The sequence below is a fragment of the Calliphora vicina genome, chromosome 2, assembly GCF_958450345.1.
Source record: "Calliphora vicina chromosome 2, idCalVici1.1, whole genome shotgun sequence".
Taxonomy (NCBI): Eukaryota; Metazoa; Arthropoda; class Insecta; order Diptera; family Calliphoridae; genus Calliphora; species Calliphora vicina.
Genome location: NC_088781.1, coordinates 139,997,384 through 140,058,331, shown reverse-complemented (window position 1 = coordinate 140,058,331; position 60,948 = coordinate 139,997,384). Strand labels below are relative to the sequence as shown.

General features: G+C 30.2%; 1 protein-coding gene across 1 annotated transcript; it reads right to left on the bottom strand.

Annotated features, from left to right (window-relative positions):
* Window positions 1–516: 516 nt before the first annotated feature.
* uif (sushi, von Willebrand factor type A, EGF and pentraxin domain-containing protein uif) lies at window positions 517–52,490 on the bottom strand. The gene is made up of 13 exons (XM_065502235.1): window positions 52,416–52,490; window positions 34,087–34,271; window positions 20,892–20,973; window positions 11,769–13,199; window positions 11,501–11,703; window positions 9,945–11,435; window positions 4,555–9,873; window positions 4,276–4,488; window positions 3,925–4,213; window positions 3,508–3,600; window positions 1,859–3,246; window positions 1,687–1,800; window positions 517–1,619 (listed from the first exon to the last, which is right to left on the bottom strand). The coding sequence occupies exons 2-13, from the start codon at window positions 34,196–34,198 to the stop codon at window positions 1,588–1,590; spliced, it is 10,767 nt and encodes a 3,588-aa protein (XP_065358307.1). The 5' UTR covers window positions 34,199–34,271; window positions 52,416–52,490; the 3' UTR covers window positions 517–1,587.
* Window positions 52,491–60,948: the final 8,458 nt, after the last annotated feature.

Sequence of the window (60,948 nt, the reverse complement as noted above, 5' to 3'; positions counted from 1 at the left end):
TTAATAAAGAAAATGTAAATAATTGTCTGTTAAAATCAAGTTAATTAGTTACACAATGTGATAAATAAAACTTAAATATTAAATTAAAGTTATCTTTTTGTGGTACTTTGCTTTACAAATAAATGTAAATAAAGAGCCCGCCATATGCAATTGAGAGTTAAGTATGAGAGAGTAAATAACAAGAGTCTATTTATATGGGTTTGTGTGTGTATGTTTGTAAACAATATTGTATTGTAGTGATTTAGTTGTAACAAACGTATGATTTTGGCGGTTTTTTAAGCAATTTCTTTGAAAATAGGTAAACAAATAAAATGATGGCATTTTAAATTTACAATTAAGGTAAATTTATGTAAAAAATTAAATAAATTTAATAGAAAATTAATTAAATCTAATTTCGAGAAGATTTTAAAAATTAAATTTCGAAAAGCTGTAAAATTTAATTATTCATTATGGTAAGTCTCCTATATGAATTTTTATTTATAGCACCTATAGTTTTCAATTCAATTAAAAACACAATTTATTTAATTTTTATTTATTTTTTTATTTATTTATTTAATAATAAATTTTATTTTGTTTTATTTTATTTTGTATTGCATTCTGCTTATAAATACAATTAGAAAGTAGTCAGATTTAAAAATTATTGAAATTATGAGTTATCGCATTAATTTATGTTTATAATAATATATATTTATATTAAAGAATAATATAAAAAAAACAATTTCTATATAACTAGTCTTTTGAGTTATGGTACAAAAACGTATGCTAACAATATTTAATTAATTTATATATTTTTTTTCATTGTAAAGACTAAAATGTTCGTAACTTTAATGTTTTGAGGACAAATATGCATTTATAAGTTGTAATTGTTGTCGTTGTTGTTTATAATTAAATTACAAAATTTGAAAAAAAATATAATAAAATACCTATAAATTAAACAATACGAACTAGAAGCACATGCACTCTTATATAAAAAAAAAACATTAAATATTTATATTTCTATATTTACGAGTATAAAGAAAATATTTTTTCATTAATTATTTTTTGTTGGTTTGTTTAAATTAATATTTAATTAAAAAATAAAATTTGTTGGTTAAAACATATTGCATTTTTGTTGTTGTTGTTTTGTATAGTGTATGTTTGTTTTGATTTGTTTTTCGAAATGTGATTTTTAATAGCTTTTTAAAAGCTTTACATTAAGCTGAGTAATTTTCACTTAATTTTACTTAATTATAAAAGACAAATTAAAAATAAAGCAATAAAATAATAAAAAATAATGAAAAGCTAAGAAGAAACAAAATAAAAAAGTCGTTAGTAAAAAGGAGTAGACAATTTTACATTTTCCAATGAGTTTTTTTTTTATACACAAAATTACAGCAAATCAATATAAAGCTTTTATCAAATTTCTTCTTGTTTTTGTTATTTGTATGTACATGCCTAAAGAGCTTTGGGATGCTCCCAGCATAGTAGGCGTTTAGTAATGAATTTCATCTTAATTAAATTAGCTTCCTTTTAAAAATACTCCAAAAATATTCATACAATTTATATCCACTTCTTTCATTACTAAAGCCATATCATAATTTATCGTGTTTACTGTACTTCACTATCACTATCACTCTTTTCTGCAAAATTATAAAGGAAATTCAAATTAAATTTATGTTTTAGCTTTCATATGGCTTTAACACTTACCTTTTTTGCCTGTATAGGCATGTCGTTTTAGCCGATCATATAGATCATCCTTGGTGCCATACAGAGAAGCATTCGATCTAGCCAAGGTACTCATTTTACCGCCACCATGTAAACCTTAGATGAATTAAATTAATTTTTACGTACTTTGGCTTGAGTTTAGTTTAACACTTACCATCCTTCATGTAGGTCTCATTGTAGAAATTTGGCATCTCCCAACCATCTTCCTCATCATCGTAGTAGTGAGCGTACGTGCTGTGATGTGAAGGAGCAATAGATTCCGCATACGGCGTATGAGCTCCATAATAGAAGTTCACTTGAGATCCTGTTTGATCCATAGCTGGCGAAAGCATCTTCTTGGGATCACGTTTCTTAGTGGAGCGCACGCAAATCATCCAAATCAATAGCACTATGACTATGATGAAGATAACGGCACCGGCAATACCACCAGCTATGTAGGCAAATTCGGAACGTTCGGCACAATGAGGTCCAGTAAATGAACCCACACAGCGACAGGAAGGTGTACCCTTCAAGTCCTTGACACAGTTGCCTTGATTTTCACAGAAACCATCGCACACATCAGTACACTCCATGCCAGTGCCATTAAAGCCTGGTTTACACTCACACTTGAAGTCATTGGTTTCGCGCACCAATATGCAATAGGCATTTGGATCGCAATGCGGTCTGCCTTCGGCAATTTGTTCACAGGGATTTGTACATTCTGAAGCAGAGGTGGCGCCGGTAATCTTAGTACTATGGTTGGGTGGACAGTGTATGCAAGTAGTTTGTTGAGACTCGGATTGATAGAAGCCCTTGGGACATTCTTCACACATGTTGAGGGTACCATTGAGATAGGTACCGGGTGAGCAAACGGGTAAGGTACATTCTTCCACTGATTTGGAGCCCACCTTGGGTGTAGTGCGACCCAAAGGACAGGCAGCACAAGAAGGTTGTACTCCTTGCAGGCGATAAGTACCACGAGGACAGGGTTCACAACGACCATCCACACCCAGCTGCATGCCCGAAGAACATTCATCACGGCATTCTTTGCGTGATGTAGCTTCAGCCGAACGTGTAGTTTGTCCCAAACCACACAATTCACAGCCAAAGGAACCTTCATTGGGTTGATAAAAGCCATGACCACAAGGTCTGCACAAACCGGTTTCAGAGTCAAAGTATTTGCCAGCAGGACAGCGTTCTTTGCAATTGGCTGCCGAGCGAGCTCCTGGTCCAGCAGTAACGCCAGGGCGACCAGCTATAACAGGACACTTGCTGCATTGCAATTGGCCGGCTTCAGATTGATAGGTGCCGCGTTCACAGGCAATACAAGTCTTGTTGGTGGTATCGTAGAAAGTGCCAATAGCACAGGGAACACAATCGGGTATCATGACAACTTGGCCCACAGGGCAAGCATATTCAGAGCCCAGCTCCAAAGAACCTGGATCAGGTACAGTATTGGGCAATATATCCTGCACAGCAAATTGATCATCCTCCAAAATAAGTTTCTCCAACAAAGTCTTAACGGTGGAACGTTCTCCCGAGGAAGTGTGTATCACGGGATCGCTATATTGAAGAGTTTGGATAGAAAAATTTTTAAATTTGTTTACAAAATAAGAATTTTTCTAATTTAAGCATATGTTAGGCACAATAATGAAAATGATTTTGTTTTAGTAGACAGAGGACCTTAACCATTTGAGAAATTTTAAATTTGAAATGTGTTTATGAAAAGCTTAAGGTTAAGTTTTTTTTTAGGGCTTTAAAGGAGGTGTTGTAATAAAAAAGCAGCAGCAAATGAGTTTAAAGCGTTTAATATTTTAAACATACTTCACTGCCGGGAAAGAAATTTCCAGCGTGTATGTGTCGCCGCCAGTTTGTTGGCGTCCTTGTCGACCACGTGTGTCTGGTTCATCGGCGTCGCTATAAGTTTTGAAACATTAACATAAATTTTAAAACACTTAACATGCTTTCACATAAACATAAAAGATCTACAATTGGTATGACTCGTTTGTTGCTTAACATTTCATTTCAAAATTCCTTTTCCTCCTTCTCGTTTGCCAGTAAATGTAACAATTCCAACAAGTTGGGCATACCAATTGCAATCCTTGAAATACATACAATAAATAACTAAACATCAAATAGTAACAATCGACTATTTCACCATAAAATTGTTGTAAATGAATACATTTAAAACACACAAACATACATAAACGATCCCCTATAGAATAACTAGGATATACTCACTTCAATACTGGAATTTCAGCTTCTAAAACATAAACTCCACCATCCTTGACTTGGCGTTTATTACGGTTACTTTGACCGCCGCGATAGTGATCACACTTGACATCGATTTGAATATCCTTGCACTCCCTAGTTCCCTCCACAGAATACGAACAGAAGTTCCAATCACGATTAAGAGAATTAACAGAGTTGGTAACCTTTTGTCTAAGTACTCCTTGACCGGCCTTGTTGCAAAGCACATCCGAGGGGAAGAGCATTTTAATGCGGAACACACGTTGGGCAGGTTTAGAAGCTGCAAAAGTAAAAACAGAAATTTTAAAAATATTACTTAATAGCTTATTAAAAGTAACTTACGAGAACATGAGGGATACACAAGAGGCATAGAAGTATCACGAGTTGGTCGCCAAAAGCCTTCAGCACCACAAGTATAGAATTCAGGAACTTCTTCGGAGAATCTCAAGCCAGGATTACAGGCAATTTCACATACCTTAAACTGGCCACCGGCACCCCAATCTTTGCAAACTTGTGCACCACCCACAGGATCGGCCAAGGGAGGACAGAATTCAGCTAAATTATTAAAAAAGCAACCATTAAAACAAATCTATTCCAATTGATGTAAAATATAAAACTTACTCAATAATGAAACCTTGAAACTGCAGGAAGCTGTATTGCCAGCGGCATCTGAGGCGATATAAGTTATATCGTAAGAGCCCCACAAAAGTGTGGTACCAGGACGATGGCCATTACGTTCGACTATTTTCGTTACACCAATATTATCGCTAAAGTGAGGTTCATCCCAAGTAACAACGGCAGAACCATTCTTGGCAATAACCCACAAATCTCCAGGACAGTGTTCGACTACTGGTGGTTCCTTGTCAACTTGCAACTGTTGGCAGTTAGGTCCAGTATAACCATTGGGACATCTGCGTTGACCACACATTGAGGGTACGGTACGTTCAACACCACCAGAGGTGTGTTCATAACCAGACCAATTCAAGATTAGACCATTGTACAGCACTGGTTCGGAACGGCAGTCACGTACTTGTTTCTGGATTTCCGAAGTAATATCTAAGGCACGAGCCCATACCTGAGCTTTGGTAACAGTTCCTTGGAAGCCAGTTTCCGAATAAGATACAGCATATTTCGAATCATCAGGTTGTGGACGACCGAGCACAGACCACAAGAATTGTGGCAATGCATGACCTTGAGCATATTCTACCTTGCTGGCGATAAGACCTTCGGTAATAAGCTGCAACTGACCGGTGACTCCATCCCATACAATAGCTACATGATGCCATTGGCCATCATTGACCGAAGTATATTCGCCAAAGGAAAGGAATACATCTTGGAAGTCAGCGAACAAAGAAACTTGTACACCACTGGAATGAGCTTGTAACATAAGGCGACGATTGCTGGCCATATTGGGAGATTCCACACCATACAAGGTGAAAAAGATTCCAGTATCATCCTTTTGAGCAAATTGTACCCACATGGCAATTGTAAGGCTGGAAGATTCACCCGTAAAGAAGGGTACAACTTGAGCAGCAGTAGAACGTGAAGCATCACTGAAGTAAAGATCATAGTCAACTTGAATTGTCTTGCGGCAATCGTCTCCGGTCATATTGAAAGGACATTGACAATAGAAGCCGTTGGTTAAATCGACACAGGTGGCGCCAGGAGGACATGAATTGTCTTTGCAGTCAATGATATCTTCTTCGCAGTTCTTGCCAGTAAATCCTTTAGGACAGGCACATGTATAACCTTCACCAATATCAATGCAAGTGGCTCCATTTTGGCAAACATTAGCATCACAGGCATCGAATTCATATTGACAACCAATACCCGAATAGTCCATGGGGCAGGTACAGTTCAAGCCAGAGCCAAAATCTTGACATTTACCACCATGCATACATGGATTACCAATACAACGTTCTGGAGCAGTTTCGCAGTTTTTACCATCAGTGCCACTAGGACAAACGCAGAAGTAGTCTTGGAACAAATCGATACAGTTGGCATTGTTTTGACAAGGCAGCACGGTATTACATGTGGTGATTTGTGTTTCACAATGCAAACCACTCCAGCCTTCTTGACACACACAGTCGAATCCTCCAACACGATCACGGCATTGGGCATTATTCATACAGGGATTGCTGGCGCAATCATCAATGTCTGTTTCGCAGAGTTCACCAGTGAAACCATCTCTACAAACGCATTCGAATTTATTGTCCAAATCCAAGCAACGTTCTGTGCCCACTGGATTGCAAGGATCACTTAAGCACTCATCAATTTCAGCTTCACAGCTTAAACCGACATAGCCTGGACGGCACTTGCAAGTAAAACCATCCAATTGATCAACACAGGTAGCTCCATTTTGACAAGGGTTCGATTCACAATCATCAATTGTATGCTGGCAATTCTTGCCGGTGTAACCAGGTTCACAAGTACAACTATAGCCATTCACCAAATCAACACAAGTTCCATCGTTAGCACAAGGGCGATCAGCACAATCATCTATATTAATATCACATGATGGACCAGACCATCCAGGATGACACACACACTCATGATCAAACAGACGGTCCACACAAGTACCATGTTTGCAGGGTTCCGACAGACACAAGTCTATCTTCTCTTCGCAACGTTTGCCCGTAAAGCCAGGAGGACATGCGCATTGGAAATCATTAACCAAATCCGTACAGTTTGCACCCAAAAGACATGGATTTTCGGCACAATCATCTATATTTGTTTCACAATTGAAACCTTCCCAACCTGGTAAACATTCACATTTGTAACGACCTTGTTGCAAAGCCTTACAGCTGGCACCATTTGAGCAGGGATTTCCATTGGCAGTGCAAGGATCAATAGTGACATCACAATCTTCACCAGTGTAGCCACTGCGGCACAGACAAGTAAAGTTTTTGAAGCCTGGTTCATTCTTGCACATTGCACGAGCTGGGCAGGTATTTTCCGAGCAATCACTTACTTCCTCCTGACAATTGATACCAGAGTATCCAGCTGGACAATCGCAGCGATAACCTTGTGGTAAATCAGTACATGAGCCACCATTATAACAAGGTTGTGAAGCACATTCATCGATATCGATTTCGCAGCGTTTACCAGAAAAGCCGGCTGGACAGAAACATTGAACTCCATGTCCCATTGGCACACACAGACCTCCATGTTGACAGGCTCCTTCTCCACAAATAACAGGTTTACATTCTTCACGACCTTTAGTACCAGGACCATCGGTGCGCATGTTCGAAGGACATTCGTTACAGGTTTGTGAGCCAACATTGCTCTGGTAGAAATTAACTGGACAAGGTGAACAAGGAGCTAGGCCGGTCGATGAGTAAGTACCAGGAGCACACTTTTGTCTACATAAGTCTTTGTTAGAAGCGGCAGGTTGGAAGGTGAACATGTTTTGAGGACAGGCTTGGCAGTCTTTGAAGCCACCAGTTGGAGGATCGGTGGTAAATGAATTGCGAGGACATTCCAAACAGGGTACTAAACCAGTAGGAGAATAGGTACCATAACCGCATACCGGCACACAATCATTCAAAGATTTTGATCCTTCTTCTTTGGTATAAGTTCCAGCAGGACAACGTAGGCAGGTTCCTTGACGGTCACGATTCTGATAGTAACCACGTGGGCAGTATGTGCAGATATTTTGGCCAACAGCTACATAAGTACCAGCAGGACAATGTAAACATCTGGGTACATCGCTGGTATCCATATTCAAAACTTCACCCACACTACAAGTAAAGCCACGAGAAATATTACTCTTCAAAGCACGAAGTGGGGGACATTGATTGCCAATATTGGAAATGTTCAAGAGAGAATCGATAACAGCACTGGCATATGGAACACTCAAGTCGAAAATCAAATTCAAAGTGGAACCACAAAGTGCATACAATTGTGGTTGTCTGATGGCTGGTAAGATCGACAATATAAAGTCCATGTTAACAACATTTTCATCCAATAAACTGGGCACTGACTTCAGGAAAGTAACATTCATGTTAACATTAACAGCTGAGCAACGTTGCGAAAGTAGTTGATTAAGGCCGGCATAATGTTGAGACAATACATCCTGATATTTGCCAAGACAAGATTGAGCAACAGCACCATTAGCACGATATGTCACCGAGGCAGTTACTTGGTAATCAGCTTGTTCAGTATTTTCTGACACACAATCAGGTACAACCGATGTAGGCTTCCATAAGCGTGATGTTTCGCAAGAAAAGGTCTTAATAGGTTCTCCATCTGTAAAGCGGAAACCAGATTTACAAGTAGCTATACACTCGATGCCACTATCTCCAGGTAAACAGTTAATGGCACCATTTGCCGGAGGTTGTAGTTCCCAGTCAACACAGGGAGAAGCTTGCACTGAGACTTGGAAGTTACAGAAGGCCTTGTTGTTGAACTTATCTGTAGCGGTAACAGTAACATTTTCAAAAGCTCCAATGGTAATTCTTGCACGTTCTGGTGTGAAAGTCAAACGCACTTCACCTGACTCATCAGAGGTCTTGATACGTTTGCGAGTATCGTTAAAGTTGACATCATAGCTTTCCTGGCGATCCACCAACTCAATAACATAACTTTGAGGACATTGCAATAGTGGTGGAGTGACATCGGGAATTGTTATATTAATTTCACAAATGGCCACATTGCCATCGTAATCGAATGCCACATATTTCACAACTGTATCCTTGAAAATATACGAAGGTGTCTTAAAGTTTTGAGGTTTAACTTCCAAACGAGCAATTGAACCCGAATTATCGACAGCAGTAGGTTCCGTGAAATTGACAGGCAGTATAGCGCCATTATCATCACGTTTTACAATGATGGGTTGTTGAGGACAATTTTGGAAAATGGGTGGTTCGTTGTCAACACAAGGTGAGTAACCATAATCATAACCTAGCAATGGTTCCTTTTTGGGTTCTTCACAGCCCATCAATTCAAATTTCAAACAAGCATTGTCCATATAACTGACAATACCCAAGATAACAAAGCGGGCTTGCACATATTTTGGCAGAGTTATCATGGCAAGTTCACCATAATTACCAGGATCACGCATGGTCAAGTTAAAGTTGGGGAAATAAACCACATAGTTTTCATTTTCGGCTTGTTTGTAGAAGAAACGAATTTCGGTGGGACGACCAACAATATCGTTGGTTACAACACCCTTGACAAGAATGGCCTTAACACGATAGATTTGACCCAAATCTACACTGACATAAGTGAAAGCTTCTTGCTTGCCACACCAACCAGTAGCTGAGTTGAGACGAATATTTTTGGCTTCATAGTTGGGACGCTCTGAGGTGGCATTAATGGCAGAATCTGGTATTTTTCCTGAAGTCAAACCCAAAGGCTTGATGACTTTGCACTCTGGCTCACGCATACAGGTAATAGGTCTTGGATTAATAAGAATATAACCGGGACGGTTGCAGCCAAAGAATACTTCAGATCCCTGTTCATAGCTCTTGGCAATTTGACGACCATCACTGGGACGACCAGGATCTTCACAAACGGGGCCTTCACAACGCAAATCTCCAAAGTCCCAAATACCATCAGATTGACAACGTACAACATTGTCGTGATGAGAAGTTTGACCAGCTAATTTGAAGGTGTTTTGGCAACCAAAGAAGAAATTGCTTTGGAAACGGGTATCAACAAATTGGCCATATTCAGCGCCAGGTGTTGGCATAGGGTCATAACAATCTACACGAGGACAAGATGGTTGAGAACCAGATAACCAGTAATCGGGTAGACCAGGTTTGGGATCGTAAACACATTGACGGAATCCAGATGAGGCAGTAGATCTTAACTGACGACCAGCAGAGTTGCAAGTAATAGTAACATTATCGCGGAATGGCACCAAAACAGATTCAGGTTCAGGGCGAACTACGGATAAGCCTTCCAATTTGTCATCAGGCAATGAAACGCATTTGGCATCTGTAGGGGACAATTAATATTTTCGTTAAAACGTAAAAAATATATAATAATTTCTCATAAATTATACTTACAATTACACTCGGGTACTGTGCCATTCCATTGACCACTCGATAAGCACAACAATGATGAACTGCCTTGCATTATGTAACCGAAATTACACTGGAACTTGACAATATCACCAAAATGATGATCATTTTTATCGGTTAACAGTTTACCATTTTCTGGTTCCAAGAGAGTTGGGCACATGACGGGTACACAGGTCTTATTACGTTGATAGATATCGCCATCACGTTCGCCAGTTTCTGATTTCTCAACAGGGAAGCCAGCAGTATTATTGGTGGTATAAAGTTGATAGCCAGTATTACAAGCACAAGCAAAACTTCCGGGAGAATTGACACACTTTTGATCACATCCACCATTATTCTTGGAGCATTCGTTGATGTCTACACAATCAAGACGAGTACAGCCCATAGCCTCCATGCGTATGCAGGGAGCACCAACATAATCTTGAATGCGGAAACGAACATAGCGGGCTTCAATGGGCATAGGAAGGTTCAGAATTGATAGGGTAGGTTCGAGGATTCTAAATTCTACGGCAGTGCCATCGGGATTGGTATAATCTTTGAAACTATCGGTCAAATCATCACTGTATTGAAGTCTTACAGCCGAGGTAAAGGCAATATTGCCATCAATGCGCTGAACCGAGGTGGTACGGAAACCACGCAAAATAGTGGGTGCTTTGAGATCAATCAAAATCCAATTTGCTCCAGGTTCAGCAGAAGCGCCACACCAACCGCCTGATGTTAAGCGTACCATGCCCTTTGAAAAACCTTCTTCACTGGGTGAAGTCATAATACTCTCGTCAGGAACACCACCATTGCTAAGACCCAAATCACCTACTGGACGACACTCAGTTGTAGGAGCAAAGCCAGAGCGACACTTGCAATGGAAGGAACCAGCTGTATTTGCACATTCTGTAGTTGCCAAATCACATTGGGTTGATGTACATTCATTGATATCTTCGCAGGTAGGAGGATTTTCGAAAACTTGATCAGTATTGCAACGAATAATATTGCTGCCAATTAGCTTGTAACCCTTAAAACACTGAACTCTAGCATCATCCGCGAAGTAGTAGGGACGATCGGAATCAACCACAAAACCATTTTCAATCTTGGGGAATTCGAAGCAACGTTTGCGGGAGCAACGTGGTGTATCACCACTCCAGGTACCATTGGACATGCATATTAAGACTGGATGACCATTGCGTTCATAGCCAGGTTCACATTCAAATTGAACAATGGTGCCGTAGCTACGACCACCACCATTTAAGAGCGTAACATTAGCATGTGGCACTTCAGGCAAGGGAGGACATTGGGAAGCCATGCAAGTGGGTTTACGTTCCCAGCGGCCATCGGGCAAACAGGAGATCTTTTCAATGGGAGCTCCAGTGCTAAATGTAAAACCAGCATAACATTGATACATGGCTACACCGCGATAGGTGACATTTGATGAGCCAATTGAGAAGCCATTGTCTATTTGGGGTACAGGACCGCAATATACCTCTGTAAAGGAAACAAATCAAATTTAGTAATTTTTATTATAATTGAGTTAAGTTAATTTCAATTACCTTGACATTTGGGTATATAGGACACACTCCAGTTACCACCCTTCATACATTCAGTAACGATTTTACTTTTGCCGGTGGCAAACTCCTGGCCTATGGGACAAGTAAAGGTAACAACTGTGCCAAAAGCAGTATCACGGCTGGAGGCCAAAGCACCAATACCAGGTTTCAACTCGGGGCAATCAGCTGAGAAGGTAGCAGACCATCTAGAGATAGAAGATTTTAATAAAATAAAATTTTGTTTGATTATAAAGCTATAAAAAAAACTTACCCAGCAGCATTATGCAAAGCATCGGAAGTAAATTTGATAAGCATTTCTCCGGAGGAAGCGGTTAGGGTAAGTTTTGGTGCTGTGGTGCCGGTAAAACCATTACCCGAATGCAAACGAAGACCTGAGGTAGACGAACCATCAAACACCTGAACATTATCGCTTTTGTGTACAATAAACTTGTCAAACTTCAAAGACAAAGGCGAGCCCATGCTGTTGCGTATGGTAAAGAAACACTCCTGGTTCTTGGGATAGTCAGCCAGACCGAAAGCGGGTGAAGTTACGGTGCCATTACGAGCTGTAATAGTGGCCTTGCAACCTTGTATATATCTCAAACTGAAACCCTTGCCAGAATCTCCCAAGCTGGACTTGAAATACAAATACAAAGCACTGCCGGTGGAGATAATAACCTTATCATTGTTGCTGGTTTTGCCGGTAAGTTTAGCAATGGGACGACTCATGGGTGATTCACCATCACGTATAAGCAGATAATCGCGACCCTCATTTATATCCAAATCATCGACTTCAATGGAAATTATGCGACCAGCTTGAGCCTTAATAATATAAAGGCACTCCAAACCGCCGGGATATTGTTTGGGATAATTGGGACTGGTTAAGGTTTGACGTTGCAGAGTGGCCTTCAAAGTGCCACCACAGCTTTTAGCTTCAGTTTTCCAGGTGGCACGGAAACCCTTACGTTCCACACTGCCATCAGTGGTGAATTTAACAATCATGAAATTCGAGGCCGAGACTAGAGGTTGAGTAGTTAAGTCCTGCTTACCACTCAAAGTGGCCAATGAAACCGATTTGTCTTCCGTGCGTCCGCCTACCAAAATCTGCACAGTATCAAAAGTTTTTTCCGTTTCGAAATCCTGGAACTGCAAAATAATATTGCTGCCCAAGGGACCTTCCAAAGTCCATTTGCATTTGGAGAGAGCACCGTACTTATGAGGATAATTAGGACTCTCTATGACATCACCACCCGACTGCATATGATAGTGACACTGAGCGGCACAATCCAATTCATCAGAACCATCACCACAATCATCAGAGCCATCACACTTGAAACTTTGATTGATGCACTTGCCATTGGCACAGTGTATAGAGTTGGCCGGACAAGCCGAGGAACGGCACATGAAGGGCAATAAACTTTCGCAGGTGCCCAAATCCCAAGATTGGAATGTGGAAGCAAATGTGGCTGCTACACATTCACCAGACATAGGATCGGGTTGATGTAAAGACCAGAAACCCGAGTATTGTGAGATTAAAGCTCCCGAAGCCGATTCCAAGGTATTGGTTCTCAGTTCATCCAAAGAGGCCAAACCCAGCCAATATTTATCGGAGGCCCTATGATTGGGATCATTGGAGCGGGCTATCGTTAATGTATCATTATTTTCGGCAAATGTGTCAATGGCCACCAACTCAGCGCCATACCTTAATTGGATAAATTTAAAAAAAAGGGAAAATTATTTAATTATGTTACTTTTTCTTTTTGTTTCTGTTGTTGTTTGTTTAATGTTCTAACACATTAACACTCTCTACTCATCTCTAGTTAATCATTCAATTGTTTTAATTATTATTACCAAAAAAGAAAAAAAAAACGTGTGTGTTGGTTCAAACTTAAAGAAATTGAACTAATAACACAAATAAATTTTTAACTACTTTCTATTTCTGTTTAAGTGATTTGTTGAATGTATGAGTATGACTGGCACACAGATACTACTCAAATAATAATTGTTGGCCCAAATATAGAAAACAGTGGTATTAACAGCCAAAAAATATATATAAATTTTTGTTTTTCTACAATCATACATTAGTATTTTTATGTGTTTTTTTGTATTGTATTTTATAGTAAAAACTACTTGTACAACAACAACAATTGTAAATAAACTTTCATTTCCAATGATGATGATGAACAGAAAATACAACAATAATAACTACCAGAACAGCATTACAACTAAAACGTGATTTTTTTTCTTCTTTCTGGCGCTACATTTAATCACACTTTGTATTCACACACATGTTGAAATAATTACATTATTTTGAAAACTGAGTACTAGTACATTCATACACACATCAGGAACGAAAGAAATTGGTACATTTTGGTTGGAAATATACAAACTGGAAACGTAATGAAAATTGTAAACGATGTAATTTAAAATACTACAACTTTTATTTAGAACATTGTCTATTTTGCAATTTTGTGTAACATTTTGTAAAAAGTACTTTTTGGCAAGTTTGGGCCCTTAATTTTTGGGACTCATTGTTTTGTCCAAATATTCAAGGGAAAGCCAGGATGAAAATCTTTCTACGAATATCCCTAAGAGGATGGTTTGATATAAGACATAAACTGATTTTATCGTCCTTTTTGCCTTATATATGAAGTTTTTTCAAAAGTACTTTTTGTTAAGATTTTGCCCATTTTGTTTTAATACTAGATCTTATATCCTAATAATCAATGTAAAACCGGGATATTAATCCTTCTACAGATATCTTTAACATGATGGTTTGATATAGGGAGGCTTAAGCTGCTACATTCGTGCTTTTGTTGGTACTATCTGAGTTTAAAAGTACTGTAAACTGTACTTTTTTGATACTTGTGAGCAATTATGTCATTTATGCTTAATTTTTATTAAATCAAATCATTAACTATTTAACACTAACAATATTTGATACATTTTACAAAATTAAAAAAATGGTTTGTTAGAACTCAAATAATCATCTAGATTATTCAAAAATATTGAGGAAAATGAACGATTAATATTTAAGAAGTATTGGGAGTATGACATAAAAATGGGGAATTACAATAGATGGCGTACTTTTCAACGCGGTTTTAGTTTTTAATAACTTATATGTAATTTTGAAGGGTATGTAGTATTTTTACTACAATTTTGAAAAAATAGTATTTTTTGAAATAGTACTAGAAATACTACCCCTTAAAAAAGTAATAGAAATACTACTTTTTTAAAATAGTAGTAGAAATTAGTGTTTATAAAAAACCGACTTTTTAAAAAACCGGTTTGTCGGTTAACCGAAAATTGGGCTTTTTTAGAAAACCGGTTTTTCGGTTAACCGACATCGAAAAAACCGGTTAAACCGGTTAACCGTCGTATATATGTAGAAAACATAAAATGTCCAATAAAGTATATACAGCTTTAAAATTTGTAGTTTTTAGTAGTCAGGAATGGTTAATATTAAATACCTATGAATATACAAAAGTGCTAAGTCCATTTTATTTTGTAAAAATTTCAAAATTATTATCTCAGTCAAATGGAATTGAGTATAAATATGTTACTAAATATATAATATACTTGTTTTAATTATTGGTTTATTCATTAACTTTTTCTGATATGGAACAGAAAATGTAGCAAGTCCCAAAAATGGACCTATATGATGCAAACGCACTTCTTCTTAGCTGTGATTATTTGTCATTATAAATCATACCAAATAATTAATAAAACTCCATTATCAGATTTCAAATTATGGATTTTGGAACGTTGTTATTTCTGAAAAGGAATTTGTACACTAAGCGAAATGAATAATAAAATAAAATTTTAAGAACAAAACACACTAATGAAGTCAAATTGATTGAAATAAGGTATGCACATCAAATTCAACTTGACGTTTGCTAAAATCATCATGATTAACTTCTAGAATTCTGCGGAATTTAATTTTTATAGTTTGATTATGTGCAATTTATTCTGAAAAAGTTTTTAAGTAAACTCATCGTCCTCTACTATTTAGAATCATTGTAATTCTTAAAAATATCAATCTAAATAGGTTTATATTGTCAGCAGTTTAGGTTTCAAATCAGACCAATAATGTTTGTACAACGAATATAAAAAATGCACAAAACCATGAGATTTCTTAATTTTATACCTAAATTTTAAAAACCGGTTAACCGAGTGATAAAAACCGGATAAACCGGTTAACCGAAAATCAACATTTTAAATTAACCGGTTCGCAAAAAACCGAGATTTCGAAGAAAAACCGGTTTTTCGGTTAACCGGTTTATAAACACTAGTAGAAATACTACCTTTTAAAAAAGTAGTAAATGTACTACTTTTTTAAAAAAGTAGTATTTTCTAAAATAGTAGTCGAAATACTTACTACCTTTTAAAAAGTAGTAGAGATTCTACATTTTTAAAATAGCAGTAGAAATACTACTTTTTAAAAGAGTAGTAGAAATGCTACTTTTATAAAATAGTAGTAGAAATACTACTTTACCAAAATAGTAGTACAAATACTACTTTTTTTAAAAATGGTAGTAGAAATTCTACTTTTTTAAAATAGTAGTAAAAATGCTACTTTTTTAAAATAGTAGTAGAAATATTACGTTTTTAGAATAGTAGTAGATATACTACTTTTTTAAAATAGTAGTAGAAATACTACATTTTTAACAATATTAGTAGAAATACTACATTTTAAAAAAGTTAGTAGAAATACTACTTTTTTAAAATGGTGGTAGAAATACTACTTTTCTAAAATAGTAGTAGAAATACTACTTTTATAAAATAGTAGTAAAAATACTACTTTTTAAAAATAGTAGTAGAAATACTACTTTTTTAAAATAGTAGTAGAAATACTACTTTTCTAAAATAGTAGTAGAAATACTACTTTTCTAAAATAGTAGTAGAAATACTACTTTTTTGAAATAGTAGTAGAAATACTACTTTTAAAAAAAAGTAGTAGAAATACTACTTTTTTAAAATACATAGTAGTAGAAATACTACTTTTTTAAAATAGTAGTAGAAATACTACTTTTTTAAAAAATGTAGTAGAAATACTACTTTTCAAAATAGTAGTAGAAATACTACTTTTCTAAAATAGTAGTAGAAATACTACTTTTTTAAAATAGTAGTAAAAATACTACTTTTTAAAAATAGTAGTAAAAATACTACTTGTTTAAAAAAGTAGTAGAAATACTACATTTATAAAATAGTAGTAAAAATACTACTTGTTTAAAAAAGTAGTAGAAATACTACATTTATAAAAATTGAGGTAGAAATACTACATTTTTAAAAAAGGTAGTAGAAATACTACTTTTCTAAAATAGTAGTAGAAATACTACTTTTTTAAAATAGTAGTAAAAATAATACATTTTTAAAAAAGGCAGTAGAAATACTACTTTTTTTAAAAGGTAGTTTGGTCGATGCTTATGGCGTGGCCAACCAGCCGAATCGACACCAGAGTCATGGCGCTAAGGTAATGCTCTGTATTTGGTGGGAGCAATAGGTTTCTATCTATTATGAGCTGCTGAAATCTGATCAAACCATTACAGGAAACTTGTACCGAACTCAACTGATTCGTTTGAAGCTAGCATTGGCCGGAAAAAGCCCAGAACATGCGGCCAGACATGAAACCGTAATATTCCATCATGACAACGCTAGGCCACATGTTGCAATACCTGTATTTAGTATTTAGAATGAAATGGTTGGCTAGTTTTGCCCCTCCGACTACTATTTGTTTCGATCGATGCAGAACACTCTCTCTGCGATACGCTTCACTTTAGAGCAGAGTATCCGAAATTGGCTTGATTCGATCTTGGCCTCAAAAGTTGAGTAAATCTTTTAACTCGGAATTCATATGTTGCCAGAAAGATGTGAAAAGATCATAGTTAACAATGGCAAATACTTTGAATAAATTTATATTGTACAAATGTTTCAAAATAAAAGCTAAAAATTTTAAAAAATCCCGCATTTTTAAAAATTTACGAAAAAAAAAAAAAATTATGTAGATGATTTTTAGAAAAGGTACAATTTTTAAAGTACTTTGGTAGCATTTGTAATAGATTTCTTATAGACAGAAGAAAAAATATCTTCATATGTATTTTATAATGATCGTATAGATGTGATAAAAAAAATATATCATGAATTTTCCATATGAAATCAACAAAAAAACAATAAAAGCAAAAACATAATTTTTTAACAAGAACAACTTAAATATTTGTAGACTTCTTCTGCTAGTTGCGTACTTGATCACAAAGAATGTGTTTAATGATTTATGAATGAAAGCCACTTGTTTTTACTTTTATTATCACTGTCCCTCTGCTTCTTTTTACCTAAAACTTAAAATATTCAAGTAAATATTAAAAAAAAACATGTAAAATGATCTTCTATTGTTACTTCTTGTGAAGTTTATCTGTAATTTTTAGAATTTCAATCTCTCAAACCTTTTTTACTCTCTCTTGTTTTCATTTTTTTTTATTATTATTCATTCATTAGCATTTAGAATTCTTTAGATTTGGGTTAACAACAGGTTAAACATAATAGTTTTTAAAATTTTCAACTGAATGGCCGAAAATTAAGAGAAGATCACACACATACATCACATACTACACTTTCTTCGAAGCTTGTTAATAATAAAAACTTGTCTGAAAGTTTTCAATAAACAAAAATATTTAACCACACACTCAGGCACAGATATGCAGACATATATACATCCATACACATATCAAATGTATTTGTACAAGTGTATGACAATGTATAGTTAGCAATGTAAGTTTAAGGGCACTAAGAGTTGAAAATTTAACAGAAAACATTCAAAAACTATATTACTGATTGGAATGTTCGTTACTAACAAAATGTTTCAAATGTAAATTTTAATACTTTTATTAAGAATATTTAGTAGAATATATGAATTAACTAATACATTTACTTTCGAATTCTTATTTTCACACTTAATCTAAAACTTTGCACTGTAATTTTCTCATACAGGTTTGTGAAACCATAATATGTGGTTAATATAAAAACAAATATATAAATTACATATAATTGTTGATGTACGTACATCGAAATACTTTCAGACATTTTTAAAACTTTTTTTTTTAAATCAATATTCAAATATTGAAAATAAATTTATTTGCATACTTAATAAATGCGAAATGTAAAGAAAAAAGAAGAGTTCAATAAACTTCAACTAAAATCTTCGTATATAGCAAATTATATCAAACGTTTTTGATTATTTAAGTGATGTCATGAAAATTTGATTTCTAAAATTAATTAAAAATAAGTAAGAGACCTATATTCGATTGGGCCATAACTTATATACCCTTTACCAAACTTTACTTTAAGGTGAAGATTGAAAATATTTTTTGATGAAACAAATTTGAAGGAAAACAAGGGAGTTATATTCGGCTGTGCCGAATCTTATATACCCTTCACCAAATTATACTTCAAAATACAAATTTTAAATATTTTCAAGTGAACAAAATTTATTTTTTTTGCAGTTTTTTAATTTTTTTTTTAAAAAAAAAATTTTCAAATTGTTTTTTGTAAAAATTTTATTTTTAAATTTAAAAAAAAAATTTTTGTTTTTTAATTTTTTTTTGGTGAAAAAAAATTCGGATTAAAAAATATTTTTTCCGATTTTGATCCATTGTAGGTCCAATTTACTATGGTCTTATATACGTCGTTGCAAAGGTCTTTGAAATATCTATCATTAGATATCCATATTGTCTATATTAATGACTTAGTGTAATCCAGATATAGGTCAAAAATAGTTAAAAAATCGAGGTTGTCGTGTTTTTTTTTGCTTATATCTCAGCCATTTGTGTGCCCATTTTCCGGAATTTAAATAGCAGCCGAACCGGAACTATAGCGGATATATTGATATATGAATCTTGTATGTAAGTTATTTGGGGGTTTCGGAAAGTTGATTTCAACATACAAATGGATAGGCGGACTCTGCTATATATGACGATCCAGAATATATATCCCATATATATGGGGTCGCAAATGAAAAATGTAGAAATTACAAAAAAAGTACCAATAAATTGCAATAAATAGTAGTATATTTCTACATAAATTATTTTAATGTTATTTTAAATACTTATTTTGGTACTTTTTAAAAATTTCAAAAAAAAGTACCAATGAAAAAGTACCTTAAATTATTAATTATTTTAAAAAAGTACCAAGATTTTAAAAATGTAACAAACAAATTTGAAAAGTATAAAAAGTACCACAAGAAATGCTGATAATTAAAAACTGGATGGCTTTAAATTTTGCATTTTGTTACCTTTTTTGCGTACCTTTTGGGACATTTTTACAAAAATAGTGACAATTAATAGCAATATTTTGAGTATTTTATTTTGAATTTTTGGCATTGTTATTAGAAAGGAATTTTTAAAGTTTAATTATTATTTTGGTACTTTTTTTTTTGGTACTTTTTGGAACATTTTGAAATTTTTCTAAAAAATTTTAATAAATTTTTCTTTCAATATTTCTACCACAAGAAATGCTAATAAACTGGATGGCATTTAATTTCCATTTTAATACTTTTTTTGCGTCCTTTTTGGTACTTCTCCGTATTTATTTTAAAAAAAGTCACAAATAATAGCAATATTTTGAGTATTTTATTTTTAATATTTGGCATTTGCTAGGAAAACACAATTTGTAAATTTGTTACCATTAGAAAGGGCATTTTTAAAGATTTATTATTTTGGCACTTTTTTTGGCACTTTTTTTTAGGTACATTTTTGGTAATTCTAGAAATTTTCATAAAGAATATCAATAAAAAGCTGTTAAATTAACCTCTCAATATTTCTACTATAAGAAATGCTAATAAATTTTAAACTGGATGGCTTTTATCTTCATTTTGGTACCTATTTTAAGTACCAAATAATAAAAAAAAATGTTGAGTATTTTATTTTTAATTTTTGTCATTTGCTAGCAATTGGTTATACTTAGAAAAGGAATTATTTTTAATGTTAAGTATTATTTTGGTACTTTTTGGGGTACTTTTTTAAAGAAAAATGTTGGTACTTTTTTAAAATTTTGTAAAAAGTATCAATTAAAAGCTGTTCAAACAAAGCATATTTTTATAAATTGTAAATAAATTCTTAAAAAAAAGTACCAAGATTTTACAAAAGTAGGAAAAGAAATACGAAATACTTATAAATTTGAAACTGGATGGTTTTAAAACTTCTATTTTCAATGATATTGAATTTGCCTTTAAATAAAAATTCTTAATTCAAAATAAAACATAAAAAATGTCCCCTTAAAATTTGAAAATTAAAGAAATGGTAGTAACAGGTTTTTAATCGTAATGATTTTTCAGATTTATAGAATAGAGTGACATTCAAAAATATTGAAACTTGTTTTTAAACTAAACTTTGATTGAACTTACCTTCTACATAATTCAGCACTTTTCTCCCAAGAATGTTTTATATTAAAATATTTATAACAATGTAAACCACGTAATTCCCAACCTAAAAATGAGAAGAAATGAAAAATAAATTAATTTATTAATAAATGCATAAAATTAACTAAAATACAAAACCAAACATATAAATATTTGAAAAACCATTTAATCACAGAGATGCATAATAAACCTTAGTGGTTAAGACTGACTTTTAATATTGTAATTTGTATGGCTAGGGGCTTTCTTTTGACCGCTGCAACCAAAAGAAAACGAAAATGAAAATAAATATTTAAACACCAAAAAGAAAATGTTTATAATAAATGCGTTAACATAACTTAATATTATAAAATAAGACGCTAGCGATTACTACAAGAATTTCACCTTAAACACTTTCTCAAAAGCCAGGCTAACAAAAAAAGGCCTAAACGCACGCACACTTATATACAAAATTATTTATTGTAAACGCATAATTGACTTTAAAGTTTAAACACTAAATACAACAAAAACAACAACAAATTAACTGCAGCAATCAATGATCGAAACTTGTATCCAATAATGCAGTGGTTAAAGGGAGGGCTCACAACTTTCTACTCAAAGAAATTAAAAAAAAAACAAATGAATTGAAATGTTATTTGTGTTAAAAAAATTAATATTTCCCTCTAATTCTTTTAAATTTATTTAGTTTTTTTTTCAATTCAAAAGAAATTTTCTAAAGTATGTTTTTGTATAAATGAGTCATGTCGTGTCATGGTCAGTCATGCTTGTTTTTTCAAATAGGCGCCCAATTTTATAGCATAATAAAAATCGAAAACAAATGTGTAATTTAGTATTATTATAAGACATTTTTATTTGTCTATGCAATTTGTTTCTATATTTATTATTACTTTCATTGTAATTGTAATGTAATGGAAAGCTGTCAATCAAGGCTTCAAATATGACAATTCATTGGAATCTTGCCTTAATACATTAAAACTTTCCTTGGCTTAAAGCAAAAACTTGTATTTTTCAAAACTTAAAAAAACAAAATACTTAAATGAAAACGAAACCAAACCAAACCAAACTCAATGCAAAAAAAAAAAAAATAAGAAAAAAAATTAAAAGTCAAGTTTATTTTGTTGGCTTAAAACAGATTTTATTTTTACGTTACATTGTTGAAACTTGAATTATTACCAAATCGAGTAAAAACGTTTAAACAGAAGTGCGATTTTGTTTACAATTGTAAAAAATCCATTTTGGTTAAAGTGAAACAAACAATTCAAATTCGTTTTAGAAATACATGTCCGTTTTGGGAGAAAAAACAAAATAAACTTGAAAAGTACCAAACAGGTACCATTTTTTTTTGGACATTACAAGGACTAACAAAGTCATAAGTGTAAGTAGTGCTCTTTATGTATAACAAATAAACTAAAAAAACAATGTTAGGAAGTAAAATCAAATCTATTCCAAATTTAAAGATTCCAATTTTTTACAAGTTTTTATGTCATTCATGGTGAATGAAGTGGCAAGGTTATATATAAGTTTCTCATTTCGTTTTGTAATTTCTACATTTTTTATTTGCCATAAAGTATATATTTTCTGGATATTTATAGATAGCGGAGTCGAATTAGCCATGTCCGTCTGTATGTTGAAATCAACTTTACGTAGCCCCCAAATAACTTACATACATGATTCATACATCAATATATCCGCTTTAGACCCGGTTTGGGTGATATTTAAAATCGAGAAAATCGGACAAGCTCGATTTTTGGCCAATATGGATACCTAATGGTAGATATTTCAAAGTCCTTTACAAAGACGTATATAAAGGTTTGACATACAAAGTCAAAAGCGGGTAAAATACTTTTAACCCGATTTTTTTTTTTTCAACAAAAAACAATTTTTATGATAATTTTTTTTCTCTACTAGTTAGACCTATAATGGTTCAAAATCGGTAAACATTTTTTTTAAACCGAATTTTTTTTCAAAACAAAAAAATTTATAATATTTTTTTCTCGAATAAATTTAAAGAAAAAAATGAAAATTTTTTAAAAACAATTGGAAAAAATTTTTAAAAAACAACATTGAAAAAAAAAAATTTTTACTTTTTTTAAATTTTTATTTTAAAGTATAATTTGGTATATAGGATCTGGTACAGCCGAATATAGTAGCTATCTTACTTGTTTGGCAATAATATAGTCATAGTAATTATTTATATGATTGTGGTAACCATATTATGGTAAAGATAAGATTCACCTGGTAAGGTTACATAATATAGTCAAAAAACTTGTAAACATTTTGAAATGGTTACAATAAACATTTGCAACTATATTTTTTCTCTATAAACTGGGTTTCCGCATACACCGTAATCGGCGCCGATAACGAAGCCTGAAACTGAAAATCGTTGCTGGTCGTCACCGTCTCGTTTCTGAATTGCTTTCGTTTCAGTTGGGTGCGTTGCGGCATAAAACAGAAACGAAATTATTTTTTAAGTTGTCAATTGGAAATTAAATAGAATTTCATTATTTTTGAAAAAATCTATTATTTTTTCATCTTCCAATAAAGAAAATTTATTTTTTTTATTCATTTTGATTTGCTTTAAATTTGAAATAAAAAAATAATTAAAATAATTTCGTTACTGCAGCACCGAAAACAACCTACTTGAAGTTGTTTTCGTTCCGGCCCCAAATGACAGGTTTTTCGTTACTGATCGGTTTCGTTCCCAGTTTTCGTTGCCGATTTCTGAAACTAACTTTTTTTCGGTCCAAATGTATGGAATTTCGTTTTCGGTGCCGATTACGGTGTATGCGGAAACTTAGCTTTATATGGGTTATATTTTAATAAAGCAAACTGTTTTAGGATTATGTAAAAAAGTTCCTTATAACCTTAACTTTAAAAAGTTAATTTTTTTGTTTACCATCATATGATTACATTATTCCTTTACTATACGTAATTTTAAGCATGATTTCAAAGCTAAAAACCGCCGCCATCTGGCTGTCAACAACTGAATTTTTGAAATTTCTAAATATGTTTAAGAAATCTACTGCTATGCTTAGTACTCAGTATGTGTAGTGTTATATTTAAACCGGAAGTTGAAATTTCAATTAAACTTGTTTCAAACTGACCAACACAAATGCAAAGAAGCCAGAGAAATTAACACCATATAGTTATACTAGCCCACGAAGGTTGTGTGGGAAGGTTTTGTTTTGGTAAAATGATAGTAATCATTTTTATGTTGCTAAAATTTCATAGTTAATGAAACGGAAATTAAAATAATTGAAATTAGTACTTATAAACGGAAATTAAAGATATGTCTCTCAGCCTCACAATTATTAATGAAAACTTAACCCGATGTTAGTACTAACTCTAGGTCATAATTACTGTAACCTAAAATAAAGTTCTTAGTTTAATTTAACTGCAAGTATAGGGCCCAGATTTACTTGAGTTGTTATTGGGGATGAGTAATTAAACGAATAATCAAACATTCTGATTAATCAATAAACTAATAAATTAATTAATTGATTAATCAACTGTTTCAATTCAAAAAAACTAGTGTATTATTCACAGATTATTACACATATGCAACAAATGAAAAACAATTATTACAGATATACAACAAATGTGAAAAATGTAATACAGAAGAAAATGGTTATTTTGACCTTCTTTTCAATGGATGTGGTTTGCAGAGCGAGAGAAAAAATACAATATTCAATAGGCAACAAGTGTGATATATATTTGTCCCTCTTTCCCAATCACAATCATTTTGACATTTCCCTTTGTTTGTTTTCTATTGCCATATGGCTGATACCAGCTAATTCATATCTGTATAATTTGTGCTATGATTAATCAATTATGTAATTGGTATTTTGAGTTTTCAAATTTGAATATTTTTGTTCAAAATTCAAATTATATGGATATTTTAAATTATTCTAATTTCTGACTAATCAATTCATGAACTTTTTGCATAATAAAAAATTAAAAAATTCACTTTATAAGAGGTATCAATTTCTGCAGAAAAAGAAATGTGAATGAAATTACAAAAGGCTCATGAATATAAAGGTAATGGCATTAAAATTGCATTTACTTCGGAAATTATATGACAAGTATGTCTGTAGGAAAGAATATGCAACAACATATGATAATTAACGAATAGATAGAAAAGTAGGACGGAAGTATTTTGTAAAGATAAACGGTTTTAAAGGAAATTTCTTCGAATTTATATCGATAGAGTATCTACGAATTCAGTTCTTAAATATAGGACATTTCTAAACTAGATTGGGAAACAATCTGCAATTTCACTCAACTGGACATCGAGGTCGGTCGGCGTTCATTGTGTAAACAATAGGTTTAGGAGAAACTCTATGATTGGGAGCAGAAAATAAGGGAAAAACCAGGAAAACCTCGATTTTGTATCTATATCTCGATTACTAAGTCAGTAATGTAGACAATATGGATATCCAGTAATAGATATTTCAAAGACCTTTGCAATTGCATATTTAAAGCTAATGTAAGTTAGACCTAAAATGGGTTAAAATCGGGATAAATATTTTTTACCCTGAATTTTTCTTTCATCAAAAATTTTGTATTGTTATAAAATTGTTTTCACTAATAAATTAAGAAACTTTTTTTTTAAATTAAAAAAACAATTATTTTTAAAAAAAAATTTTCCCAAAAAAAATCATTTTCAAACATTTTTTTTTTCAATTTAGCTATCAAATTTTTTTATTTTAAACTACAATTTGATGAAGCTCTCATATTTGTTTATTATATGTTTGTTATTTTCCTTAAAAAAAAAAACGTTGCAGCAAATGATCAATATATGCTTCTTTACTTTGGAAATTAATGTGGGATTTAAAAATTTGATTAAATTTTTTTTCAAATTCAACATTTATTTCCGCTATTTTTAAAAGCTTAACACATAATTCATTTTTGTTAAAATTAAATGCACCATAGACATTTTTAATTATCAAAAAATGTCTTGTTTTTCCCAAAAAGCTAATTAATAATGTTAAAATAAATTTTGTTAAAAGACCCCTGGGAAAATTATAAAATCTTTTACACCATTTCCAATTAAATTTCTTATTGTATTTCAGACAGTTTCAATAGAACTTTAGAAATTTCCAATTCAATTTCTGAAATTTCTGAATCAATTTCAGATCTTTTTTATTTAAAAAGATCTGAAATTGATTTAGAAATTTCAGAAATTGAGTTGGAACTTTGTAAAGTTCGATTGAGAGTGTCTGAAATATAATTAGATATTTCTAAAATTCATTGGAAATGCTGTTGAAGATTTTATAATTTTCCCAGGGGTCTTTTAACAAAATTTCAGAAAATTCCAATTATATTTATTTCAGAATTTTGAATTTGTGTTTCAGAATTTTCCAATTGTATTTCATAAATTTCTAATAGAACTGAAAATTTCTTAAATACAAATTCAAAATTCTGAAATAGAATTGGAAATTTCTGTAATACTATTAGAAATGGTGTAGATATTGTTTGCCCCCAAAATAGTATGTGTAAAACATAACCTTGCCAGCAACAATTCAAATGTTGGACTGCCGTTTGTAGTTATTTCTCAAGAATTGAAAAAAAAAATTCTTGACGAAAATAACAAACCAATAATTAGAACGGTTGTGTTAAATTTAAAAATAAATTAATCATTTGGAAAAAAAAGAATCTTTTTTAAAAAATACTTTTGAGTAGCTTCAGTATGATTTTTCATGTGTACACAAGTTATGCGAATGTATTGAATAATTATTAACAGTTATTTACGTAAAACGTCTAGATACATAAAGTAGATACAAATAACAAGTGCCAAATACAGCATGATTTAGAATGAGTTCTTGGTTGGCTGGTTGGTTGGTTGGTTAGATGTTTGGTCAAGAATAAGAATATGAATGAATGAGTGAATGGCTTAAAGGTATGTGGTTGTGGACATAGATACACAAAGACTGGTTGTACTCGTAATAAGACTTGTTAATAGAACAAAATTAACATGTTAAAAAAAATGTTGGTTTTCTTTTCTTTCTTTTTTTTTGTGGGTTACTAAACAATTACTTTAAAATTGGTTTATTGTGTGGTTAAATGAGGGTGGGGTGTTTGTTTTTTCTTTCTTTTAACATGAAGTTGACAAATTAAGGTTTTTTTCAGTACGTTTTGTAACTCAGTTATTTTTTATTTAATGGTTAGTATTGATGCCAGTCTAAATGGAACTTAAAGCTTTACCTTTGCAGAATATTAATTTTGCTTTAAAGTTTGTTATAATGATTTCAACTATAGATATTTCTGTTGTTTTTGCTACAAATTTATTTAGTTTACCATTAATTATGCCGCAAGACACCTTTTTCTTTAACACACATTTTATATACATATAAATTTGTGATAGTTTTTTAAAAAAAAAAACTAAATGGTGCTGACTGGCGTTCAGAGTGTTTAGTAAAAATTTCCAAGACAGTTTTTTTGTTTTCTGTTGTAGTTACCATTAACGGTTGAATAAGTTGCGTGTGAAATTTTAAACTAAATTTTCGAGAAAAAAAGTTCACTGAACTAAAAGGGTTTTTAGCAATTTCTTATAACTAAAATTTTGATTTCTAATTATTTTTAATAACTTCTGGTATCTCTTCTTTTTGTAATTTCTTTGTAAATGTTGGCATAGAGCAGTAGTGGTGGTGGCGTTGTTGTATTTTATTGTTTATTTAAGCCAGTATCTAATAGTTTTAAACAGTTAATTTCCTCCTCTACACAAAATTGCATGGCTGACTAAACAAACAAGAATGTTGTGTTGCTGTATCTGTCTACAATGATTATTTTTTTAGTTTTTCATATTTTTTTCTTTTAACAATTTATTTGCTATTTAACCTACAATAAGAATTATTGATACAAGAGTGTGTGTGTTTAAAAATAATAAAAAAATTACAAAGAACCGCACCATAAAACAGTTATTTGTACGCTTTTAATTTTATTTAATATATGTTATAGATTTATTTTGAATGGTGGCAGAAAAATAAGATTTTTCTTTTTTTTTGCAAAAAAAACAAACCAGTTGATCCTGATATATGTATGATTAAATCATATAAAATGTATTTCTTTTAAATTTCTATTTACTTTAGCAAAAATAAAATAAATAAAAACCTAGTTATTTTATTGAACTAACCTATTTTTGAGACCTCTTTTTCTATAAAAACAACAAACACAAACATACATATAACACACACATTCTTTTTTTTCTACATAAAAAAATTAAAAAAAAAACTTCTTAAAGAACGGAATTTAATGCATGAAGTAAGAAAAAACCAGCAGCCACAATAACAATAATAATGAAAACCCACTAACAACAACAAAAATCAAAAGACTTAAGCAACCAACCTGTTTACTCTACTCACATATTTTAGCTGTTCTCTCTCTCTCTTTATGAATGTGTTTGTTTGTAGAATTCTTTCGTTTTACTAATATTTTAGGGTTTCTCTTTTATTCTTTCGCTTTCATAACTATTATTTACTTAAAGCTTTATGGCTTTTTAAAGAATTTTTCAATTCTGCAATTATTTCTATGAAAATAAAAATCATTATTTATTTATTAATAAATTATTTAAAAGCCCCTCCCTATTATTTTTTTCTGTTGTACTAGTATTTGCTATAGAAATTTATGTAGAATAATAATTTTTGGCAGATTTATGGGAAATTTTGAATTTCAATTTGAATTTATTTATATCCGTGTTTGATGTGTGTTACAAAACGGTAAATTTTATTAACTTAAGGTATGTTGAACGGTAAATTTGATTTGCTTATTTATTTTAAGTACTTGTTCTACAATTTGTTTTACAAATTATAGCTTCCAGCTTAAATTTTTAATAAAGACTTATCATCGAAATATGAATCATTAAGTGAAAAAAATGTAAAAGAAATATTTAATAAATTGTTGCAAATTTTCAAGAATTTATCATTAAATCATAATAATGCTAGCAAAACCAGTATCATCTGTTTTACGTTATTAGCTCAATTATATCATTTCTTAATGATCTAAATATACGATCATCAATTTGGTTTCAAGCTAGTTAAGTGCTGATCTAGAGATTTAAGAAAATCGTTATAATTAAAGATATATTTACTCTTTCAACCACGCTTTTTGTGTATAAGTTTAAAATCAGAACAATTGCATTTTTAGTTTAATCTAGGTATATATTTATCTAACCAGATGGCAAAGTTTTGCCAACGATGACTTCAAAAAATATAATTGTTTAGCAAAATGGCAATAGATGCCAATAAACTGTTTTAAAGACTATAGAAAAGGTGGTTAGTAAAGTGACCACCAAACCGGAAAGAGTTAAACAGTTTACATCCCAGCCGTTCTAGGGAACAGTCCCGAACTAGTGATTTTACCTATCATTTAGGGTAACAACTAGTTACATAACCAGCTAATTGACTAGTTATTTTAGCACGTGCATGTCGTAATGGAACCATTTTGATTACAATGATGCTGCCTGATAGCTGTTCCAAAGCAGTCAACGCATTAGATTCATATACTGGATACATTGAGTCAGTTACCTTATTAGCTTGACAGTTAAAAAGACATCTCATACACAGTCCAATAAGTGATTGCTTGTAAACAAACCTCCCTCCGACAACTTTCAAATATAGTACTTATTGTGGGTAAAAAACTACTTTCTAAAGTACAGTATAAATAACGTTTAAAGTGACTACATTCTAGATTACTTAGAGACACTTAAGTTGAAGCTCGATTAAACTAATAGATTTTAGTCTTTTAGCTATCGATCGGTAAAGTACAGGGAATAAGTAACAATAAATTTCTAAATTCAAATTGGGATTCAGCAGGGAAGTATTTTCATTTGCTAAAAATGAAAGCAAACTGATACACACAGTCTCAAAAGTGAGATATTTTTGATTTTTTTAGGATCATGAAAATCATTAAAGTCCGACTTAATTTTGCATGATTCATACATTAATATATCTGCAATACAGCCAGTTCGCTTACTATTTAAAATCGAGTAAATCGACCCACAAATCAAACTAGGACAACCTTGATTTTTCACCTATTTCTGATCTATATCTGGCTTACTAAGTCATTAATATAGAGAATATGGATATTTAATGATAGATATTTAAAGGACCTTTGCAACGACATATATAACGCCCTAATAAGTCGGATCTACAATAGGTCAAAATCGTGAAAAATATTTTTTAACTAAATCTTTTGTCATATAATTCACTCTAATAAATTTAAGAAAAAAATTTTCGCTAATAAATTTAAATAATTTATTTTGAAAAAAAACTTAGTAAATAAATTTTGAAAAAAAAATTTGCATTAAATTTTTTTTCACTAATAAATTAAAAAAAAATATTTAAAAAATTAATTTTGAAATAAAAATTTATTTTTTATTATTTCACTAATAAATTAAAAAAAAATATTTAAAAAATTAATTTTAAATTAAAAATAATTTTTTTTCACTAATAATATTCAAGAAATTAATTTTGAAATAAAAATTTTAAAAAATATTGAACAAAATAAATTTTTTTTAACTTATAAATGAAAAAATATTAAAATTAATTTTGGAATAAAAATTTAAAAAAATTTTGAATTTTTTTTTTTTCAAAAAATATTTAAAATTTTTGTTTTAAAGTATAATTTGGTGAAGGATATATAAGATTCGGCTCAGCCGAATATAGCTTATTTACTTGTTTTTATTACTTTCATTTATGTAATTATAGAATATAGGAACGTAATTTCCACTAAAGTCTACTTAGAATATTTTTCTTAAAATTCGAAATCCCTTATGCAGGAAATAAACTGAGAAACTCTGTTTACAAGAAATTCACTACTGAACCACAGCGTTATAAATTCATATATTATTAAAGAGAAAAATTATAGGAAAAAAAAACAAATTCAACTGGTTTAAACCATTAAAAACAAGACAACAGCAACTACAACAATAATAATAAAAATAGTAGATTGTATGTTTTGTGAGTTTCATTGCATGTTTTATTTATTTATTTCTATACACTTTTAAATACAAACATATTTACACACTCATTTACTTACTTACTTGCTTACATACTTGATTATTTACTTACATATGTAAGTAGTAAAGTATACATTGATACGCCAACAACAATATGTATGTAAGTATGAATGTTTGTACAACAACAACAATAACTAGTGTTGCAAGTGGTTAGCATTAAATACAAAGAAGTGGAAAATAAAACCGTTAAACAAAATCTAGCTGGTTTAGTTTAAAACTTAACTCGCGTAGAATTTTAAAACAAATATAAAATAATAGTAATAATAATCATACTCTTTTATTCGTATTCATATAGCAAATAAATGAAATAGAAGAAAACAGAATAACATTTAAAACAACTTTATTCATTTACAGATACGAGATTATTTATTAATGCTAAAAAGAAAATGGTCAGACTTGATCCCCTTGGGAATAGCAGGTTGTAAATATTTCAAAGTTTTACTTTAACAAAAAAAAATCATGTTAAATGTATTAAATTTAAAGCTCAATGGAGGGTGTAAGAAATGAAAATAAACACACCTGTATTACGGTATTTCTTTTTATTTTGAGTTTCTTTTACATACATTTTTATGTATCCCCATGTATAATTTACATATGTAGATACAAATTTATATAATCATCATAAGTAAGAGTAAATTATTTGATTGATTGATTTGTAATACAATACATAGTGTGTGGAACACTTGCAGACATAAATACACAACCGACTCATTATAATTAAATGAGTTTTGATTTTAACATAAATATTAATTAAGTTTCTAAGTACTGAGTTAAGTTAAACTAGAGCATGAATAAAATCTTATAAATTTTCAAACAATCTTTAGGAAAATTGTGAACAAGTTTAAAAAGTTTCTTCTCCACACCATTTCCAATTGTATTTCAGAACTTTTAAATTTTTTAACTGAATCCCATTTTAATTTCGGAATTTTCTATTTGTATTGGATGTATGACTTAAAATTGAGGGATTTACAATAGATGGCGTATCTTTGAACGGGGCTTTAGATTTCAATAACTTATATGTCATTTTGAAGGGTATATATGAGGAGCCGCAGAACAAAAGTGCTTTTTCGAATCTTTTTACAAACTGATTTTATGGTATTTTTATAATATTTGGGTTGAAATCTTTTAGAAAATATAAATTTCCCAAAATTTTTAAATTTTCAAAAAAGTACCTTTTATTCTGCGGCTCTTCATATCTGTCATTTATTCTCACTTAGTTATTGAACGTTATAGTGTAAACTAGGGTTCTATAGTTGAAACAAAAAGTCGACTTTTCGACTTTTTTCAACTACTCGACTTTTGAGATAACTTAATCGATTGTTCGACTTTTTTTTGGCCAAATTGTCGATTTCGACTTTTCGACTTTTTTCAGCAAAAAGTCGAATCGACTTATAGAAAGTGAAAACAACAAAGTTTTCTTTGCTTCGAAAATGTTGAATTTTGTGCCAACAAAGCGTCATATGCTTTATTTCTTTAATTTGGTAAAACAAGTGCCGCTGAAGTTCTCCGATTGCTCACCGAAGCTTATGGTGAATGTGTTTCACTGGTTTCAACATGCGAGAGATGGTTTGTTCGGAAGTGGTAATTTAGACACGTAAGACAAAAATCGACCAGGCCAGCCACAAAAAGTTTAAAGACCATGAATTTGAGGCATTACTTTTCGACTTTTTTTCGTTTTTTAAAAAGTCGACTGTTCGACTTTTTTGAACTATTCGAGTTTTGAGATAACTTAATCGATTGTTCGACTTTTTTTTGGCCAAATGGAAAAAAGGTCGATTGTTCGAACATTCGACTTATAGAAAGTGAAAACAACAAAGTTTTCTTTGCTTCGAAAATGTTGAATTTTGTGCCAACAAAGCGTCATATGCGGGAAGTTTTGCTTTATTTCTTTAATTTGGGAAAACAAGTGCCGCTGAAGTTCTCCGATTGCTCACAGAAGCTTATGGTAAATGTGTTTCACCGGTTTCAAGATGAGGGAGATGGTTTTTTCGGTATGTTCGGAAGTGGTAATTTAGACACGAAAGACAAAAATCGATCAGGCCAGCCTAAAAAGGTTGAAGACCAAACATTGGAGGCATTACTCCATGAAGATTGTTGTAAAACTCAACAAGAGCTTGCTAAATCATTGGGACCTGCTCCAGCATCAATTTAAAAATGTTTGCGAGCAACAGGATTCATCCAAAAGCAAGGAAATTGGGTAGCATATGAATTGATGCCGAGAGACCTTTGGATGTCCGAAATGCTGCTTGAACGCTATAAAAGAAACATATTTGTGAATCGATTCATTACTTGCGATGAAAAATGGATTCATTACGATAACCCGAAGCATAAGAGATCGTATGTGTAGCCCGGCCAACCAGCCTAATTGAGACCAAAGCCAAAAATCCATGGCGCTAAGGTAATGCTCTGTATTTGGTGGGAGCAAAACGGTTCTATCTATTATGCTGAAATCTAGTCAGATCATCACAGGGAAACTCTACCGAACACAACTGATTCGTTTGAAGCGAGCATTGACCGAAAAACGCCCAAAATACGTGGACAGACTTGGAACCTTAATATTCCATCATGACAACGCCAGGTCACATGTTGCAATACCTATTAAAAAGTATTTAGAAAAAAGTGGTTGGGAAGTTTTGACTCGCTCGATTCGGTTCTCTCTGGGATACGCTTCCTTTGTAACAGAGTATCCGAAATTGGCATGATTCGGTCTAGGCCTCAAAAGATGAGCAGTTATTTTGGCTCGAAATCCAAATGTTGCCAGAAAGAGGGGAAAAGGTCATAGCTAACAATGGTCAATACTTTGAATAAATTTATATTGCACAAATATTTCAAAATAAAAGCTAAACATTTGAAAAATACCACATTTTTAAGAGTTATTTATGCACATTAAAATTCCTATCTGACTGATCTCTTTCCTTAACTATTCATATTCATATGTAAGCTAATGTAATTTGCTGAATATGGGTGCATTTATGAAAGTACTGCGATCGTACATGTTGCACACTTCTCAGATTTTCAAATATTTATTATTGTTTTTTTGATTTACCGTATTTCATGTGCGCGTATTATTAGTAGTTAATTTAAAGTTTTTTTTTTTTTTGTAAATATTTTAAGTAAAATAATAAAAAAGCAAGAAAAGAAAGAAGAAAAAAAAGTAGAAACACTTACCATTTGGACATGAAAAAACATCATCAGCAGCTTTTACTTTGCAGGCGAATATTAAAACTACACATATGAAAGCGGACAGCCATTTTAAACTGGCCGCCGTCAAGCCTCCCATGACACAGCTTCTTAAAATTGAAACCTTTTTCTTTTATACGTTTTCTATTTGCAATTGATCAATTGTAATATAACTGGAAATAGAAAAAATTAAGAAAAAAAAAAAATCATTTAAAATTTAAAAAAATCAAGGCAGGTTTTTTTTAAACAAATTTATGTTTACATGTTTTAAATATATTTAAAGATGAAATATAATAGTTGCCGTTTATAGTCATTCATTGAGAGCTTGTGCTTAGTGATGTTAAATTGTTTAAGGAACTTAAACTTCTCAGCTAAAAATCTAAATCTAAGTCAAACGCGAAGGCTAAACTACAGTTAACAATAGAATTTACATTTGTAATATATTTTTTGTTTGTACTCTAACATACAATACGTGTTAATAATTACATGTGTATATATTTTTTATTATTATTTTAGTTTATGAGAAACTATTTTGTTTTGTTAGAATATTTTTTTTATTTTGTTTTGGATATACATAAGTTGTTAGTGTCATATTTCTAAAACAATGGGAAAATAAATCTGTATTAAATTAAAATTTTAATTTAATTTAAAATGTATACAATTCTGCTTAATTTGCTTAATCTTAAGCTAGCTAAATTGAAACAACCTCAAAGTCTGGGAGTTTGGAGAAAAATCAGTTATGTTTTTTTATCATAAGCAAATGCACACTTTTTAATAGGAAATATTTTTATTCTCAAATATTATTCGAGTTAAATAGTTATTTTTCTTAAAAAAACACAATTTCTACAGAAAAAAAGAACAAGTAGCATTTCCTTATAACTCAGTAAATAAAAATAACTTCCAAGGAACTGGAAATGTAATAGAAGTTACTACATGCAGAGAAAAACAAGTAAGAAAGTATGGTCGCTCAAGCCCGACCATATAATACCCTACACTAAGTAAAAGATCAAAAACATTTTTCTTTTAAAATTTCGATAATTTATATTTTTGAGTGATTTTCGGAAGTGGACCTTATATGGGAGCTATGACCAATTATGGACCGATCAGCATGGAATTGGGTCGTGTGATTTATGTCTATATGAAAGTTAACTATGTTGAATTTTGTGTGTATACCAACGATTTATGCACGTTAAAGTGATTTTCGGAGGCTGGTCTATATGGAAGCTATGACTAATGGTCCATAATTATCGTAACAAAATTTGTTGACATGAATTTTGTATATGGGGCATTTCATGTCAAGTGAACCAACTTTTGAAATCGATGTCTTCCGATCGGGATGAAATTTGCACCAAGGTTAGCTCTATTGGATAGTAACTCAGACACAATTTTTCAACAACATCGGTCGAGAACTCTCTGAGTTATAGGGGGTAAAATTTTGACAATTTGGTCAAACAGGGGTTTTTTCTTATCCATGTAACTTATTACCTATTGTTCTTAGCAAAATGTGTCCCAAATAGTATAGATAGCTATTTCTTCGATCTTTCGAAAAAAAATATTTAAAAAAAAAAATAAAAAATTTTTAATATTTTTTTCCGAAATCAAAAACTATTTTTTTTCGAAAGATCGAAGAAATAGCTATCTATACTATTTGGGACACATTTTGCTAAGAACAATAGGTAATAAGTTACATGGATAAGAAAAAACCCCTGTTTGACCAAATTGTCAAAATTTTACCCCCTATAACTCAGAGAGTTCTCGACCGATGTTGTTGAAAAATTGTGTCTGAGTTACTATCCAATAGAGCTAACCTTGGTGCAAATTTCATCCCGATCGGAAGACATCGATTTCAAAAGTTGGTTCACTTGACATGAAATGCCCCATATATAAAACTTATTTGGAGTGGAATTTGTGGAGATACATATATAAATTAAACATTTATGGCCGATAAAGTCCAATTTCGGAAGGACATTTGTATGGGGGCTAGGTGAAATAATGGACCAATTTCAATAGGCTTGGTCTTTGGGCCGAAAAAATAATATATACCAAATTTCATCGAAATATCTTCAAAATTGCGACCTGTACTCTGCGCACAAGGTTTACATGGACAGCCAGCCGACCAGCCAGACGGACGGACGGACATCTTTTAATCGACTCAGAAAGTGATTCTAATGTGGGTGTTAGTGTAATATTTTTGGGCGTTACAAACATCTGCACAAACGCATTATACCCTCCCCACTATGGTCGTGTAGGGTATAAACATGGTTGTGGTAAACATAATCTAAGATCAACATATTATGAGACGATTTGTGGTTGTAGTTCAAACATATTATGATCGCTAATAGAAAATGAAGATATTCGTAATATCAAAATAATATCTTCTGAAGTAACCATATTATGATCCAAAGCACACATAATATAACCCAAAGTAATCATATTATGACCCAATGCAATTATATTATGATCCATGGTAGGCGTTCATATTGTTCAGGTTACGATGATTTTCGTCAAACAACCCGAATGTGAACCAAAGAGCGTATAAATACACACATTTCATTCAGTTGCTTGATGTTGTTGTAGATATTTTATTTTGTACCCAAAAAAGCACACAAATTAAATGCCTCTTTTTGCCTACCAATGATTATGATCCAGAGTAATCAAAGATCAAAGAATGTCAAACAAATTTGTGCTAAAACAATTTAAAGAACTATATTTTTAATACCGTCCACCTAAATATAGTGAGATTAACAGAAACTCCATTGGTATAAAGAGTAGAACATCCATATTTAGTGTTGATTATAAACGGAATTATACGTATTTAAGTTGGTTTGTTAGAAAGACAACTTAAAGCAGAATGCAATTTATTTCAAATGCTTAAAAATAATATCTTATTCAGCAATTTACAATTGATATAACCACCGATTCTTACCACTTGCAACAGAGTTTGTCCCTTTATAATGGGAGTGAATGCACTTTCCAACCAATTTATAGTTGATCGTTTATTTCAAAAACCAGTCAAGTAACAAAAAATCCAAAATTGAGTTATTAGGCTGTTACTGTTTTGTAAAGTTAAATATATCATTTAATGCAAACAAAATTAAATACTGCCCAGCTATTATGGTGAAGTAAAGTCGAGAAATCCGTGTTTAGTACAGAAAGAAGATAAGTGACAGCATCTATTTTTTTCAACAAAAGTAAAAAAAAAATAAATGATTTACAAGCTCTAAAATCCTACTGGGTTGGATATAAAGAGTTTTATGGCAATACTTTTTTCAATGACATTCAACGGAAGCAGAATACACTGTAGAACGAGTGATTGATGACATAGATGACAATTAGTTATTTCAGAACAAATATGTATATGATGTTAAACACTTTAAAAAGTTAGTTTGTCATTTAACTTTTGAAGTTCCTAATAAAACTAGAATATTTGGTATGCTATTTACAATATTGGTTGTTTGTTTTAGAAACCAGACAAGTGCAAACTTTATATTATTATACTCTTCACCTTCGTGAGAAGGGTATGTATAGGTTTGTCATTCAGTTTGTAATTTCCACAATATAATTTTCCGACCCTATAAAGTATTTAAATTCTGGATCCTTATAGATAGCGGAGTCGATTAAGCCATGTCCGTCTGTCTGTCTGTCTGTTGAAATCAACATTCCGAAGCCCCCAAATAACTTACATACACGATTCATACATCAATATATCCGGAATTCTTCCGGATCGGTTAATATTTAAAATCGAGAAAATCGGTTCACAAATGGCTGAGATATAAGGACAGTCTAGATTTTTTCCTATTTTTGACCTATATCTAGATTACTAAGTCATTAATATAGACAATATGATGGATATCTAATAATAGATATTTCAAAGACCATTGCAACGACGTATATAAGACCATAGTAAGTTGGACCTACAATGGGTCAAAATCGAAAAAAATATTTTTTAACCTGAATTTTTTTTTCATCAAAATTTTTTTTTTTCGCAAAATATAAAAAAAATGTTTAAATATAAAAAAAATTAAATTTAAAAAAACAATTCGAAATTTTTTTTTCAAAAATTGAAAAAAATTAATTTTGTTTACCTAATAAAAATATTTAAAATTTTTATTTTGAAATATAATTTGGTGAAGGGTATATAAGATTCGGCACAGCCGATATTAATTTTGTAAAAGTAATTTTTAGATAAATAGAAGTTTTCTTTGATTTACGCAAAATTAATAATTTGTTGCTTGACTGGTTTTTGAAATAAAAAATTCAATTAATAATTGGTTTACAGTACCCGATTGGCTCAATAAAAATTATAAATAAGAGAAGGAAAAAGGGTAAAAATATTTAGAAGATCTTTTTTGTTCTCACTCAATTTTGTGGGCTTATATAGGATTGATACTTATATGGCATTTATGACCTATAATGGGGAGATAGTCGTAAAATATTGTAACGATATTTTGTATGTAGTTGATTTTCATATGTATTATTCGTGTCAATTTAGTAATTAACGGCTAACAGTATTTTTAGGAGAATTAAACGTATTTAAGTGATTTTCGAAAGTAAGCTTTATATGGGGTCTACGGCCAAGTATGGAACCATCCAAAAAAAAATGGTATTGCGATTTTTTTCTTGGCTCGAAACTCATTTATGCTGAGTCCATATGCATTTAAGTACCTTAAAGTCATATTCCGGGAAGAAATTTGGACCGATTCTGACCATTTACAACAGAGTTTGTACTTTGATCATATGACTAATGAGTGAAAAATTTCATGGTATTCTCAGTAATATATTTACCCAAAATAATAAAAAATATGTGAAACTTATCAACATTTTTGGATATTGTCTTATATTTTGGTTCATAACTCTGGTTCTACAAATTCGATTTTGACGATTTTCAATACCAAACTGCTTAGGAATATAATACAGATTTGGTGTAAATTTCATTCATTTCTATTATGTATTGGGGACGTGAGAGTGTTTTAAATATACAAACAGACGGACAGACAGACGGAAATAGCCCAATCGGCTTAGCATATCATAACGATGAAGAAAATATATACATTGTTAGATCAATATTTCTCAATGTTACACACGGAATGACAAACTTATGTATATCCTATTTCAACACTTTTAGGGCCATTATTACAACTTGCCTTTATAGTTAAAGGTAACTTTAAGCAATAGAAAGGTACCCTTAAAGTTAAGTTTAACTATAAAGGCAAGTTGTAATAATGGCCTTTAGTGGTGTAGGGTATAAAAAGTGGTTACGCTTTTTTGACTAAATATTTCCCATGTGTTACACTCCTAACTTAAGATTTTTAGGTAAAAAAAGGCAAAGAAAATGTTTGTTAATATTTTAACGAGTTCACTCATTTGCTTAACATTTATGTAGAACTTTTTAAATGTCAAAGCTACATTAACCAAACAAATTATATTGCGTATGCAGTTTTCAAATAAATTATGATGGTTTTTCATAAAACAGCCAATGCTAGAGTACATTTAATTGTTGTCTTCTTTAAACGTGGGAATTAAATGTCGCACCTTGTATTAGTTATTAAACATAACTACTCATCTACACCGTAACAAATTGTATCTATATACATTTGTATCTTAGTGTAGTAAGTTGTAAATAAATGTACTCATATTACCATCATTATATTTAAAGTTAGTCAGTCTAACAATTTGTCTGTGAGTCTTTATGGTCACAGACGACATTAGTTGAAAAATCAACAAACAAATAGAAAAAAAAATACAAAAAATGTTTGGATGATATTCATTTGTATAATAAATAAAATAACAATGTCGATGTGGCTGCCTGCATTCAGTGGAATTTAAGAAGAAACAAAACTCATACAATTGCTGGTGTATGTATGTATCTATGAGTAATATTTGTATTTTCTCTGTCAATAAAAGTGTTGTTTTTGTATTTTTTTTTTTGGAATACACTTTCATATGAACTTTCACTTTAGCACTAACCAAGTACCTGTATTTAAACATGTGTTTGTTTAATAAGTTTTTTTTTTTGTATGAGTGTAAAAAAGTATTTTTTTTTAGTTTTGAATTTTGCCTTAATGTAAAGTTAGGTTTTGTGAACATGTTGAGCTTGGCTTTTGGACAATACCTAGTAAATATACAATATATAAAGTTACATACTTTATTATGGGTGCATTATAAGCCTGCTTTTTGATCACCACTGTCTTTTCTGTTGGTTTGTAAGTAAGTTTGAATAAGTTTCCCTGGTAATGCTTGTTTCTTTTTTGCTTATTTCTTGATTACATGTAAAAAAAATGCCATTTTTTGTATAAGGCTCTTTTTAGAAATGCCAAACATTTTTGCTGTCGTTGTGTTTTTTTTCACGTTTTATTGTTGTATGTTTTTTGTATCCGAAATACTAGTAAATTTTTTTTTATAAAATCAAACTGGTTTCTGGTTGATTGTAGTTTCATTTTAGTTTTTGTTATTTTTTTTAATATTTTTTTTTTTTTGGAATTTTCGATAACCACCACCACAATGAAGTGGAGAGGTATATTAAATTTATTAAAACGTTTGCAACTGTGAAGAATATAAATATGAAAGGATTAAGGCTTATTTCGGACTATAAAAAGAGCAAGGATTAGGGCTTAATTCGGACTATCAAAAGAGCAAGGATTAGGGCTTAATTCGGACTATCAAAAGAGCAAGGATTAGGGCTTAATTCAGACTATTAAACGAGTAACTATTAAGCACTAATTCGGACTATAAAAGAAGCCACGATTAAGGCTTAATTCGGACAATAAATAGAGCCCTGATTAAGGCTTAATTCGGACTATGGAAAGAGCCACGATTAAGGCTTAATTCGGACAATAAATAGAGCCACGATTAAGGCTTAATTCGGATAATAAATAGAGCCACGATTAAAACATAATTCGGACTCTAAATAGGGCCACGATTAAAGCTTTATTTTGACAAAAATAGAGCCATGATTAAAACTTAATTCGAACGATAAATTGAGCCACGATTAAGGCTTTAATCTGACGATAAATGGAGCCACGATTAAAACTTAATTCCGACAATAGAAAGAGCCACGATTAAAACTTAATTCGAACGATAAATTGAGCCACGATTAAGGCTTTAATCTGACGATAAATGGAGCCACGATTAAAACTTAATTCGGACAATAGAAAGAGCCACGATTAAGGCTTAATTCGGACAATAAATAGTGCCACGATTAAGACTTTATTCTGACAATAAATCGAGCCACGATTAAGACAATGAATACTTAATTCAGACACTAAATAAATCCACGATTAAGACTTAATTCAGACACTAAATAAAGCCACGATTAAGACTTAATTCGGATAATAAATAGAGCCACGATTAAGGCTTTATTCTAACAATAAAAAGAGCCACGATTGAGACTTAATTCGGACAACAAATAGAGCCACGATTAAGACTTTATTCTGACAATAAATCGAGCCACGATTAAAACTTAATTCGGACAATAAATACTGCCACGATTAAGACTTTATTCTGACAATTAATCGAGCCACGATTAAGACAATGAATACTTAATTCAGACACTAAATAAAGCTACGATTAAGACTTAATTCAGACACTAAATAAAGCCACGATTAAGACTTAATTCGGATAATAAATAGAGCCACGATTAAGGCTTTATTCTAACAATAAAAAGAGCCACGATTAAGACTTAATTCGGACAACAAATAGAGCCACGATTAAGACTTTATTCTGACAATAAATCGAGCCACGATTAAAACTTAATTCGGATAATAAATAGAGCCACGATTAAAACTTAATTCGGATACTAAATAGAGCCACGATTAAAACTTAATTCGGACAATAAATAGAGCCACCATTAAGGCTTAATTCGGATAATAAATAGAGCCACGATTAAGGCTTTATTCTGACAATAAATAGGGCCACGATTAAGACTTAATTCAGACAATAAATAGAGCCACGATTAAAACTTAATTCGGACATTGAATAGAGCCACAATTAAGGCTATATTCTGACAATAAATAGGGCTACGATTAAAACTTAATTCGGACAATAAATAGAGCCACGATTAAGACTTAATTCGAACAATAAATAGAGCCATGATTAAGGCTTTATTCTGACAATAAATAGGGCCACGATTAAGACTTAATTCGGACAACAAATAGAGCCACGATTAAGGCTTTATTCTGACAATAAATAGAGCCACGATTAAAACTTAATTCGGATATTAAATAGAGCCACGATTAAAACTTAATTCAGACACTAAATAAAGCCACGATTAAGACTTAATTCGGACATTAAATAGAGCTACGATTATGGATTTATTCAGACAATAAATAGCGCCACGATTAAGACTTAATTCTGACAGTATATAGAATCACGATTAAAACTTAATTCAGACACTAAATAAAGCCACGATTAAGACTTAATTCGGACATTAAATTGAGCCACGATTATGAATGTTTTCAGACAAAAAATTGATCCACGATTAAGTCTTAATATGGACATTAAACAGAGCCACGATTAAGGCTTTATTCTTACAATAAATAGGTCCACGATTAACACTTAATTCGGACAACAAATATAGCCAGGATTAAAGCTTTATTCAGACAATAAATAGAGCCATGATTAATGCTTAATAGAGCCATGATCAAAGCTTAATTCGGACAATAAATAGAGCCAGGATTAAGGTTATATTTGAAGTTTAATAATGTCATGTTTCGGGTTTAATTTGAATAATAAGTTGAACCATGATTAAAACTATATTTTGAATATAAATACAGCTACAATTAGGTCTAAATTTGGAGTATATATTATTAAGTATTGGGTGTTTAAAATTCGCTAAAGCCAACTAAAATATTTTTACTGGTTTTTATATAAATATTTGTTCAAGTCTTCAAAAGCCATAAATATAAATTGGTGTGTTTTTGTTTTGTGATAAATTAAAAGGAAATTATACATATAAGTGTATAGTTATACTTTAAATTAAGCTGTATAGTTTTTTTGTTTTTGTTTAAACAGAAACTGAAGTTGAATCATCTATGAAGGCCACACGAGATCATCATCATTATTGTTTTATACCACAACATCAAAAAAATAAACGTCCAAACAAAAAAAAATAAACAAAATTGGGTTAATAATATTTTAACATAATGTGAACTCTTTGCACCTTTTTTACAAAAGTAAAATTAAATTAAAACACGAAAGTGTAATAGTTTTATATAAAAACCAGCAAAGGTGTGATAAAATATTAGGAGGCTGTTGTAATTATCTTGCATTAGATTTGAAATTTTAAAATTTTTTACTCAGTTTACTAACTCATTTAATATTGACACACTGTTCGTTTAAACATTAGCACAACAAAAGACTTTTCAGTCAAACCCATACTGTATTTGAATTTTAATTTAATATTTATAATAAAATCTTATTTTTTATATATTTATTTATTTATTTATTTCACAAAATGACTAAGAGTCTGCTAGTTTAAAGCTTTAGCTTGTTTAACTGGTTTTTTAATGTTAATGTTTCAATTCGTCAAAATACCACTTTTTTCAGCGTAAGTGTCTTTTTAACTCGCTTGAAAACTGTTGAAATATTTTAAGATCTTGCTGGCTGGCTCACCATTAAGATCAAGCAAAAACGAGCCGCTGCATAGCTAACCGCAGCTGCCAATAATAAGAAACACTTGTGCTGACATTTTGCTGAAATCATTGTTAAATTATTTCGTTTATTAACTATTATTTCTTTCTTTGTTTATTAGCAGCTCTGAAATAAATAAATGTATAGATACAATATATATAAAACTAAAATTGAAAGCATAAACTGGAATTTTTGTTTCGTTTCGTATCTGCTAAATGTTCAAAGAGTTTTTGGAAGGGTGTATGATTTGTTTTTTTTATTTTTTAACACAAAAACTTGTTTTGTATTTTCAATTCAAACTTATATTTTATATGGTTTTATTATAAATCTATCAAAAATGTATTATATTTATGAAAAAATTCAATTCAGTTTTAGCGGATATATGACCTAGACTATTTATTTAATCAAATTTTAAATACAAATCTTGGTTAAGCAAATAATTGTAACAAAAAATTTCAATTATTTAAAGAAAAAAATTCTTTGAAATCAATGATTAATCTCAACTTCAAGAATAGTGGGATTAAATATAAAAACTTTTGTTTGCTATTAGAAAAGCTAGTTTAAATTGCAATTTATTATTTAAGTTTGACATTGACATACTATAGACTTGAAAAAAGTAGCCGCTTTTTGCTGCCGACTCTCAATTATTGCAATATTCTTAAACTACATTCTTTAAATAAGTTTCTTAAAAAAAATGTTTGGAATATTTTTAAATTTGTTAATAAAATCAGTTTAAAACATTCACTGGCTGGTTGTGTGTTAAAGAGAATTTAGTAATTTTAAATTAAAGAATTAAAAGTGCCTCTTACAATTCACAATGCCGAATTTTTATACCCCAGCAGTAAATGATATCTAAACATAAGAAAAACAAGTAAGAGAGCTATATTCGGCTGTGCCGAATCTTATATACCCTTCACCAAATTATACTTCAAAACAAAAATTTTAAATATTTTTTGGTTAACAAAATTTTTTTTTTCCAAAGTTGTTTTTTTAATTTTTTGGAAAACATTTTTTTTCGAATGTTATTTTTTTTTTAAATTTAAAATTTCAAAAGAATTCGGGTTAAAAATATTTTTTCCGATTTTGACCCATTGTAGGTCCATCTTACTATGGTCTTATATACGTCGTTGCGAAGGTCTTTGAAATATCTATCATTATATATCCATATTGTCTATATTAATGACTTAGTAATCCAGATATAAAAATTGGTAAAAAATCGAGGTTGCCCTGGTTTTTTCCTCATATCTCAGCCATTTGTGGACCGATTTTGCTGATTTTAAATAGGAAACTTTTCGAAAGCATGTCTGATAGAATTATTGAAGATTTGGATCCCGAAGATATCTGGGGTCTTCAGAAAATTGATTTCAACAGACAGACATACGGACATGGCTTAATCGACTCCGCTATCTATAAGGATCCAGAATATATATACTTTATAGGGTCGGAAAATTATATTGTGGAAATTAAAAACGGAATGACAAACTTATACCCCTTTCTCACGAAGGTGAAGGGTAAATTAAGACGAATTCAGGATTCTTTTGACTCATTATAGAATAATAGATTTCTCTTTAGCAAAAAATATCGCTTTCGCAAAAAGTTATTCCTTTTAAAAATGCACAGATTTTTTATAAAAAAGCTTTTTTCAGAACAAATTTTTAAAAGCTTTAAAAACGGTTTTTCCAAAAAATGCTTTCTTCGGAAAAATTTTTAAAAAGCTATTTTCTTAAAAAGAGCTTTTTTATAAAAAAGTTTTTAAAAAAAGCTTTCTTATTAAAAACTTTTTGTGAAGAAAGCTTTTAAAAAATGCTTTGTGAAAAAAATATCGTTTAAACAAAACGATATGTTCCCTTTACAAACATTTTTTCACAAAATATTATAAAAAAGCTTTTTCAGACAAATTTTTCTAAAACTACAAAAAAACTTATATAAAAAATTTGTTTTCTTAAAAATATTATTTTTTCGTAGAAAAAGTTTCTCAGAAAAAACCTTTTTGTATAAAAAAGTTGTTAGAATAAAGAACTTTCTTATTAAAATTTTTTTGTAAAGAAAGCTTTTTCATTCTAAAAAGAAAGACTTTAAAAAATATTTTGTGAAAAACGATTTTTTATGATATTTTGTAAAAAGGCTTTTTTTAATAAAATGGGCAACAACAACTTTTTTACTGATAACATTTATAAAGCTTTGTTGAAAAAACAAAAAAATATTTTTAAGAAAAAAACTAAAAAATATTTTGAGTAAAAGATTGGTAAAAGCTTTAGAAACGCTTTTTTCACAATATATGTACTATTAAAATGCTTTTTTCTTAAAAGCGTTTCAAAGCTTTTTTCTTAAAAATAATATTTTTCGTAATAAGTTTTTCACCAAAAAAAACTTTTTTATACAATAAAAAAATCTTTTTAAAGAAAAAGCTTTTTTTTGTTGTGAACGTTTTTTTTTACAAAATGGTTCATTATAAGAAAGAAGCTTTCTTCGTAATTAGTGGAAAAAGCTTTTTTAAAAGAAAAGCTTTTTGGGAAAAATATTTTTTTAATAGAAAAGGCAAACAAAATTCTAAGAAATAGTTTAAAGCTTTTTTTAATGATACATAAAAAAAGCTTTAAAATATTTTTTTTTTCGAAAATTGTTTTAATTTAGAAAAGCTCAAAAATATTTAGAAGTTGTGTACTCTTCAGCTAACATTACACTATCTGAGTTCTCATTTCAATAATTTATTAAAATTAAATAAGCTTTTTTAAATCTAATGAAAGTTTTCCAACAAAGATATAGCTTGCTTGTCCGACATTATAGACTAAACAGTTTCATGGATCTCTAAAAATACATTTTAGAACTTTGCAAAAGTCTCTAAATGTAACGTTTCTCAATCAAGATCAGTCAAGCTTGTTCTCTATAGAGGAACAAAGCTTTCGAGGCACATTTAATTTTTTATCGAAATTTTTACAAAATCTCTTGTTGTTTGAGTTTGCAAGAGAAGAACTCATGTTATTATTCCCTATAAACATCAAAGAACCGTCTAAACGCACTAATATCTTCAATATCATTGAACAATTCTATTGCAGTAGTTAAGTGTCTCAACAAAGAATACAATTTTTTTATAAATATTTCGCATTTCATTAGGCCTTTGAGACTTAATTTAATGTTTACAATGAGGAAATTCTTGCTGAATATTGAAACTAATAAAAAACATGACATGTAAACTTTTCATTGACATTTAAACATGTCATTATTATATGCATGACAAGCAACTGTATTCTCATAATAATAGATGGCATAATAAGTTTTGCAATAATATAAATATAAACATTTTAAATATTGCAAACTTTTTAAATAATTAATTAATTTTTTATTTTACTATAAACTATTAATAGTAAACATTAAAAGGTTAACAGTGCTAGCTTTAAGTAAATAAAATAAAATTCTTAATTTAAAAATAACTTTAATAAATTATAAATAAAAAAAAGAATTTAAATTATTTATTTTTATGACCTCAACTAACGTATTGTCTAATACTCATGCTAATATTGTGAAATCATGTTTATTCAGTTAAGATTTTGTTAATTTCTTAATTAATATGAATATTATTATTGTAATTTCTCTCTTTAACATAAATTCTTGTTAAAAACCTCAAACTCAAAACAGTGAGTCATTTTGGCTAAAATTTAAACAAATTTTTTTTTTGGGTGTTTTATAAAAAAAATTATTTAAATTTCAAGATTCTTTTAAATTTACAGACTTAATAATCAATTTCTAATATTAGCCATTTCATATTTTCAAAAATTTAAACAATGAACAACAAATTTATTTTGTAAATAACTAAATTAGTTTTGCCTAGATTTCTTTTAAATAAAGAACAATGCCGGGCGTAACACTTTTACTTGTCATTTATAAATTGAATATTTATTGTTTAAATAATAAACAAAAAGGTTGCATTAACAAATATAATTGCTTTAATAAAATAAAATTACAAACACAATTATGATTGATAAATTGATGGAAGCATGATTTCACTTTAGGTTAAATGGTTGAAAACCCAACAAATATTCCCATTACTTTTACTAAAATTGTTAAACTAGTGGCTATAAATAAAAGGTTTGTGATGAGGGGGGTATTTAGTGGGGGTAAGAGTGTACTGTGTGTAGCAAAAGTAAAACATGTTTTAGTTTTTAATATTTCCTCTATCTCTTTATTTACAATTAATTTTTAACTTTATAAAAGTTTTATAAAACAATAATTTTTAGTTAAAGTTAGTTAGAAGACATTCCTAAAATCAAATAATTTAAAGCCACAAATGAGATGCTTTTCTGAAACAGCTAAAGAACGTATCTAAGCTGTTCAAATCAGATCAGTAGAGTAAAATTAGCTTAACTAACATTTCAATAACTTTACTGAAGTGTAGTGGATATAGTCATGTCCGTCTGTATGTTGAAATCAACTTTCCGTAGCCCCCAAATAACTTACATACATGATTCATACATCAATCTATATGATATAGTCCCAGTTCAGTTGCTATTTAAAATCTAGAAAATCGGCCTACAAATGGCTGAGATATAAGCAAAAAACCAAGACTACATCGATTTTTTTAACCTATTTTTGATCTATGTATATCTGAATAACTAAGTCATTACTATAAACAATATGGATATGTAATAATAGATATTTCAAAGACCTTTCCAACGACGTATAAAACGCTATAGTAATTTGGACCTACAATGGGTCAAAATCGGGAAAAATATTTTTTAAACCGAATTTTTTTTCACCAAAAAAAAAAAAAAATTTTAACATACATTTTTTTTCTAAAAAGATACATATTTTTATTATTAAATTTTTTTCCAACAAATTCAAAATATTTTTTTTTTAAAAAAGTTTTCCAAAAAATTTTTATTTTTAAACGATTTTTTAATACAAAATTATTGAAATTTTAGTCATTTTAGACTTTTATGCCTTTTAGGTAAAGATATACATTTTCTAAACTATTAATCCAATTGCAAAACCATATTCCTGAAAATTTTAGACGAAGAAATAAGCTTTTAAAAAATTACAACTATAACTGTCAACTTGGAATATATAGAAAGATTCAGAGTGTCAAAAATTAACAACTCGGCGTGAAATAGCTTTTAAATGTCTACAGAATTTAGTGAATATTTCCAGCAACCTTATTTTTGGATTTGCTACTTTTCATCATTAAGTGAGTAATATTCTGTTTATTTATTTTTCCTAATTTATAGCCTGTCTTTTATGATACGAAATTATTCTTTCACTTTTACCTCCCACTGTGTTTCGTTTGTGTTTGTTTCTCATGTATCTAATCGCTTGGAAATAATTTGAAATATTTTGTTTGATTTTTTTATTTATTTAGAAATGTTGTTAAGTTTAGCTTAACTTAACTTTCATCAGCAACATCATATTTTTTAGGTATTGTGTTGAATAGTAAATATTCCCACAAGAAAATATAAATTTTGGTAGTTTTTTTTCTTTAAATTACTAAATAACTTTCTATTAGAATTTGAGCAGAAAGTAGGAAAAATTATGATTTAATGCTTTATTAGACTAAGCCGAATAATCTTTTACTAAGATATAAAATAAAACAAATTACTTTCGTTTCAACATTGATGCTAATTAAACACACTTATAGAAACGAAGCATGTTACTGTTTTTCCTAAACAGTGACAAAAATAGGCAATAATTGCAATGTCGAAAATTGTTTCTATTCAAAATATTAACTTTTCCGATTAAGTGTTGGAATTTAGTTCATAATATTTTTTATGTTGAACCGATTTAGATGATTTTCAATAGCAAACAACTTAGGACTTTAATTAACATTTTTGTGGAATATCATTAATTTATGTTTCGTATTTTGGACATGAGAGTGATTTACACACACAGACAAAAATGAGATTATAAAAATTTTAAGGTTTTAAATATAAAAAATATTCTTTTTCACAACAAAAGCATAAGAATATTTAGACATTCTTTGGGAGCTATTTTTCAAAACAATTTTCAAAACATCACTTAAGTAGAAGTAATTTGAACAAAAATAGAAGCCTTTGGCTTAATTGGGGTGTTTGCAAGTGACACTTACAACGATATAAAATAGTGCTGAGGAGGGGGTATTCTTTGAAATTATGAAAATTTAATAATAAAATTATGTTTCCCCGTAATAAATTGAATTCAATCCTGAATAATTTATTAATAGTATGATAATCATAAAAAAGAAGTTTGAAATATTTAAGAATTTATATGATATAAAAACTTATCTCAACAAGCTCATCATCGAGAAAATATCACTACAAGCTTTCATATCATATAAATTGTATAATGTAATTAATTTTTTGATTTTTAAGAAAGAACTTGCTTTTTTATTATTAATTTTTTCTCTTCTTTTTAAAGCTTCTTGAATATATCGAATTTAAATTCGAATTTCCTGAAAATATATTAAAAATTTTGAAAATTTTAAATTTTTTTGTTCAAAATTTTTAAGTTCGAAATTGGAAAATGTAAGCCAGTGGCCTCAAATAATTATTTTAGCAGTTTTAAAATTTTTTCGAACATAAGTTTGAATTTTCGAACTTAAATTCGAATTTTCGAACATAATATTGCAGGTTTATGTTTAATCTGTTTATTATTTTAGCAGTTTTAAAAATTGTTCAAACAAAACTTTGAATTTTCGAATTTGTTTTCGAATTTTCGAACATAATACATAGTAAGCTCATAAAATTTTGTGAAAATGAGCGAATTCACTTAATTGTGAATAAATTCGAAAATAATCCATCGATTTCTATGAGCAATATCTCATTTTGTTCCTATTACATGTGGCTTTACGATAAAGTAATAAATCTGAAAAATTTCAGTCCTTTTCTATTTTTCATGATTTTTTTAAAAACAAAAAATTCATATTTTCACGTAAAAAAAATATTTTTTGCTTCAATTTGTTATTATAACTTCGAAACTATTGAGCCGAATGAAACTCAATATATATAGCATGGGGAAAATGTTTTCAAAATTCAATCAATCGAAAGAAGAACATTAACTACTCAATTTTAAGTATATCAAACAAAAAAGTTAAATTGAGCGAATTCACTTAATTGTGAATAAATTCGAAAAGAATCCATCGATTTTTATGATCAATATCTCATTTTGTTCCTATTACATATGGCTTTGCGATAAAGTAAGAAATCTGAACAATTTCTGTTGTTTTCTATTTTTCATGATTTTTTAAAAACACAAAAATTTGCTATTTTCACATAAAAAATATATTTTTTGCTTCAATTTGTTATTATAACTTCGAAACTATTGAGCCGATTGATACTCAATATATATATGAAAATTTGTCCATAGCATGGGGAAAATGTTTTCGAAATTCAATCAATCAAAAAAAGAACATTAACTACTCAATTTTAAGTATATCAAACAAAAAAGTTAAATTTTGTGAAAATAAGCGAATTCATTTAATTGTGAATAAATTCGGTAAAAAAACAATCGATTTTTATGATCGATATCTCATTTTGTTGCTATTATATGTGGCTTTGCGATAAAGCAATAAATCTGGACAATTTCAGTCGTTTTCTATTTTTCATGATTTTTTTAAAACAAAAAAAATTGCTATTTTCACATAAAAAATATATTTTCTGCTTCAATTTCTTATTATAACTTTGAAACTATTGAGCCGATTGAAACTCATTATATAAGAAAATTTGTCCATAGCATGGGGAAAATGTTTTCAAAATTCAGTCAATCGAAAAAAGAACAGTAACTGCTCAATTTTATGTATATCAAACAAAAAAGTAAAATTTTGTGAAAATAAGCGAATTCATTTAATTGTGAATAAATTTGTAAAAAATCAATCGATTTTTATGATCGATATCATTTTATTGCTATTATATGTGGTTTTGCGATAAACTAATAAACCTGAACAATTTATGTCGTTTTCAATTTTTCTTGATTTTTTTAAAACAAAAAAAAATTGCTATTTTCACATAAAAAATTTATTTTTTGCTTCAATTTGTTATTATAACTTCGAAACTTTTGAGCCGATTAAAACTCAATATATAAATGGATTAAAGGTTATGTAAATTAGAACTTTTATAAGTTTACTTCAATAATATGGGACTAACCTTTTTTGAGTTATCACAAATTATGTGGAGAAACATCTAAAAAAAATTCACAATTTAAAAAAAAAACATTTTTTTAAATCTCCATAGAATTTAAAAATTTTACCATTTTTGTACTCAAGTAACCATGATATATTAAATCTATATAGTGGTTAGTGAAGTCTTTTATTGCTGTTGACCTGTGTTATTGATGTTGAATAATTGATGAAAAAGTTTGTTCTTTTTTGAAGCAAAACTTCAATTAAAAAAGTAATTAAAACTGGTTTTTAATTTTGATAACAGAAATGGTTAAATGGAAGATTTTTAAGAATTCCTTTATACTTAATAACTTCCATTAACAATAAAGTCTTAACAACAGGACTTAATATTGAAAATTGTCTTTAAAAAACTTCGTATTATTGTTAAATTTCTTAAAGTTGTTGCTAAATTTAAGCTCAAAATTTATTTTTGTTCAATTTATAACTGAGAACTTTTGAAATTGTGATGTTAGTTAAAGCTAAGTTTAGGTTAAGTTGGAATATCATAAATTTCATATATTCTAAAGGGAATTTCATGGTGGGGGGTGGAGGTTTAGCAAGTACCTACCTTCAAGGTATTTAGCTTAGAGAAATTAAATAATATTCCATTAAATGTTGTGTAGATTTGTTGTACAGAGTTTTTCGAAATTTATATTAAATCAGCTAAACGTTATCCTTGTACAGATGTAATTATGGCAGCTTATTGTTTTTTAAGGTTTAGTTAAACTTTTTAAATTAAGGAGTCTTATTTTTGTATTTGATAGCTAAAAAAGTAGTTAAAAAAGTTGCTTTAATTTGTAATAATGTTGGTTTTCTATAAAATTTATATAAAGATTTACAAATTGATTAGGAATTTTAAAGAAATTCCAGCAAAAAACTTTAAACTAAGCCACTCCCTTTAAAAGTGTTTTTTATTTCTAAATGATGTCAAACAAAATTAAAGAATTTTGAGATGAAACCCAAATAAAAAAAAGAAACTAATAAAAATACACAAAATTATGCTAATTAATAAATAAATTTTTAAAGAAACAGAAAAAAAAGAGAAATATTTGGTTAAAAAAACAAGCGAATGATATTTAGCTGTTGTTGTTGTTGTTGATGTTGCTGTCATTAGCGTGAGTGAGTTGGGGTTCTAGCATTGACTAAACGAAAGATTTAAGCAATAAACTTGTTCTTAAAACACTTGGGTTGGAAATTTTTCAATTTTTGTTTTTTGAAATTTTTAGAAACTTTTTTTTTTGTATTTTTTCTTTTTGTTATTACAAGACATGCCAAGAGTATGGTTTTGTTGCCTTTGTTATTTGTATGCAGTTTTTTTTTTAGTTTTTTGTTTATCTGTGTTAATGTTTGTATGTTAAAGATATTGCCGTTTTATTTTACCAGTTTTTACTATTCCTCTTACAGTTTTCTGTATGTAGTTTTGTTGCAACGTGTGTATTGTTTTCTTTTTTTTCTTCAATTGTTCTCTATACCTGGGCTTAGTAGAAGCAGTGGTAAGTAGAAGCCAAAGCAGGGAAAAGAAGTAGAAAAAAATACATAAATTCCAAGCAACACTTGTTGAATTTACATTACAATTGTTGTTGTTGTTTTTGTTGATTTTGTTATTGGCTGTGGCTTTTAAAGATTTTTGCAAAATGGAGTTGCAGTTTATTGCATATACATATAGTTTTTTTTTTATCTGCAATAATTGTTATATATTTTCTGGTTTAGGCAATAGTTTTTGCTAGAAACTACACAAACTAGTAAGTTTTTAATATAAAATAGCAGCAATAGTAACAAAATTAATATAAATTTAAAAACCCCTTAAAGACAAATAAGCAAAAGAATGACACCATTTAGTTTTTTCTTTAACAAAAAAAAAGCACACTCAATAAATGACTTGTTGGCATTTATAATTTTTTAGAAATTTTTTTATATTCTTTTTTCCTTTAATAAATTCTTTTAATTATTAATTTTTCTTAAAACTTCTTGTTTATCTTATGTTATTATAAATAATAATTTGTTTTTTGAAATCCTTTTTTTTAGAGTTTTAAACACATACAGCTTATCATATTCTTAAACACACACTCACATTAATTTTTTATCTTTTTAACACTTAAACTCTCTAACACTCTCTTCGTTGTTGTTATTTTTTTTGTATCTTTTTAAAGTAATTTTATCTAGAAATTACTATAGTTTTGTTATCCGTTTACTGTACCGTACCACACGAAGGCCAAACACTCACTAAAACTAGCTTCAATAAAAATCTTGCAAGCTACACTTCAGAGCCCCGTCCTAAGTCGTGTGTTGCCAAAGTGGTATAAACAACTTAACAGATATATAGAAACAACAAAACCCAAAAACAACACCAGCAACAAGAAAACCAACAGCAACTTTAAGCTTAACTACCAGTACCAACCAGTAGATACAGTAAGAAAGAAAAAAATTCAAAATTAAGCACAAACACTTCTACAAACACATACTCTAACACCAACACTCTCTCAATTTATTTATTATTTACATACATTTGTAGTTAAAGTTTTTGTTAAGCTGGTTAAGGAATGTCTTGGTGTTTTTTTTTCTTCTTGCTTCTTTCTTAACGTTTCTTCTTTTCCAACCGGCTGTTATACAAATCGTATTAAGTACCTTAAATTTGTTTGTGTGTTGTTTGTCTTTTCTTTAATCACGCTCTCAATAAATACGTGCATCACTAGCAACAGGTAAACAACGACTAAAGGTGTGTGGCTGCTTATGTTGGCGGCGATCAACCAACTGTCTTGAGATACTTTTACAGGGATGACATTTTTTTTGGAGAGTACTTTTTTTTAAAGTACCTTTTCTTAGCGTCATCACAATTATTATATTTTCATTAATTAGTCCGTGACCTTTTGAATGAAACACAGATTTTTGTATACAAAATAATTTTGTTTTCAAACTTAGTCTCCTTTTGAGCTCTATACACTTTGTCCAATGTTTCTCCAATATACCTTCCAAAAAATAATATTTGTCGAAATCATCAATATAGGTATTTAATAACTGATTCACCTCGAGAAATCCACTGTTTGGATTGCTGTTTGATCTCTGGTGTATTACAAAATGGCGCAAAAACTCGTTCATATTGCGGTTGAATAACTTCAAACACTCCTGCGAATTCTTCAAACGCAATCGATTGTAAGCAAACACGGCAGTCATCTTGCTGAAAGCTTTCGCATACTTAAGTGATCATTCAAGATTGAAACCACAGATCCATTTGAGATGCCTATGGCTGCCACAATCTCTGGCACTTTCAATCTCAGATCGACCAACACCATATCTTGAATTTTTTTCAATTGTTTCGGGTGTAGAGACCAAAACTGGGCCTCCAGAACTATCGGCATCATCCGTGCTCGTACGGTCACACCAAATTTTGTTACGATCGGTCCATAATTAGTCATATCTCCCATATAGACCCACTTCCGAAAATCACTTTAAAATGCATAAATCGCTTACAAATGTTGGTATACACACATAATTCAACATAGTTAACTTTAATATAAACATAAATCACACGACCTAATTTCATGGTGATCGGTCCATAATTGGTCATAGCTCCCATATAACGCCCACTTCCGAAAATCACTCCAAAAAAATATAAACTATTGAAATTTTAAAAGAAAAATGTTTTTGATCTTTTACTTAGTGTATGGTATTATATGGTCGGGCTTGACCGACCATACTTTCTTTCTTGTTTACGATTGAAATTGATGGTGCAGAGTTCCCATAGCATTTATCAAGCTGAGCCGTGGTTTGAGTGAAGCAGACGAAATTCCCTTTTTTCCAATTTTTCCTCAAGCCACGAGAGAAGTTTTTCTTCACTTCTTCAATTTGAAAAAAAGTACCGCCGAAGCACACCAATTGATCACCAACACTTATGGTGAATGGGTTTCATCGCTTTCAACGTGGGAGAGATGAGTTGATTTTGACACTGAAGACAAAGATTGCCCAGGCCAGCCAAAAAAGTTTCAAGACCAGATTTGGAGACATTACACCATGAAGATTGTTGTAAAACTCAGCAAGATCAAGCTAAATTAGAAAAGAATTGTTGCTTGAGTCAATTTCAAAGCATTTGCGAGAAGCAGGATTCATTTAAAACCTGAGAAATTGAGAATGGTACCATACGAATTGAAGCCGAGAGACCTTGAAATACTAGTTTTTATATCCGAAATTATGTTTTTACGCTATAAAAGAAAATCATTTTTGCACCGAAATATTACTTGCGATGAAAAATGGATAGATACGATAACACGAAGCGGAAAAGATCGTACGTGAAGTCGGTCAACTAGCCGAATCGACATCAAAGTCAAATATCCATGGCGCTAAGGTAATGGTCTGTATTTGGTGGGATCAAAAAGGGTCCTATCTATAATGAGCTGCTGAAATCAGACCAGACCATCGCAGGGAACATGTAGCGATTGCAACTGATTCGTTTGAAGCGATCATTGGTCGAAAAACGGCCAGAATATGCCGTCAGACATGAAACCGTAATATTCCATCATGACAACGCTCGGCTACATGCTTCAATATCTGTTAAAAACTATTTAGAAAGAAGTGGTTGGGAAGTACCGCCTCACGCGCTTTATACTGCAGACTGTGTCCCATCCGACTGCTATTTATTTTGATCGATGCAGAACGCCCTCTCTGGGATACGCTTCACTTTGGAATAGAGTATTCGATATTGACTTGATTCGTTCTTGGCCTCAAAAGATGAGCAGTTCTTTTGGCTCGGAATCCATATATTGCCAGAAAGATGAGAAAAGATCATAGCCAACAATGGCCAATACTTTGAATAAATTATTATTGGACAAAAGTTTCAAATTAAAAGCTAAAAATGTATAAAAATCCAGCATTTTTAAGTGATTCATCCAATATATCGCATATATTCATGAGAATTGAATGAATAGAAAACTGTTCATATTTCTACAAGTTACGAGCTGTAAAAATTTTGGCAAACCAGAGGCATACTACATCTCACCTTGTATTCCAACTGAATGGTCAGAAACTACATTTCCAGAAAGCTAATTTCCTGCTCAACAATTTGAATTGCACCAGCAGTTTTTTACCGATCAATTACCAATATTTTAGATACCACTTAGGGTTTTTAATTTCCCGGCCTTTTTTGATTCCCGACAATTCCCGAAATATATAATGATACTGTAAATTGGGAATATTATAGCCAAATTTCATATATACTTAGTGTTATAATCGTTATATATCAGAGCATTGTATTAATTAATAAAATTTGAGCTTAATTCACTAAAATCTTAATCCGTAATTAAAAAATCAGCCTTTCATTCCATAAATCCATTCAAAGCATAAAGCTTTAGTTTAAATTGAATTAATTTTAAGCTAATTAATAACAGAATTTATTCAAACTTTGAATGATTAAAGTTTTGTTAATTCATAGGTATTATACGGATTTTTGTTGTTTTATTATCGATACATGATCCCAGTGTGTTAATAGGTTTAAATATGTCCTTGTGGTATATAAAAAATTTAATGACATTTTTCATATTCAGAAGTTTGAGAAAAAAGTGCATCCATATAGGTTATGAAAAAATTCATTTTACGTACGTTTTTTTTTAACCCATTACCATGACTATTGTGTGTATTTCCACAATTTTCATTTGCGACCCCATAAAGAATATAAATACTTATGTATATACTCTGATGTCTTATAGATAGCGAAGTCGATAAAGCGATGCCCGTATGTCTTTTTAAATTTTCATTGGAAAAACCCCGAATAAATAATAATAAAAATAAGCGGTATTGCCGAGATATAAGCAGCAAACTGTAAAAAAAACTTTTCACGTTTTTTTGGTGAAAAAATAAAGTTGTCATTGTAGTTTTGTCAGTTTTTAATTCCCGGGATTCCCGAGTAAAAATCCCGGGAATCGGGTAGTATAAAATTGGCAAAATTCCCGGGAAATTTGTACCGGGAATTCCCGGTACCACTATGTATCGTCCGCTCAATTCGGTCCAAACGAAATTTGTTATCATTGATCTTTAGCGATCACCGTTGACCTCACCGGTCACGTTTTCGAAAATCAACACCAAAAAGTTTTTTTTTTTTTTGGCTGTCACTTCGTGTGGGTGGCAATTTAGCTTGTTAGAACTTTCATTCAAAAATGCACCTACTCGCTAAATATGAGTTTCGACCAAAAATGGATCCTATTACAAACGCTTTGAAACTCGAAAAGTTTTATCATTTGGATGTGTTGCTCAATCGTGATTATTTGGCATCAGTGACTAAATAATAACCTACATATTTAACTGGTGCCGCCAAAACCACAATTATTATTAGTTTTTCCCAATCGTTGAAAAATATCGATCGATGAAATTTCTATATTAACAATGTTTCAAGTCTTTTTTTGAAAAACCCCAGTAATTTAGTACTTTCTACATTAAAATAGTACTTTCAAAATCAGTACTCCTATTAAATCTCAATTTGTCAACCCACTATTACTCTTTCATACACTAAAGCGAATAATTTACTCACTTGTTTTAAATGCGGCGAATTTCTCTCACTAAAATTAACAAAATAAAAACAGGTAAATAAAACAAACTGTCTTGAAAGAAAAAAAGATCAAACGTTAGAATACCAATAGTTACAGCAACAACAACAACAATATTATTATGACTATAAACACAGATTCTATTAGTGTTATTGTTAGTTTTGTTGTTATTGTTTTACTCATTTCAAAAGGGACGTGTGAATTCATTTTCATTTTTCCCATTTTTTCATGTACAAAAACACTGAAACAGACACAACCTTTTTGTTTTTATTCATACAGATTTACATTTTACTTTATGATTCGATTCCCGAGTCTCGGTTGCGTCCAACTGATTGTGTGCATTGTTACTTTTTTTGTTGGGATTAACCAGATTAAGCATGTACGAAAGTATTGTATAGATTATGGAAGGTGCCTTTTAGGCGATATTATTTAGATTACTAGGAAATTTGATTTTCTTCTTTTTTGGGTAAATTCCCAAACAGTTGTTATATATTAATGGTTGTCTTTTGAAACATTTTGTACATTCTCTAATTGTACAATATAAAATTATTTGAAGCATTAAAAGACAAAAATGCCGCGTTTTATGGTCAGCAGGACAATCGTCAAAGGAAGTAGTAATGTTTACTGTAGGGTATGAACTATAAAATGACATAGTAAATCATACAATTTTATATTACTTTATTTCTTTATGCTGACATTTTTATTGAGTTTGTTTTAGACATAATTATTCGAAAAGCTACTTTTCAGATAGTTATAAATTTTGAGTTATGTTTCTTAAAATCCAGGAATACAGTGAACTGCCATTCATTCTACATTTTATCTTAATGTATTCATAGACGGCAATACTGAGTGTTAATATTTGTCAAAAACTCAAGTATCATAATACAATTTCATCGTCTAAACAAAATTTGTTTTAGATTTTCAAAAAATACGAATAATTTTTTTGATTTACGGTCGGTATTCAAAAATTGTTTAAAACAATTCAAAAAGTGTTTATTTTCATATGTATTGGGTATGTATTTATAAATACAAATAAGGCAAACAAAAATGTCAAGAAAATATAAAATAAAAATAAAGTTTGCAGAAAAATATCAATCAACAAAAATATAAAATATTTGTAATACTATCGTTTAAACAAGAAATGTTTTTTCGAAACGATTTCTTGACATACCGAATGATTTCAATAATATTTTTAATTTGATATTTGTCGTAACTTGAAGTTAAGTTATACTCCAAGATTGAAGTATAAATTTTATATTCTTGTGTAGATAATAATTAAAATCGATATATTTAAATTTCTAAATTTTATAATTTTTGCTAACGTGTTTTTTTAATTGATTTTTTATTCAAAACAAATTCTTTAAAATTCGTTCAACTTATTTCGTAACTTTTTAAAAATCTCCTTATTACCTAACAAAATAATTTAGCTAGAGACCGAGTGAGGAATAGAAATGAATGAAATTTCCATATGGGAGATTATTTCTACTTTCGGACATGCAAAATCGTAGTTCAAAGTCTCTAGGCTTCAATTCGTTTTGTACCCAATTGTCATGCTTTTGGAGGAATATTTCTATTTGCAAACGTTTTGAAATTACTGCTGAAGTAGCTCCCACTGATTTTAAAAGCTCTTGTTGAGTTTAACAACAATCTTCATGGAGTAATACCTACAACTCATGGTCTTCAAACTTGTTTGGCTGATCTGGGCGATCTTTGTCTTCAGTGTCAAAATCAAAACTTCTCAACCTAACTAACCATCACGTTGAAACCGATGGAACACATTCAACATAAGATTTTGTGAGCAATCGGTGTGCTTCAGTGGCACTTTAAAATTTACTTCTTTAAATTAAAGAAATAAAGCAAAACATCCCGCATATGAGGCTTTGTTGGAACAAAATTCGACATTTTCGAAGCGAAGAAAAAACTTTGTTGTTTACACTAACGAAGTGAGAATAAATGACAGAATAAGTTATTAAAAGCAAAGACCATGTTCAAAAGATAAGCCATCTTTTGTAAATCCCTCACATATATTAAAAATAATTAACAAATCAAATATAAAAAAAAAATTTGAAATACAATTTTTTTTTAAATTTTATTTTTCGAAATTGTTTTTTTTTTAAATTTATTAATGAAAAAAATTTTATGACAAAAAAATTTGTTTGGTAAAAAAACTTCGGGTTAAAAAATATTTTTCCCGATTTTGACCCAATGTAGGTCCAAATTACTATATCGTTGTAATGGATTTTGAAATATCTATCATTAGATATCCATATTGCCTATATGACTTAGTAATCCAAATATAGGCCAAAAATCGAAGTTGTCCCGTTTTTTTATATCTTATATCTCAGCCATTTGTGGACCAATTTTCTCCATTTGAAATAGCAACCAATTCTCAATATATTGATGTATCAATCATGTTTGTAAGTTATTTGGAGGCTACGGAGAGTTGATTTCCGGCTATTTAAAATTTACATAATCGGTCCACAAATGGCTGAGAGATAAGGAAAAAATCCAGGACAAACTCGATTTTTCACCTATTTTTGATCTATATCTCGATTACTAAGTCATTAATAT

Coding starts and splice junctions, on each gene's coding strand:
- uif (XM_065502235.1), bottom strand. CDS start 34,198: ATGGGAGGCTTGACGGCGGCCAGTTTAAAATGGCTGTCCGCTTTCATA. Junction 4,489..4,554: donor TTTCAAGGTTTCATTATTGA/GTAAGTTTTATA, acceptor TTAATAATTTAG/CTGAATTCTGTCCTCCCTTG. Junction 4,214..4,275: donor TGTGTATCCCTCATGTTCTC/GTAAGTTACTTT, acceptor TTACTTTTGCAG/CTTCTAAACCTGCCCAACGT.